Source organism: Enhydra lutris, unplaced genomic scaffold (assembly GCF_002288905.1).
Source record: "Enhydra lutris kenyoni isolate GAN:26980312 unplaced genomic scaffold, ASM228890v2 scaffoldscaffold11, whole genome shotgun sequence".
NCBI lineage: Eukaryota > Metazoa > Chordata > Mammalia > Carnivora > Mustelidae > Enhydra > Enhydra lutris.
This window is the reverse complement of record NW_019154095.1, coordinates 11,112,893-11,184,981: the sequence shown is the minus strand read 5'-3', so window position 1 is coordinate 11,184,981 and position 72,089 is coordinate 11,112,893.

Genomic DNA, 72,089 nt, shown 5'->3' with positions numbered 1-72,089 from the left:
ATCCTTTTCATTCTGCTACTTCTTACCGCGGCACCTCCCTGTATCTGAATACTGTATCATATAATATTTTATTTCTTTTTTAGCCTTGGATATCTGGTTTTTGTTTGTTTTTTGGTAACTGCTATTTCATCACTTTAGTATTTATTCACAAATCCAAAATACCCTGCTTACACATGCGATCAATAGAAAGAGGTAAAACATGAAAGATGCAATTTTATAATGATTTTTAGGGAGGAAAATTATTTTTAAAAATCCCATTGCTGTGGTATGATATACAATGGAAATAATTCTAAATGTATTTTATAGTGTAGTTGTTTAAAGATATTTAAAATGATCTCTAAAGACTATTATGTAACTTTCACAAAAGATAATCATACACGGGCCCTACATTTTAAAGTGCTAAGTTAAAAAATAGAATGCAAAATCACATTCTCATTAGAAGTAAGCACATATACAGAATACATGTAAATAGAACAAGAAATGAAGGGACATGCAAATAAGAAAATAATTAAGTTACTAAAGTCATGGGAAATGAATGGATTTTTCTGCCATTTTTATGATTTCTTTTAATATTAAATTGTTATTTGTAAAGTAACAAAAATTTCTGAAAAATTAATTTTATAAGTAAATGCCCACAAGACTTGGGTTTTGGGTTTTTGTCACTGAGACTTATACTGAGTACACTTCCAAATCTACTATTTATAGGCGTGTGCATATGTGTACACATGTGTGCACACACACAGTATAACCATGACTCACACCAGAAGAAACCACTGAAAGTAATAGCTAGCTACCATCTTTATGTAAACTCACTGACGTGTACAGACACCCACAGAGGAATTTTAAAAACAACACAACAACAACAACAGCAACAAGAACATCAAATGGTTAGATCGGATATTCATTATGCTACTCTGATGGTCCAGATGTATTTTAAACTTATGTATATCTACTTAAAACTATAAGAAACTTAATTAAGGCTACTTGAATTCATTTCTGCTTGTTTTGCATCTGTCCATAGGATCAAAATAATAGTTTAGTAGCAATTTTGTACCGACACAGAAGATATGTGTATTTATGTATATATTCTAATATATACATATATATTGAGAATTGATTGCATAGTTCAATTTAAACAATCACCTAAAGTAAGCAATGTCATGAGTCTCTAGAAACTGTTATGTGTGTCTCATGTGTAAACCTTGAATTACCATAAAATATTCAAATATCTTATATAAGTATCATATAAATAATACAACCAAGGCAAAAGTAATATGGGTAATCTAAGCCTGTTTCCTACATTTAAAAAAGCTACTTCTCTTATTCCTATAAGTCTCCTTACCCTAATAAACTTGTTTATTGTATTAATAATGTCATTTTTTTTCTTAGTAGTTGACTCTATGCTATGCCAAGTCAAACACCAGGAATGTAACTTTAAATATAACCCATTTCACAAAATCAGATTCCACTTTCCACCTAAAATTTTACTCATGGCAGACTTTTATTGAGGAGAAAAACACTGGCAGTAGTAATTCATTTTATAATGATGTATTTCTTCTCATGATTTTTATTTCTTCAATGTGTAAACTTCCTATATCCCGAAGGACATTCTTCAGTCATAGAAATAGGAAGCAACTATACAGTGAAATACTTCAGAACATATTTCATGCATTTACAAACTTGACTACAGAGGGAAAAGTGATCATACAATCACCGATATCAAACTGTATCCACTCATTATTATACACACATTTACAACAACCTCCGCAAAGCTATAATAGCTTTCGGTAAGGGCGTTCATTCTAGATGAAAAGCTGTCAGCTGCAAAATTGTGGGTTTCATATGGAATATCATAGATTGTAAACACACAGATACGTTACCACATTTTCTCAATTCTAATACCAACATTTCTTCACATTTTAACAGTCCCTAAATGTGGATGCATCCTACAATGGATTCTAAAAGAAACTTGCCAGCTATCTCTGCCCACTCCCCTGGAAAGCTGATGTTAAATTGATGGTACCTTTTACAGATACTGGCATCTTAGAAATGAGGAAACACAGTTGAAACTGTGGCTCTCATAATGGCTGATGTTAGCAATAGCATCTAGCACTGTATTATTTCTACTACCACTAATTATTTTATTTTCTTAAATGCACCCATTTTAAAAAATACTTAATTATTTTAGTTTAATTTAGTATTTTATTTAATGTAGTATTTTAGTTTAATTTCTTTCTTCCTTCCTTCCTTTCTTTCTTTCTTTCTTATTTATTTATTTATTTATTTATTTATTATTTATTTAAGAGAGAGGGGGCACATGTGCCAAGCCTGGGAAGGGAGAGACAGAGCCGACTCCATGTTGAGCCTGGAGCCCAACAGGAGTTTCATCCAAGAACCTTGAGATCTTGACCTGAGCTGAAATCAAGAGTCTGAAGCTTAACCTACCTGATCACCCAGGCACCTCCTGAATGTGTCCATTTTAAGGAGAGTTCAGACATTTCCAACATACATTTAGAAAAATGCCTTGTTTCAGTAACAATTATTTTTTTAAAGCCTTACCTCTTCTCAAACTATAACTAATGAAAGGTTATCAAAACAATTACCTTCTAAAGCAATGTTATCTTAATACAAAGTATCTACATAAGAATTAACAACTCTGCATAACAAAGTGCTTTAAGAAGGGCAGCTTAAAAAGATCTCAGAACCCACATGTAATTTATTTTTAATTGTTTAAATTCAAAGCTAGTAATATTTGTTTTTATTTTCAAAAATGGATTTGGTATTAAAACAAATATTATCTTATTACCATCTTAAGTATGATTTATAATGTTAGATACATCACACTCATCATCAAACCCACTACACCAAGAAAAACAGCTTAATTTTAATAAGGATATGTTGGTTCAGTGTTAGAATCAATTTAGAAGAATAATCATGCACAACAAAGGAAATCACCAAGAAAACAAAAAGACAACCTACTGAATGGGAGAAGATATTAAATGATACATCCAATAAGTGATTAATTTCTAAAATATATAAAGAACTTCTACAAGTCAACACCAAAAACAACAACAACAACAACAAAAAAAACAAAAAACCTTAAACAATCCAATTAAGCAATAGGCAGAGGAAATGAATAGTCATTTTTCCAAAGAAGACATATGGGTCTTCTTGTTTCATATATGAAAAGATGCTCAACATCATTAGGAAAATGAAAATCAAAACCACAATGGGATATTACCTCACACCTCTTAGTATGACTAAAACCAAAAAGGCAAGAAACATGCTGGCAAGGATATGGAGAAAAAGGAACCATAGTGCACGGTTAATGAGAATATAAATTGGTATAACCACTGTGAAAACAGTATGGAGATTTCGCAAAATAATTAAAAATAGAAATACAATATGCTCCAGTAATTCCACTACTGGGTATTTACCCAAAGCAAATGAAAACACTAACTTGAAAAGATACATGTACCCCTATGTTTACTGCAGCATTATTTACAATAACCAAGATACGGAAGCAACATAAGTGCCCATCAATAGATGAATGGGTAAGGAAAATCTGATACACACACAATTATTACCCAGCCATGAAAGAGATGAGACTGTTCCACTGGAGACAGCATGGTTGGATCCAGAGGGTATTATACTAAGTGAAATAGATCAGAATGAGAAAGACAAAAACTGTATGATTCCACTCATAAATGAAATCTAAAATAATGAATAAACAAAAAGCAAAATAAGAACTATAAATACAGAGAACAAACTGATGGTTGCCAGAGAGCAGCGGAATAGGGGGTTGTGCAAAATGGGTAAAGCAGAGGGGGAGATACAGGCCTTCAGTTATGGAATGAATAAATCAGGGAATAAAATAGAGCATCAGGAATACAGTTAATTATACAGTAACAGAGATGGAATGGGGCAGATGGTGGTGGTAAATATAGCATAATGTATAAACTGGTCAATTCACTAAGTTGTACAGCTGAAATTAATGTAACATTGTGTATCAACTATATTCAAATTAAAAATCAATCAATCAATAACCAAAGGAAAGAGAACCCTGAGTGTAATTGAAAAATATGAAAAATAAGCATAGTTGAGTCAATACGTGATACCACCTACCACTTTTTAAAAAGTGAACCAACCAAAACTTCACTGAAATAAGTATAATCTTATTCACAAACTATTACTAAAACACTTGTCATTTAAAATGCTTTTTAAAATTTATTAACATCTAAGCACTCATTTCAATAAACCTACCTGGCTTACCAATAATTTGCATGAACCAGTTGTGGTGGATCACAGTTAATTTCTAAGTTTACTATATCAAAAGTAAATTTTTGTTACACATTGTTCCATGTGCTGCTGCTTTTTCTGTGTAAGCATTAGAAGCTCATGGACAGGATGTCTGCTCAGTGAGTCAGTTTTTCTATATGCTATCATGAATTTGCAAATTTGAAAAATCAAGATTGACTTAAAAATTTCATAAAATTAAAAGCAGAGTAAAGACACTACTCTGAAATTTTCCATACCACATAATCAGCAACAAGCCTACCTATTACTTTTTAAACTTTCATTACAATAAAAACATTGTTGCCACCAAGCCAACAGTGATATGATTCTACTGTAGCCCAGCCTGGTTCTTGCAGTAATTTTTGTGGAAATGCATGTAGCAAATTCCTACTTTTCCCTAACACCTTTTGGTAGTTTCATCATTATTACATTCCAAACAAGACTGGTCCATAGACATAATGGAATATTATGCAGCCATCAGAAAGGGTGAATACCCAACTTTTGCATCAACATGGATGGGACCAGAGATTATGCGGAGTGAAATAATGGAGCAGAGAAAGACAATTATCATATGGTTTCCCTTACTTGAGGAACATAAGGAATAGCATGGAGGACATTAGGAGAAGGAAGGGAAAAATGAAGCGGGGGGAATAGGAGTGGGAGATGAAGCATGACAGACTATGGACTCCGAGAAACAAATTGAGGGTTTTGGAAGGGAGGGGGGTGGAGGGATGGCTGAGCCTCGTGGTGGGTATTAAGGAGGGCACGGACTGCATGGAGCACTGGGTGTTATATGCAAATAATGAATCATGGAACATGACATCAAAAAGTAACGATGTACTGCATGGTACATAGCATAAAAAAAAAATAGTTGTGTGAGGTCACAATTGAACCTTCAGATTCAGGGAAAAATTCTGCTTCCCTCTCTGCAGTGGACAGAAATTGAATGGTAGTTTCTGTTGTGAATATATTTTATCATGCTTCCTTCTGCAGCAGCAGAAACACGCAACATGTCAGAAACAGAAATAAAAACACAAGATTTTCAGTCTCCACATCCTGGAAGCTGACTTACAATTTTTTTCTCTCCATAAATCCTAACATTTTCTGAAAGATACCAGAAGAATTTTTTTTAAACGAGAAACTATTAGAAACTCTGTCTCAAAAATTTTTAAAAAGTACTTAGGTATCATTTTCCAAAGAGTTCACATAATCTATCCAAGGATTGTGCAGCGAAAATGTCATAATATGAATCTTTCTGACTTGAACGGAGGCAAAATGGAAGCCACATTAGAGTTAGAAAGAAATTACCTTTTTTCCCCCCAGACGATTGAGACTAATACTAGAAAAAGCATTACAAAACAAAATAAATATGAAATAAAATAAATAACAAAGCAAGGCAGTGATGGCAGGAACAAACTGAGTATTGTGTGAATACAACAAATGATATGTACGTTTACAATTATATTTGCAAAACAAATACTGGAGTAAATCCAACTGAATATTAGTTTATTTTTATAATCAACAGATGTTTATTGAAAGCTACTATATTTAAATTATATTCTAGGTGACTAGTTGCTTACAATGGTATACAAGGCATAGTTCTGATCTCCAGTACTCACTCTCTTGGGAAAATAAAGAAAAGCATATTATGTACACAAGTAACGCCAATACAAGGCATTTTCTAGAGAATATGTTTTTAAATTATTGCATTTGTTTACTTCAGGAGCAAAAAAAAAAAAAAAAAACTTAGCTAAAAATGTCTCCATAAGTACACTATGTTGATATAATCTTCTCATATATAATAAATTTTCCTCAACTATACCAGTCAGTTCTCAATATTTTTTTTTCAACATTTCTGAAATCCTTCATTCTTCCTGGCCCTGTTTAAAACCCTGATAAAATAATGCTCTTTAGTAACTGGGCCATTGACTTCAATCTATTGGCCTCAAAACCAAAACTGTCCAAAATGTGTATGTTTCTTTGAATTCCACAATTTGAAGTCCATAATGATGTCTTTCTGTTGTGACTTCATACCCCTTCTTGAAAAACTAATCCCTGATATATGAATTACATGTATTTGCAAGTATCATCTATTATTAAGGTCATCATATGCCCTGCTTTTATTCTATTCCTGTCTTTCGGTAAGTTACAAATGATAGACAACTTCAACAGCAACCAAACAAGGATACCCACATTTTTACCAATTAATACTAGCACAGACCCAATGTAATTTGGACCTCGTACAGTTGGAAATAGAATGAGGATAAAATACAATCACACTGGGGATCTCAGGGAATGAAATGGCATCAGACACATGCTAATGATCGGGGAGGAAATCCAGTTGGCTGTTCAGAAATCGAAGAAATCTGCAGGCAAGCATGGACCATGGCAGGCACCTGAGAAATTCTGAGATGCTACGTAAAATCAACTGCCAGGACGACCCACTGACAAGACCACCTTTAAAACCCAAATGTAAGTACTTGCCACTGTCTACTAGCACAGGAAGGGAGTGGTGGCTCCCACCATAGTCTTTTAACGGGGTCACAGTGGAAAGGAAAAAACGGCTGGGAACAGAATCTGGTGCTTTTGTTTCCTTGCAGCCTTGGACAAGGGGTTGAGGGAGGTGGCCACACCGTGCAAGCATTTTGAGTGACAACCCTCTTGATCAGCCTCTTCCCTTTGACTCTATCAGGAGGGACTTTACGGATCTACATAAATCAGAGCACACCAGGGCCCCCTATTCACTAGGCGTGTTGAGAGCTCCCGGGGTGACACGCTGTGGAGCACTTGCTCCAACTCACACGGCTTCCATCTGATAGAGAGATTCACTTCCTGACAGCTGACAGTGCCCACCGATAGCCGACGATACCCGGTGTGGCCGGATCAGTAACTCCAGGATGAAGTTTTCTGAACTCTCTGAAGCTCTGAGTCTTGCTTTTACTTAAAAATGACTATTTCGGTACTTTGAAAGATCTAAGTGGCTTATTCTCTCATCTCTCAGAAATTCAAACCACTCCTCTTTACCTTTAAGCATAAAACCTCCCTTGTCGCTGTGTTCCTTCTATCTCTTGCACCTGTGGTTTTCTTTTGTGGTAGAATGTGTCACCCTGAAATAAAGCTGATGTCAAACCCAGGCAGTCCCAGGCAGGACTGTAATTCGACAGCGATCTTCCAGTGTAGTTTGAAGGACCTCATGAAAATCTGAACTATATGACTACGGTGCATGGATTAGGCAAAGTTATGGAAACCTACCCGCAAGAACTATCTCGCCCATTCCCTTAATTATTAACAACTATCCTAAAAGACTGATGTGATAGCTTTAATCATTTTTTAAATATAATGCACTTAATAACCTACCCCTTTTTTTTTTTCATCTAAATGAACCTAATTATACTGCAGGATATGCCCAAATTTTACTGGCCCTTGCTTTAGTGGAATTGGAAGTAGTCGTGGTCCTATTACTTCACCGAGGAAGCTTTTGTGTAAATCACTTGCAGATTTTATTGTTATTTTTAAATTTTTTACTTCTCTAGAAATACAGTTGATAATAAAACCAGAAGCTAATGTCATCTCTTCTACTCATTCTTAACTATAATATTTTATTATTATAATGATTACATTAAAATATCTTTGATTGCATTATAATTACATTTTAAAGATGTTTGCCTTCCTTTTCTGAAAGAAAAATAAGAGCATATAAATATATTAGTGCCTTAAGGAGGATCATAAAATTTTAGGTTTAAAATATTATTTTAAGAGTCTCCTAACTGTTCCATCTTCTGTAATTTACAGAGTGAAAAGACCAGACCAGAAAACGTTAGGGACTGGCTTTGCGCTCTGCTGGATTTTAGTATACAGACCCAGATTTCAACCCTGGTCTACTGATCAGACCTTTTTTCTCTCTTTTAAATATTTCATCTACAAAAGAGGCCGATATTTTCTAAGTTTAAAATCACACTATCATATATTTCAAACATCTCACTAGTGCTAAGCAGATGGATTCCCTGTCCCGTAGTTCACTTGAGAGAAAAGCAAAAGCAAGAGATGTTTACCCCAGACAGATGCCGCTAACACCGCAGAAATTAGTGGAACCAGGATTCCCTGGGTTTTGTCCGATCTTTCCCATGTTTATTTACATGCAATTCAGTCTTCCTTCATAAGAGTTCTATCCAGAATTGGCTTTTATTGGATGTCTCTCTTCTGGACCACAGATTATAATAGTCGTTTAGGTGATGCTAGCACTTTCATATCCGTATAAAACAGAACAATTAGTAGACAGAGCAGGCACATATATCATTCAAATTTTTTATGAAAACATGGAGGAGGCTGTCTCCGTGTCCCCATATATGCTGTTTGCAGTGTTAATGCAGCCAATTTAAGGACAACACTTGGGAGTTTGCACTTCAATCAGTAACATCTTTACTCTCATCCGCCACCAAGTTTTATTTTGCCTTATGTGACAGCAGGTCACAGAATCTTGATCGTAATGTTCCCTGGTGCCTAGTCCTTCCTGGTAGAGAGAATATTTCTACTCAGAAAGAGAGAGCGCAGGAGGGAGGGAGGGAGGGGAGGGAGGGAGAGAGGAGGAAAGGAAAGGAAGAAAGGAGGGAGGGAGGGAGGGAGGGAGGAAGGGAGAAGACATAGAACATAGAACTAGAAAAGGATCTGTTATTCCGTTGGCTAGAAGTAATAGAGTTTGCAGTTAAAAGTGGATGCACAGGGCACCTGGGTGGCTCAGTGGATTAAGCCTCTGCCTTCAGCTCAGGTCATGATCTCAGGGTTCTGGCATCGAGCCCCGCATCAGGCTCTCTGCTCAGCGGGGAGCCTGCTTCCCCCTCTCTCTCTGCCTGCCTCTCTGCCTACTTGTGATCTCTGTCTGTCAAATAAATAAATAAAAATCGTAAAAAAAAAAAAGTGGATGCACATACAAATAAGATGAAGACCCCATTTCAACATTCTATATATCAGTGTTTCTAAATCAGTCAGAACCTGGATTCTCTTCAAGGATATCTATAAAGGTGTGTGTCCATGTCCTAAAATGAAAAAAAAAAACTCAAACTTCAAATTCTGGCCTATTTATTTTATTGCAATTATTATTTATTGCATTATAAAGTTATTTTTTCGCATGGACATAATTTATAATATAACCTTCAGAGATGCTCACTTCTTTCTCTTTTTATTTTTTCATGAAATTATTTGCTTCTTCCTAAAAAGACAGTATTTCAAGATTTTCCGAGTAAAACAAACAAGAAAACCCCACAAATTTTATTTCTGCACCAACAGAGATTTCTGCGAGATTTTGTGGTTTGTCTTCCTGAAAAAGAAGCTGAAAGATACAAGTCTTAGACTTAGTCTTGATAATGTATATTCCATCTTTGTTTTTCATCATTTAATATTTCTCATTCCAAAAGTAATGGAACTATATACTTGATTGCTTTTCTCAATCTCACTCCCCAGAGATAATTATTATTATTAATGTTTTGGTATGTACTGACAATTTGTCCCTAAATCTGAAAACCCTGCGTAAGTATACTTAAACATACTTATGGTTGATGGTTGTGTGTGTGTGTGTGTGTGTGTGTGTGTGTTTAAGTATCTCCACACCTAGTGTGGGGCTCAAACTCATAACCCTAAGATCAAGACTTGCACGATCTACTGACTGAGCCAGCCAGGTGCCCTTATAGTTGGTGGTTTTAAATAAAACTGAAATTAAATTCTTCAACAAAACTATAACATCATTTTTTAAAACACTATCATCTAATCATTTTTCAATTTTCATTTTGATATGTAAGAGAACAACCTATAATATCTGGGTAATTAAAAACAAAAACCCAAAACACAAAACTGGGGTTTTCACTGATTACACTACTGGAAGACCATAGCCTTATCTCAAAGGACTATAGCTCTGCGACTTGGAAGCCATATGGGACTATAAGCCTGACCTCCATTCAAGGACATTATTTCTAGCAGGTTCTTCCTCACTGTCCCCATTTGAAGGCAGGATTATGAATTCATATTTCATATTTAAGGTCATCTAAGCATTTATACTCAGAATTATTTGCAGTGTTTTAAGGTGTTTGCAGAGTTTGCCAATTGATAAAATGAGTTAAGTCTTTAGGACTTTGATCCTGGCCTACACGAGGCTTAATTTCTAGCACCGAAAAAACTGAATTGGTATCTGTCTCTAATCTCTTCTTGAACAACAGCAATTTGGCCAGAGGAGCTCAGATTTGTTTTTAGGATCACTATAGTGATGACCACAGAGCCTTAAATAAAGGTGATTTTAGCTTATTATGTAGCCAAAGGATCCAAGTATTATTCTGGCCTAATTCATTCTCCCTATATTAGTCTGAGAATTACACAGTATTCTTTGTTCTAAAAAACCAATTTTTCCTGAATTTCAACCAGTGCTCCAAGATGTTTTCTTGAAAGCCTTATATATTCAATTACACTTTCCTTTCCTAGAAAAACTCTTAAGAAGGTCCCGCCATTATGCGCACTGACAAATTTCAAGACAGCCAAAAAATATATACTTTTAAGAATTTTTGTCAGAATCTCTCATGACAAAACAACTCATGAAAAATCATGATTCAGAGTCAAGGCTTCCTTCTTTATCAAATACCCAAAATCAGACATGATGCCAAACGAGCAGTGGTGTCCACTCACTGCAGAAGACAATCCAAGATTTTTCTTTCAAATACTGTTTTCATCAGTAAAGTAACATTTCTACATTTAAAAAAATGAATGATTCTTAAAGTTTCCAAAATGGGCTTGCCCCAAATTATTTTTCATTGATTGTGTCAGTATACACATAACCAATAGATGTTACTAGTTCTTTCATTTACTTGTTGAAAGGAAATTATACAGCTTTCATTTCTCTTTGATATTCAAAATATTAAATGAAATGTCATTGATCTGGGATGAATCTTATAGTTTAAAGAAGGCTTTTTTCCCAAACTTTCTTAATCTGTTTCATCCCCCAAGGGTCAGGAAGCTAAGTTATTTCCAGGGCAACAAGACACCAAGGTGTCTCAAATTGCTTGTTGAGAAAAAAGTTAATGAAATAAGCAACTTTGCAATATGTATGATATGTATTTTGTTTTGGAAAATCCACATATCAAAACAAAAAGGTTCTAATCATTTTAGATCGGATCTTTTTCTCAATAGAAAATAACCTTTCAATGCACTTTTTAATTTAACTTTTTTTTGCTTTAAGGATAATTAAAGATTCCCATGGAGAAATAATACAGGGAGATCCTATGTATCCTTACTCTGTGTCCTCCAATGGTAACATCTGGTAAAACTACAGTACTATTTCCACAAGGAGGACATTATTATTGCTATAGTCAGGAAAGAAACATTTTCACCACATGGATCCATGATGTTGCCTCTTATTACAAGACTTCTGCACCACCCCCTCTTTCCTGAGCTCTGGTGATCACGAATTTATTCTCCATTTCTGTAATTCTGTCATGTCAAAAAAGTTATTCAATGAAATCACAGAGTATATAACTATTTGGAGTCAACTTTGCATCCAGTGAAATTTCCTGCAGATTCAGCCAAATTTTTGTTATAATAATTATTTTTGTTTTGATCTTGCTGATTAGTGTTCCAGGGTATGAATATACTACAGTTTATTTAACCATTCGCCTATCAAAGTGCATCCTGGTCATTTCCAGCTCGTGGCTATTACAAAGAAAGCAGCTGTGAATAAGGGATCTCCTTTAGCTTTCCTGAGTAATATTCTTTTGTATTACCTTTTCCACAAAAAGCAGCCTTGGTATCCTCTCTCATCAGCAGAGAAAATAATATCACAGATTTATGGGAGAGGATACTCGGTTAAAAGTAAGGAACATGGATTTCTCCTGACAAAAACAGAAAGGAAATCTGTTAAAAGGTTTTAAAGGAGCTCCTAGAATCTGCAGGTAGGTTCCCAAAAAAGGATAGGAACAAGAAATCCTAGGCAAAATCCAGGATCACAGCAAAAATCTAACTAAAGAGGGGTGCCTAGGTGGCTCAGTGGGTTAAAGCCTCTGCCTTCAGCTCAGGTCATGATCTCAGGGTCCTGGGATCAAGCCCCGCATGGGGCTCTCTGCTCAGCAGAGAACCCGCTTCCTCCTCTCTGTCTGCCTGCCTCTCCGCCTACTTGTAATCTCTGTCAAATAAATAAGTAAATTAAAAAAAAAAAATCTAACTGAAGAAATAAGACAAAAGACAATCCTACCACATTTCTGATCCCAGTGGACTCTGAGTCTGACCCAGCTGCTTGGGGCTTTATAAACCACTGGACAGGGGTCACGAGGCCACTTCTGTTCTGACAAATTAGCTATGCTGTTGACCCTGCCACAACTGCCAAAAACGATGTCCCTCTTAGTATGTACACAATCACACATATTCTAGATATCCTATCGGCCCCCCAAAATCTGGAGTCCCAGAGAAAATAGTGTAACTGTATTTATGGTACATTTTTCCTGATTCAGAATGGAACTGATGACTTTAAATTTAGTTTCCCTTTACTGAAAAAGTATCTACACTTTAAACACTGAAGAATATTTCTATGAAAATGCAATCAATTCCATTCTAGAATAACAACAACAACAACAACAAAAAATCAGAACTGGGGGAAAAAATGTAAAGAAACTGGAAGCTGGAGGGATGTAAAATGGACAGCTGCTTTGGAAAACAGTCTGACAGTTCCTCAAACACTTAATGAATTTCCACATGACCTGATAATTCGACACCTAGTGATATACTCAGGTAAATGAAAACATGCATCTACACAAAAATGTGGCCATGAATGCTCACAGCAGAATTATTCAAAAGAGCCGAAAACCAGAAATAACCCAGACGTCCATCAACTGAGTAAATGTGGCATATCCATGCAATGGACTATTATTCAGAAAAAAAAAAGAGAGAGAGAATGGAGAACTGATTCACACTACAATGTGTAGACACTTCAAAAACATCTTGCTGAACGAAAGGAGTTCATCACAAAGGACCCTATATTATAAGATTCTTTTTATATGAAATGTCTGGAATAATCAAGTCTATAGAAAATGAGGTAAATTTGTGTTTTCCTATAGTCTGGATGGGGAGGGCACAGATGGGGTGTGATAGTAGCACAACTCTTGAAATCTACTCAAAAGCCTTGAATAGGACATTTTAAGTGGGTGAATTTTATGTTATGCAAATTATATACCAATAAAGCTGTTCAAACAAATCAATCTAGGGTTTTGTTTTGTTTTGTTTTGTTTTGTTTTACTTTTTGAACATACTGTATATCTTTCTTCTCTATATATTGCTATACATATCAATAAACAGATACCGTCGTCGACATTTGTAGGAATGGTCTCATTTTTAATTGACTATCTTATTAATCGCAAAGATGGTAACACGACATCAACTACACCACCACAACTTCTTGAAAGTTTCAAACACTGATTCACCCACCTGCCCTTTAGATGCTCTTCCCTCTTACCCTCCCATGACCTTCCCCACCAAGTGTCTGAATTGCCTTCATATTTAAAGAATGATGAGTAGCCTATCCCATTGTCTCCACTTCCAGACCTCCCAGTAATTTCTGAACTGCTACAATCTGGTGTCTTACCCTCTTCTGACCCTACCATTCTACTGAAACCCTTCTACTACCTCAAAATGGACAAATCACTCTTATTTTCCTTTATACCTCTGCCTCATCTAACATGTTAATCCCTCACTTCTTAATCAGATCCTGTGGCTTCTTAAACAATGCTCACTCCCTTGTATTCTTGCAGTCCTCAGACTAATTATTTTCAAGTGTATTTCAGTTTTCTCTCTATTTCTTAAGCGCAGATGTTCCCAAGGGTTCATTCTTATCTTTCCTCTCTTCTGCCATCCAGTCTCCCTATTTGATCACATTGATCCCAGGTCTTCAACTTCCACCAACTAATGTATTAACCCACTCACAGATGTGTATGTCTGTCAACCAAAATAACAAGGAGTAACAAAAACTGTAGATACGCCCAAAATACACCTGCTAGGTAATGCTCTGCATGCTCTTTATAGGTTATAATATTCAATTATCATGGGGACACTATATGGTATTGTAACTTCATCCATTTGACAAATGAACACAATGGAATTTAAAGAAATTAAGTCATTTATTCATACTTACAGAGACTTTAAGTGGTCAGATTGGGATTTAAACCAGGTCATTGTCTCCAGAGCCATAGCTAAACTCTGTCAGGCTCCAAAATTGTATTTTAAATGGTTTATTGAGTATATCAGTGTTCCTCAGGCATTTAAAATAAAAAATAACATAGGAAATGTATTCTCCTAAAAAAAAAAACTGTTTTTCCTATTAAATTCCTAATAGCATACAATGCCTGAAACTGCACATAGCACCAAATCCTATCGATACTATGTTTTACATATACATACATATCTATGATATCTACGGTATCATTTATCTATGATAAAGTTTACTTCACCAGTTACACACAGCCAAAGATTAACAACAGTAACTAGTAATAAAATAAATACAATCATAATAATATACCATAATAAAAATGCTGTACATTAAAGTTGATGTGAATGTGGCCTCGCTTTCAAAATATCTTATTATCCTGTACTCACCCCTGTCTTCTCCTGAAGATGTGAGATGATAAAATGCGGGTGACCAGACAAAGTAGGTGAATCTTTCAGGCACTGTGAGGTAGCACCAGGCTGCTAGTGACCTCACACTTTGTTAGGACGAGGACCACCTGCTCCCAGACCACAGTAGATGGGGAAAGGATACCACAAAAAGTGAAAATGGGGAGAAGGGTGGGGAGTGGGGGGACACTACTTAATTACACTAGCCAGTGGCCAAGCTGCACTGAGAATGCCATCTTCCTGCAAAAACCATGACCTCCTCTCTAAGCCAACCTCTTTATGCCTGGGACTTTATTCCTGCCAGAGGCTTCATCCCCTGACAAATAAATCAATCTTCCTGCAAATGACTTTCTAGTTGGCCCATCCTACTTGTGCGTTGGACATTTCCGCATACAACCATACAGCACAATTTAATACAGACACAAACTGAAGGCCCTGCTGTAAATCAATGGAGGAAAAAAAATGTATGTAAACAGGTACGTGGTTTGTGCACCAAATAAAATTACGAAGGTGAGATATCTGTAATGTATAGGAAAGATGGTTACAGATATCAACAATGACAAATGAGTGCCCACTGGTTTCTCCATTTTATTTTTCCCTCTTGCTCAAGGATACGTGCTTAGGACTCTGGACTAGGTCCAGCATGTTACTCACTGGACCTAATTTTAGTGCAGGCACGTGGTTCTAAAGGTTCTTCTCTCTCTACCGTGCACGGACCCCGAAGGGCGTTCTCCTCCTAACTGAGGATTCCCATCACCAGCTCCTGCCTGGGGCTCTACTTCACACATCTCCCTCTTGCATTCTCTTAGCTGGATCCCCGGACATATTACACACTCAGTAAATGGCCACTGGTTGCAGAACGTATTACTTAAGACAGATAAAAGACTGGTTAATTCCATTATAATGGGAGCCCTCATTAATGAATTTGTGATCTACTCTTTACGACAGCTGTCAGCCTTCCAGCGTCAGCCACGGTGTACGGCTTTTATTGGAGTAGCCCCTCTACTTTATCATGTCCTCCGGATACTATAAAATGCCAGTGTGGTTTTTACTGTACGATGATGTGAGAAAAAATGAAATAAAATGTCACTAATTTCTACTTCATTAAATTTGGGATTTGTGATCATTTAATATGCTCTGGCCTAAAAGCTCTCTTTCATAATATGATAAACAAATGAATAGCTTAAAGCACGTAACAGGCGAAATGGTAAAAACCCGTGGAAAAAGCACATTAATCGTTACATGCCAGCTAATGACACTAATTATAAATGAAGTAAGGTTGAGCGCGTCTACTTCGAAGTACGCTCTGCTTAACAGCTGAAACCCAAACCAAAAACCCGTGCATTTTTTAAAAAATTAGACTTCATTTAATCACAGCAGATATTTCATTTATTCCTAATCGTCTTTTATATAATCATAAAAATTATGAACCGGATGGAATATTACGAGTAACGTAGAGCACACTCTCATCTGTACAGGTGGAAAATGAGGCCCCCTGCAGTAATTTACCGGCATTCTCAACGCGACGCGTCCCATTGCTGTCTCAGCCTGGTCTTCTCAGACTTACTGCTATCCTATTTCACTTCTGCCGGGCTTTCTTCCAATTAAAACAAATAACGTACCTTCTCAGGACTCCCGGAACAATTTTTTATAACAGACACATGAAAAAATGTTCATCATCACTAGCCATCAGGGAGATTCAAATCAAAGCCACACTGAGACACCACCTTACACCAGTTAGAATGGCCAGAATTAGCAAGACAGGAAAGAACGTGTGGTGGAGAGGATGCGGAGAAAGGGGAACCCTCTTACACTGTTGGTGGGAATGCAAGTTGGTGCAGCCACTCTGGAAAATAATGTGGAGATTCCTTAAGAAATTAAAAATAGAGCTTCCCTAGGACCCTGCCGTTGCACTACTCAGTATTTACCCCAAAGATACAGATGTAGTGAAAAGAAGGGCCATCTGTACCCCAATGTTTATAGCAGCAATGGCCACGGTCACCAAACTGTAGAAAGAACCAAGATGCCCTTGAACGGACGAATGGATAAGGAAGATGTGGTCCATATACACGATGGAGTATGATGCCCCCATCAGAAAGGATGAATACCCGACTTTTGTATCAACATGGACGGGACTGGAAGAGATTATGCTGAGTGAAATAAGTCAAGCAGAGAGAGTCAATTATCGTATGGTTTCACTTACTTGTGGAGAATAAGGAATAACGTGGAGGACATTAGAAGGAAAGGAAAAGTGTAGGGGGTGAAATTGGAGGGGGAGATGAACCATGAGAGACTATGGACTCTGAGAAACAAACTGAAGGTTTTAGAGCGGAGGGGGTAGGGGGATGGGTGGGTGAGCCTGGTGATGGGCAGTAAGAAGGGTATGGATTGCATGGAGCACTGAGTGTTATATGTAAACAATGAATCTTGGAACACTACATCAAAAAATAATGATGTACTATAGGGTGATTAACATAACATAATAAAAAACAATAATGTTTTTAAAAAAGGAATTTTAACTTTCTATCATATACAGCAAATACAGGCCTATGTTATAAGTCTTTTAAAAGACTATAGGAACTTGCAAGGCAAATGGTTCCATTAAACAATCCACAATATTTGTAGAAAATGATGCAAAGATCCTAAGTCCTCTTTTTTGAGAATAGATAAATCCAGTTTAAAAAAAAAAAACTATGACTTCAAATATAAAATATCTTACTCAGTCTAAGACAAAGAGACATTTCCTCCCTATTGTGAATTGTTCACATTTCTTAAATTGAGCTTTTGAATTCAAAAGAACTGTGAATAATCTAGTATGTACTAACGGGAAATCAATGTTTTGCTTTAGGTTTTTGTTGTTGTTGTTTATTTTTGTGTTGTTGTATCATCATATACCTATATATCCCAATGATACCTCCAGTGGAACTATCAATGATGTTTTTAGTCATAGAGTTAAATATTCTGATTGATTTAAACTTGCTCTCTGCTTGCAGTAAAAACAAAACCTATAAAAATATATATCACAGTTACCTGAAATATTTTTGTCTTTAATGGTGACTAGTTTTCAATAGATGATATTTTTTTAAAAAACTAAGATGAAAGATACTTACAATCAAGATAAGACAGAAATGCTTTAAAGTTTTAAAAATTATATTCAGTAAAAGTTCCACAAACTAATTTAACTTTGAGTTCTCTCATACAACCCCAGTAGGGTTTCCTCTGGCATTTCCATTGGCATTCCATTTGGCAAGTCATTTATAATTAATGAAATATTCACTCACAGCTATGTATTATTATATGTTGAAAGGATTATGTAAAGAAAAATTAAAATGTGGTTGGTATTTATAGTTTTTATCAAACTACTCCAACAATTACTACTTTTACAAATAATATCTTTGGTGCCTAACAGAAAATCTTTCAAAACATTAAATTCCTTCCATTCCTTTGTATTGAGTCATTCCCTGAATACAGGCTATGGGTTGGCACAAGAGATATTGTCTTGAAAAAATGAAGTCAAACAGATCAAGTACCTATGAAATTATGACCTATTGTCTGAAGTGTTCCTAGTTAAATGTAAACCACTTTTGTTCAATTTTTATCTCGAAGCTCTTAAAGTCACGGTACCAATGAGAGAGCATGCGGGAGTTGTACTGGCCCACTCTATGTCTACAGAAATGATTGAAGTGGCATCGGGATCGAGCCTGTGGTTGGCAGAACAAGAGTGAGGGTTATCCCATCTCTCATTTAATCTCAGTGCACTGGTGTGTTTCTGGAAAGGGAAAAACTGCTTTATTGAGCTGTCTCCAGACATGAAGCAAAGGACTGCAGGTACTGCCAGCTACTTGCTAGAAACTCCCTCCTGTTAATTCTTTAGGTGGAAAGACAATGAAGAGAATGGCCTCCCTGCTTCTTGAACCCTTGCTTTCTTTCTTTTCCTCTTTCGTTAATGAGAGCATATGTTCAGTAACCTTTGTTGCCTTTTAATTCTTTTCGACTTTCCATTTCTTTCATTTTTTTTTAATTGGCCCTACCTTTTCTTTCCTGTTTCCATCTACTATTCTGCATTCTATCTCCTTCACTTCCTTAAGTCATAAGAAAAAGGGGGTGCCTGGGTGGCTCAAGTGGGTTAAAGCCTGCCTTCAGCTCAGGTCATGATCTCAGGGTCCTGGGATCGAGCCCCCGCATTGGGCTCTCTGCTCAGCAGGGAGCCTACTTCCTCCTCTCTCTCTGCCTGTCTCTCTGCCTACTTGTGATCTCTGTCAGTCAAATAAATAAATAAAATCTTTAAAAAAAAAAAAAAGGAAAGAAAAGGGTCACAATTCATGTAAGCAACAATTCCCATTTTCTCCATCAAAGTTTCTGTCCTTCAACCAGGAGAAAGCTTGAATAATTATGAGAATCAGGAGAAGAAGGAAAATATCTGTATAATAAGCATAAATCCATGTAACCAGCTGACATGTAAAGATCTGTTTTATTCATCTTTTCCTTTTTTCAATAGAAAGTAATAGAGGCTCAACGTTGCTCAAGAGGAGATGGAAAATCTGCTTGAAGAATCCATGGTCCCTGCTACAAAGGACGGACCAAATTCTTGCACTTATCCCTGATTACAGTGTTAAAGGAAGTTGTCAAAGCAGGTGTTCTTGATGAGAACAAGAACAAGTAGGGACACTACATAAGAACAAGTAAGAACAATATAGCAACCGAGGTAAAACAAATAATTAGTAAATAGAAGAGACTGGGGCCAGTGATGGGCCACTGTACAAAGCTGCATTCTAGGATTCACAGGTGGCTAGGAGTTCACAAAAGGAAAAGTATTTCACCCAAGTTTGCTTCAGCACACTGATAGGGAGTATGGGGAAAACACCGTGCTTACGTTCAAGGAATGGAAATGAGAATCCAGGCATCCCGGATTAGAAAGTATCCTAAGAGTAATTCTGAGGGGACGCAAAGTGTTCCTCCTTAAATACTGAAGAACCACTTCCGGTGTCTGAGAACCACAGACTTCTGGAGCATACCTTAAGGAAGCACACAGAATCTTTCTGCGTTGCTCTGTGGCCCACAAACCCATTACGCCCGGGCCATGTCTGCGGACTCAACAGAGATTTTCTGTTACGTATGTTCAAAATACTGCGTGGTGCATAGAAGGTACCAATAAACGTGCTTGATAGAAATCTAAATAATGGCAGAAGTATGTTCTCAAGATGAAATAAATGAATAAATACATAAATAAATAAATACATATATACATACATAAATGGGAAAGCTGAGGCCTATTTTAACCTAAGCATATTAATAAACTGGTGTAGTACCAAAATGTCTTCTGCACCAAACACGTTTCATAATAACCTCCACCTTTAAGGTGAAGTTGTACATTTCACAAATTATTTGTTTCTTGACTTAAACTACTTTACGTTCTTAACTTTTAAAAAGAGAAGGTATGAAGAAATATATGATTTCCAAACATTAAAAAAAAGTATTTTCTTAGGCTGGTTTGTGTCAATCATTCTATTGTCTGTAGTAACTAAATATATAGATTATAAAGAAAATAGAGTCAGAGATTCCTTATATTTTGAAATGTGTTGAGTAAATGAACTTTTGTTTGATAAAACCACAGATTTTTTTTTCAAAGATGAGCTTTATGATTTTCTTATTTCAACAGTGGGATTTTTAAATTGCAGACCTACATCTAAATGTTTGAGATCACATATAGATTTAATTTCTTTTTACCTAATGTACTCTAGAACTTGAAAGAAATTCGAAAAGTCATCCAATTCAATTCTCATATTTTGTAAGTGAGAAGAGTGAAGATGAGAAAAGTTGAGAGAACTTTTCCCAAGAGCACAGGAAAAGCTTAGAATAGAAACTAGATTAAAATTCAGCCTTAGGGAATCTTGCCTCAGTCAGCGAAGCATACCACTCTCGAACTCAAGGTCCTGAGTTCAAGCCCCACATTGGGTGTGGAGCCTATGTAAAATAAAATTAAAATAAAATATAATAAAAAAAAATCTTTAAAATAAAATAAATAAAATAATAAAAATGCATTTAGCACTACACCAAGGTTAAAACTGGATTATCACCATACTCTCTAAGACACTCCTGAAAAACTGAATGATTATACTTAGGTCGGAAGACACCCAAAATATGACTTGCAAACTGAACACAAATTTGCAGAACTAGTTCTAAACCACACAAGATTAAAAGATGAGTAGATGAAAACTATTGTACAGGAAGTTTGGTATAAGGAACGACATACAGACGCATATACTTTTGATACGGTGACTGGCTCAAAATTGGTAATAAGCTAATGCTGAAAATTTTCTACGTTTTCTTAAGCTTTATTTTGTTATATTCTTACAATGCTTTCACTTCAAATAAATGTAACTACGAGTAAAGTAAAAATGATTTTGTTTAATTACCATGAATGTTAACAAATAGATTTTTTTCAGAATTCATACTTAATTATTACCATATCCTGTGTGAAAGAAGATAATATATTTACTTGGCATGTTTGTAGGAATTTTACTAAATATAATATAATTTAAAAAGATACGCTTTAGCTTCACAGCTTAAAAACTACTTGAGGGGAAATTTTAAACAAACAAATGAAAAACTCTAGCTGCACTTTAATTCTTTCATGCTTTCAATAAACATATACTAAATGCAGGGAATAAAATGTTGAATAGGATTGACATATCCCTACTTCTACACATTTGAAAGGGAAGACATCATAGAATAGTGAGCACCCAGACCAGACAACTACAGATATCATGCAAGAGCATAGGAGATATCCCTGCCCCTATACGCCTGATAAACGAAGATGTAGAAGGAACTTTACAGAAGTCTGCAGTAGGTAGAAGGTATGTTTTGATGGGAAGAGATTGTTCCACGTAGAACAATCAATGTGTGCAAAGCCTTACCAGCTCGAGGAAGGCTAGATTTTATGGGTAAAAATGCAAATCCTAACTAGACTGGCTATATGGAGTATGACTGAGAGATGCTAATATTGATACAAGAAGAGGTTGGACACTACCGATTCTTGTGAGCCATAACTGAAATTTTAGCTTATCATGAGAATAATTTGGAAATCATTAAAGAGTTTATCAACATAAACCCAGTGAGCAACAAAAATTAGACGAATTATCGAGAACTGGCTTTGGAAAATTCCTTATGTGCTACGTGCCTACAGAAAAGGTGACAGTAAATGATCACTAGAGGTGTAAAGTCTTCCAAGAACAACTGGACTTCGGGGGTCTTACGAGCTAAGAGATATATGGCCAGTAGTGAAGAGGAGTAACACAAAAAGGTAACTAATGATTAAAAACAGGGATCACTTGTGGTACAGAAATAAGATTTGATTTGACAAAAACAATTTTAAGGAAGAGGGGATAATAAGATATACCAAATGGGCTCAACCATGGAAGACAGAAAATGAGGAATTATAATTTATCTTTGTACTAAAACTTGCATGGCTTTTGAGTCACGTATTATGGGATGGTGGAGATGCCTTCAGAGCCCAGGAAATCAGTGGAGAAATTATTTCAGAAACTAAGCTGGAAATGCCAAAGTCTTTCTAGGTTCGGAAAGGAGGCCTGGAGGGTCTCATGGGATGAACGCAGGGTTAATGCGAGTGCAGCAGGTCTCTGACCCATAAGAAAGCAGGACCCACCTCAGTCACATCACTGCTGCTTTCCCATACAACACGCAGGCAAATATGGCAAGAAGAAAGTTGAAAGGTGGAACTCGTTTGTCTACAGAAGGATGATGCGTTTGTTTCTGGACATGTTTTCTGGATAATCTCAAGGTCTAAGGAAGGAAAGAAAGAAAGGGCAGAGGTTGAGACCTTACAAGGCACACCAGCTCCAAGGAAAAGTATATGAAGAAATGCATAATGTCTTCCTGCTGATCCTTTAATCATCTGGACAGAAGTAGGAGGACTAGGAAATAGGCGAATTTAATTTCTCTCTAAGTAATCAAGTTGTAATAGAAATTTGGCACTTCCTAGATTAGAAATTTAAACAAGATTTCAATAAAACTTTGCCTCAGCTGCAAGAGACCAAATTATTCTTGAAATGATTTTATAGCAATAACTCAAATCATAATTTTCACTTTTCCTTATTGTCTGCTTGATCATTTCTGGTTATCGATCTCTTCAAAACTGAAAAAGGTAGCAAAGATGTAAAAATAAAAATAATGCACGTATCACTTCTCTTAGGATTCAAGAATTTTTTCTTTTTTTTTTTAAAGATTTTATTTATTTATTTGACAGACAGAGATCACAAGTAGGCAGAGAGGCAGGCAGAGAGAGAGAGGGAGAAGCAGGCTCCCCGCTGAGCAGAGAGCCCAACGTGGGGCTCGATCCCAGGACCCTGGGGTCATGACCTGAGCCAAAGGCAGAGGCTTAACCCACTGAGCCACCCAGGCAACCCCCAAGAATTTTTCCTAAGAAATAAAGATAAAAATAACTACTTCTCTACTGACTGGTGGACATTATTCTGAGGAAGAAAAATTAGGGACAATTTAAATAAATACGGGTATTACCAAAGTAACATTAACTATCAAATAGTGCCTGGTAAAGCACATGGGTTTCTAATAAATAAATTTTAATTAATATATATTTTTGCCGAAAAATTTTTGCTTCAAATGTGATATGAAGGCTTTTTTCCCCTAAAATAGGTATTTCATATTTTCTATTCCACCTTGTTAGCAAACTTTTTTCCTTCTATGTAACAAAAGTTAACTTATATTTAATACTAATAAATTATTATAAATACTAAACTCAAAAAACATGAATTAATGACATTTTATTAGCCTTAATAAAATAGCTAAATCCTTAACTAAATTTTGCCACCACATTTCAAATTTGTTTTCCCTGTATCTCACTAGTATCTGTACTTGGAAAGTTGTTATTTGGTGAGGGGAAAAAAAAAATCACACAAAATTTGTTTTATATAGATAGGTCGATGTAGATCTATTTCTATATTTAAACATATACCATAACAATTATTTTTGCTATTAAACCTCACGTCAGCAACAAGGAAGGCAGGAAAATGTCTGAGATTCCCCTCTTTGCTTTTAAATTGAAAAGTTAACAATGACAGAAAAGCAGTTTGCACAACTACCCCCATAAACAAGTCTCCTCCTGTTATTGTATAAATACACATAGAGGGAGACAGATAAATCATAGAGAAGTTTATGGCACTTGATTGGACAGGCACCCTTTAATTTTTGAAATCAGGTCCCCTTCTATAGACTTCAGAATAGGTACTATGACAAGACCCAAAACTCTGAGCCTGTTTCTAAGCAAATAATTAAAATCAAGTAAATCATTTTTTTCTGTCTCTGAATAAACCTACTTCAATGTAACCAGGTCTTATTTCCATTTTCACAACAGCTGCCAAACCTCCAAGGGCAGTTTCTATTAATTTCATGTTTATTTTTTTACTGGGAAAATATTTTTCTGGAAGTAGCAACACATTCTCCTCCAATCTGGTTGTTCATAGAAACATTTCATTTCCTAATTCATCAGCCTATTTTATCCCAGCAGTCCAAGGAGCTTAAACTATTTTTCCTTAACATATTTCTTCACTCATATGCTGCATCCAAAAAAAAATAGAAGTCCATGAAAAGGCTGATTAATACTACTGCCGGATTATTAGAGATGTACATGCGTATCTTAGAATAATCCAATCGACCTGAAAGTTTTTACAACTTTAACAAGAGTTTAATTATAAAAAAATTTCCTTAAGAAATCAACGAACTAAGGCAATCAAGAAAGCAAAACTAGTATTTTAAACATTTGATTAAGTAAGTCATAAGAACTATCAATAACGGGCGCCTGGGTGGCTCAGTGGGTTAAAGCCTCTGCCTTCGGCTCAAGGTCATAATCTCAGGGTCCTGGGATGGAGTCTCACATCGGTCTCTCTGCTTGGCAGGGAGCCTGCTTCTTCCTCTTCCTCTCTCTCTGCCTACTTGTGGTCTCTCTCTGTCAAATAAATAAATAAATAAGTAAAAATCTTTTTTAAAAAAAGTATCAATAACAAAATCATAACAAAAACTAAAATACAGGGTACTATTTCAGAATTTAACTGATTAGATAATGAAATTTTCATTAAAAAATCTTATTTTCCAAAAAACGATATGTGAACATTTTAAAGAGTGATGATTTTCTGCACTGTTAAACATTTCTGCTTTCCATTGTTTCCTTCGTAGGGTATTTTTTACTCCATGTCTTCCCTCTGTGTTATACACACACCACATCACCATCATCACCATCATCTTCATCATTTTTGCTTAACTTGAAAGAGCAATCCTTACCTGTCATTTTTTTCTTAAAGATTTTTATTTATTATTTGTCAAAGAGAGAGGGACAGAGAGCGCACAAGCAAAGGGAGCGGCAGGCAGAAGGAGAAGCAAGCTCCCTGCTGAGCAAGGAGCCCGATGCGTGACTCGATCCCAGAACCCTGGGACCATGACCTGAGCCAAAGGCAGACACTTAAGTGACTGAGCTACCCAGGCATCCCTGTTAGTTTCAAAGGTGATGTGAGCAACACGATTTTTGGGCACTAACCTCATTGGACTCAGGAATTCATGAGAAATGACCCAGGCAGAAATGACTCTGGCAGAAGCCAGAGGATATACTGCCATGGACATACATACAGATGATAACAGCTCCCTTGAGTTTTGTATCTACTGGAGGTACATAGTTGGGCAGGCTTTGCAAAGAGTTACAATTGGTCCTAAGCGGGTAGTAAGGACTTGCACTACTTGGAAACATACTAATTCTTGTGATAACTGTGGGCAGAATAAAGGTTTCAGATCAGAGAGAAAATCCCAAAAAAAGACTGCTAGTTCTAAGGACAGAGTTTCGTTTTCTTCCTTTTTTTTTTTTTCCTGTACAAGTCTCCCCTTCTTTATTGTCTACAGAAATCTAACAGTGCAGTTGTTTCAATGATATTTAACTCACACAAGAAATAGGCAGAGAATTTATTATTATGTGAGATCAGCATTTGCTTGAAGGTTGTGTGATGTTGCTAATCTTACTGTCGCTTTTTAAAGAAGCATTTTTCCTATCCTTCAATTATAAGTTTTTTCTTAATTGGGTTTTTAAAATTTTAAAGGTCTTTAATAATAAATTACCCACAGCATGTCTATTGCCAACCACAGATGCCATCTCACCCGATGCTGTTTTAAAGTACTTTATAATTAATCACAATATTAACTGATTTTAGGAAATAGTTTTGTTTCTAAACCCAGACCATTATTGTCCCTTTCTAAATATACACATGGTTCTGGGGCGCCTGGATGGCTCAGTGGGTTGGGCCGCTGCCTTCGGCTCAGGTCATGATCCTGGGGTCCTGAGATGGAGTCCCGCATCGGGCTCTCTTCTCGGTGGGGAGCCTGCTTCCTCCTCTCTCTCTCTGCCTGACTCTCTGCCTACTGGTGCTCTCTGTCTGTCAAATAAATTTAAAAATCTTTAAAAAAATAAATAAATAAACACATGGTTCAAGAAAATTACAGTGTAGAATACACGGTGGGAAATTTCATGGAGTACTGTAAACACAAATGCTAGACAGAATCAAATTAGTCCCAGGGATGGTGAAGCATAGGTTCAAATATGGGTCCTCTCCTCTATTTCTAAGCCAATTATTCAAGGTCCCACTCAAAGTTCATCATCTCCTCCATGAAGTCATACTATTACTTGAGGAGAAATTAATGAACACACTAAGGTAATATGGTGTTCTGGGGCCAGTCAGTAGAGGACAAGAAGAATGTAGTCCCTGACTTTAAGAAGTCCAAATTAGATAGAAATAGATAATTATAAAACAAGCTTACAAGTTCATTAATGGAAATATGCAGAAGTTAGCCTAGAAATAAAGAAAATGGATACTCATTTTGTTCTTGGAGTCAAGGAAGGAGTTCTATCGTTTAGAAGGAGCAGGTATTGGACAGCTGACTGAATGGCAGGGGACAGGAGGTGTTATTTTAGTTCAGGGGAAAGAAGCCAGGAGAAGGTCTTCCAAGAGGACCTGACAGCAGGAGCAAAGGCCCAGGGGTACTTACAGCAACAGATGTAGGAAGAACCGCGAGCAGTTTGCATTACTAATGAAGAGGGAAACCAGGAATTGGAGCAGTGGACGGTGAGACCAGTGTACGCACAGAGGTTTGATCAATATGACCTTGCAAATTACATTTAGATGTTTGGAATCTATCTCAGAAAACAGTGAAACCATCAGAATACTTCGAGAAGGGAAGGATGTCCTCAGATTTGTGCGTGTTTTGTCTTGGTTTGTTCTTTACCGTGTTTTTAAATCACCGGAGGGTGCTGGAATAATGTATTTGAGAAATCTAATTCGGAGGAGATAAGGGTATCGATGCACTATTTCAGCATAGTGTTAATGAGCACATAAATAAGGGTAATTTGGTGGGATGAAGAGATTTTTGGAGAATGTGTTCAAGAAATACTGGGGAAGTAACATAACAATTCAAGGTGCTATTTTAGAATGGAGGATTAAAGAGAAATCAAAGACCACTCTGAGGAAGTACCATATGGTTCAACATGTGTCCTCAATTACATTACAAATGCCACCCTTCCCAAATGACTTTGGCACATTATTTAACATATTTAAATTCAGTAACAAAAATATAAATTGGAAATGAAGTACCATCAGCTTTACAGACTATTAATATTAGCTGAGATAGTTCATATAAAGCACTTAATGAGTCAGCCACATACTACAAACTCAATAAATGTTAGCTAGGTATTCTAATTGATAATATTGGGAATTTATGTAGATACTGTTACCACTGACCAAAAAAGAGAAAAATAGAAGACATTTTCATTTTAGGGAAAAAGACATGATGGGTTCAATTTTGGAACTTCCAAATAACTATGGAAGAGGACATCCATGTAGAAATGGTCAAGATATTAGAGTGCTGACCTAATTCCAGGAAGAGAACGATAGTTGAGGACATCAATCAGTATGACGTTAACAGAACAATAAATATGAGGAGCAATAAAATTTAGGAGCAATGAAAAATGATGAGTCCTAAGGAGACAGAGTAAAAATGGGAGCAGTATGGGGCACCTGGCTGGCTCAGTCAGTAGAGCATGAGACTCTTGATCTTGGGTTTAGGAGTTCAAGCCCCACACTGGATGTAGAAATTACTTAAAAAATAATAAAAAAATAATAATGGGACTTGGGACTTTGAGGAAGAAGAAAGTGACTAGCAAAGATAAAGATCAAAATAAAGTCCAGTAAGTTAACTAAAGATGTCCAGTGGATTTGGCAAATAGGAGTGGAACAGAACCCTATAAAATAATTCTATGGGCTAAGGATGGGAAGACACAAGGCAACAGGTAGAGCAGTGATCAGGACTGAAAGGCCAGAGGCAGTGACTGGAAAATGTTCTCTCAAGGAAGTCCACTGAAGTAATAGGGAGGTACACTGAGGCGGGGTACATGACTCGAGGAGAGTCTTGAGTATACACACAAGCACATTCATGCCAGAGCAAGGTGGCTGTGTCTCTTCCTAACTGTAAATATTACAGAATTGAGATCATTTAGAGAACCAGTTCTTAGAAAAGAAGTGACTAGTGACACAAGACTGAGGAGGGATGGATTAGGTAAGGCCTCAGAGGAAGCAAGAGAGGTCTGTGCTCCTCACGTGTGTGAGTGATGTGGCTTTGAAGCAGCTCAAGTCTCCTGAAAGTAAAAGGAAATACCTTAGAAAGGTAAAGATGGTCACAGGTTTGTAAATTTTATTGGAGATGGAATAGGGGCAGGAGAAATTTTTAAAAAACACTCCAGTTTTGCTTGAAATAATTATAAAGTCTTAAGAAATGATGGAAAAGTTATCCACTAGGGGCCAGGAGGTCCGACTTTGAAAAGAGATTTGAAGGCCTGAGATCATTGTAGGCAGAAGGTCAGGATGAGCTGACAAAGGACAATGAATGGACTGGGGAACTCTGACAGCTATCTGGCTGAAACTTCAGACAAAAGAGTTATGATGGGCCCTTGTATACAACTGTGTGATTTTTTTTTTCCAAATGGATTAGTGTCCTGGATCTAAGAATATGAAAAGTGAATGCTGTTACTGATGCCATGTTTTTGGATATTGTTATGTAGGACATTATCCTCCATGAAAAACACCAAAAATTGGGGTGAAATAGCGGTTTTGATGACCAAATATAGGCCCCTGCTCGGTAGGGAATGAATAGTTTTGGAGGGACTGAGGATATAGAAAAAAACCAGAACGTTCAACAGACTGGAGGAATCAATGAGGTTGACTAGAAATACTTCTCATTTAGACCTCTGGCTCTTTAATGCTATTTAAGAGCTGATATGCCCAACAATTCACCTCTGTGGCCACTGGGAGCACCATCTGTCCCAGGCTGGAACAATCAGTACCTGTACCTCGCCACTGTTCTCAGGACAGGGTACTCCTTATTCCCCAACCAGGTCAATCAGTGTCCATACTGGGATTTTTTTTTTTTTTTTTTTCAACTGGAAAAGGTGGAAAGTCTCTCTTTTCCTTTGGTGAGGTTCTGAGTACTAAAGTTCAAGGGCACGAGGCAATCAATTTAACATTATTACAAAAGCAGGTATGAGAGAAGAGGACAGAAAGAGAGGAGGAGGGAAAGAGAAAGAGTGAAGACAGAAGAGAGAATACAGAGGGAGAGAGAGAGAATGGTGATGATGATATTATTGCCATTAGGGCTTTATATTCTCATTCTGAAAAAAATACAGACAGCAACAGGGACTAGACCAATGATGCCAGGTCCCCACACACAGCTGTGTCACTGGGTGAGATTTCATATGCATATACTTTTTGCAAGAGCTAAGTCTTTATTTGTAGTGTAATAAAGGTAATTGAATGAAAATTAAGCTAATTAAGTATCCTATATATTTTGAACACTTTGGTAAAGCATCCTGAAGAGAAAGTAACAAGGAACACTACCTGCTCCCACATAAAAATAAAGAACCCTTTATTTTTCAGTTAAATGACTGTTTTCATGCATTTTTTACATTATCCTGAAGTTGTACGGAATCATATTAAATTAAACTCAAAGAGAACAAGTATTGGAGATTGTCTACCTGGTCTAACGAAACTATGAATTAGTGTTTAGTAGAAGTTAAAATTTAGGGTAGCTGACAGAAATAATGGAATTCTTGCATTTGGTCCTAGCAGAAGTTAACAATGCTTTCTTTAGGTTAATCTTATATAGATGATTCTATAAACGTTCACTTTAGAACTTACAAAAATGACTGAAATTAATAAGGTGCAGACCAAATAATCCAATTTATCAGATACTCATCATGTAGTAACTGTTCAAATATTTATTCAATGCTTACCATATTCTAGTTAATCCTTTCACCTACATACACCTACAGATTATTTCTCTCTTTCTCTCTCCATAGATATAAATATATAAATGTACATGCCCACTACATGTACATAAATATAAACATACAAATTTGATTTTGCCAAATTTATGGGCCTAAAAACGATGTTAAAATTTATTTGAAAATTGGGGCGCCTGGGTGGCTCCATGGGTTAAAGCCTCTGCCTTCAGCTCAGGTCATGATCCCAGGGTCCTGGGATCAAGCCCCATATTGGGCTCTCTGCTCAGCGGGGAGCCTGCTTCTCCCACTCTCTCTGCCTGCCTCTCTGCCTACTTGTGATCTCTGTCAAATAAATAAATAAAATATTAAAAAAACGATTTATTTGAAAAACTTAAACATGAAGAACAGGAGAACTCAGTTTAGTAGGCTCTCCCTTCTGGTTACACTTACCTTTATTCATAGTTCAGGCTCATTTCCATACCAAAGCTGAAGTATAAGGTTGATTAGCAAATTACCCTGACTTCTGGACAACCACGTCTGTACCAAGCTCGCTCTCGACAAAACCTCCCGTTGGAATCAAGTTGTTTTTCCTACAAGATGGCCGCTGCTTTCAATCTTAGCTGGAACCAGCACATCACTTCTTTTAAATCACTGAGATATTTCTCTCATGAGACTAGTAAGATTTCCAGTACAGTGAGTGAAGATAAAAAAAAAAAAAAAAAAAAAAAAAAAAAAAGTGCCCTGAACTAAGCCCTGGGTCATTCCAACACGCAGATGTCAGGTAAAGAGAAAATCAAGTAAGGAAACCCAGGACTGACCAAGAAGACGGTAAGAAAACAACTGGGCCAACTGTTGGACATGGTCAATTAAGATGAGGACTGAGGAGTGACTTTCAGACTTAGTGATACGGTAGTTATTGATGATTCCCCCATAAGCAACATGAATGGAGAGAGGTGGCAAAATCTGATTTGCATGGGCAAATGAGAGCGGAGTAATTGATGATCATGCCTAAAGAGAACTCGTGCGAGGGGTTTTGCTACAAAGAAATGGGGGCAGTAGCTGGTAGAGGAATGGTGTCAAGAAAATACTGTTTCGGAGCGCCTGGGTGGCTCAGTGGGTTAAAGCCTCTGCCTTCGGCTCAGGTCATGATCCCAGGGTTCTGGGATCGAGCCCCGCATCAGGCTCTCTGCTCTGCAGGGAGCCTATTTCCTCCTCTCTCTCTCTGCCTGCCTCTCTGCCTACTTGTGATCTCTGTCTGTCAAATAAATAAATAAAATATTAAAAAAAAAAAAAAGAAAATACTGTTTCGAACGTAAGAAATAAGAGCTGTGAAGAAGGATAGAATACAGAACAAAATGTGATCATGAGAGAGGGCAGAGAATTGCTTCTTGATGTCCTTGGGCATGTGGCAGAAGATAAAATTTAGTGCAGGTAGAACAGAAAAATGAATGCATGAATCGTGGAAGTTTTTATTTTAACATTTACAAAAATTGTATTAAAGTACTCATAAAAAAGCAAAATAAAATGATAATCCATTCATAGCGTCTTGAAAATAGTAAGAAAAAGATCATGTTACACAAATATTAAATCAATTAGTGTTTAGTGAGCCTCCTACAGATAAAGTAACGTGTGACGCACAAACGAAAGAAAAGTTGAAGACACATTTGCTACCCTGAAGGCATGCTGCCATGTAATCTACTATGTTGTCTATGTTATTTAGTATATTACCTATTACCTAATAAATACGTTTAGTGTATTTCATATTACTTATATTGATCATTGATGCTAAATATTTTTATTAATACTACTTACAATTACATGATTATTATCATTATTTTTTAAACTTGTGGTCAATTGCTTCATTGATTTGAGGTATAAGAACACAAAGAGTGGGAACTATTATGATACTCAGTAAAGAACAAATCGTCTTTCCTTAGGCAGGTTCATTTATATCCAGGTTTCAAACTGCTCTTAAAGTTCTAGTAATTTTTCTCTTTTGCCTAGTGTTCTCCTTGGGACTCAGAATCATTCCCCTTAGGACTATATCATTAGGAGTGTTCTATTCTTCCAAGGCAATCTACTGCCCAGGACACCAATTTTTCTTTAATTGTTGCTTTCATTTTTTTTTTTTTAAAGATTTTATTTATTTGACAGACAGAGATCACAAGTAGGCAGAGAGGCAGGCAGAGAGAGAGGAAGGGAAGCAGGCTCCCTGCTGAGCAGAGAGCCCGATGTGGGGCTCGATCCCAGGACCCTGAGATCATGACCTGAGCCGAAGGCAGAGGCTTTAACCCACTGAGCCACCCAGGCGCCCCTTAATTGTTGCTTTCTTTTTCCATTTTCCTAGCACAGCCATTCTACAGCAAACTGTTCATGTTCGAGTCGGGCATTGTTCAGAGCTTGGGCTCAGAATTGGGCTGGCCAGAGTCTCACGCCACTATCCATGGGGATGGTGAAACGTGTATTAACCCCCTTGTGCTTTAGTGAGCTCATCTGTAGAAGGAAGCTAATGACAGCACATAACTCGCAGAGCTTTTGTGAATATAAAATGAGTAAATACATGGGTAGTGATAGAGGACTGTATGGCACATGGTAATTTCTCACAGAATCTTACTCATTTTTGTTTGATAGGAGACTTGATAGGGGATTTGATAGAAGATATGAACCGTGTCTTCTATACGACACCTTCTATACGAAATTTCTTGGAAACATGAGAACTGGCTTAGGTTTGCCTCCATCCTCTAGGAGGAAAATAAGTACTACACCAAGTCAAGCAACAAGGGTAAAAAATGGGATTCAAATTCAAGACTATTCATAATCAGCTATGTAAATATTGAAAGATACATCCCAATTTTCGTATTACTTTTTGAGACTTCATACATTATCATGGCTTGTACCGTGCCATGTGCATAGGTAATTCCTAAATTACCTACATTTTTCATGCAGTCTAGGTTTATTTCCAAATACCTTCTTGATGTTTCTACTTTGAGGACCTGCTAGAATATCAAGTAAAACAGATCCAGAACCAAGCTAATATCCTCACTGTGTACATTTCTTACTTCCCAATAGAAAAGCCCTACTTGCAAAGTCTTCCCCCTGCCCCCAACAATATCATCACCGTCCCCATATGGGCTTTTTAAATTTTTTTTAATTTTTAAAATATTTTTATTAACATACATTGTATTATTTGCCCCAGGGGTACAGGTCTGTGAATTATCAGGCTTACACATTTCACAGCACTCACCATAGCCCATACCCTCCCCAGTGTCCATCACCCAGACACCCTCTCCCTACCTCCCCACTCCCCCGGAAACCCTCAGTTTGTTTTATGAGATTAAGAGTCTCTTATGGTTTGTCTCCCTCCCAATCCCATCTTGTTTCGTTTTAAATTATGAAGTCATCCTGAATTCACCTCCATGTCTACACTCACAATAGCTAGATGTGTTGTGCCCAGAGAATAACCTTTAACAAGCGGCAGTTTTTACTCTGAAAGCAAGACATGGGGCATGCGTGTATATGGAGGTGGGTCTAAAAATCGTCATTTGGAATTATATGTGAATAAGCTTGGCAAGGCCTAGGCGTGCCTCAGACAAACATCTTAAAATAAGTCTATGAGGAAGATATAGACTATTTCCACATATGTCAGAACTCAGCGATTGGAAATTAAAGCACATAATAAAAATCCCTGGAATGAAGGAAGAAGGCCTACTAAACAGCGCTAGAATCTTTTTCTAATTGTCATCTCATTGAATTCTTGAAACAAGCTTGTGAGCCATTAGTAAGCCCATTTTGCAGATTAGGAAAATGAAGTTCATGAAAGCACAGAATACCGCACAGCCATTAGAATCATGTTTTAAGGGTGCCTGGGTGGCTCAGTTGGTTAAGTGACTGTGACTGCCTTCAGCTCAGGTCATGGACCCGGAGTCCCAGGATCAAGTCCTGCATGGGGCTCCCTGCTCAGCGGGGAATCTGCTTCTCCCTCTGACCCTCCCCCCTCCCATGCTCTCTCTCTCTCACTCTCTCTCTCCCTCAAATAAATAAATAAAACCTTTTTTAAAAAAATCCTTTTCAAAGAGTTAGTTAAATGTGTGAAATTCTCAAAAATTTTTAAGTAAACAGTAACAAGGAAATATTTTAAGCTGTAATACTAGAAGACACTACATCAAATGGGAAGACAAGTGTAGCAAATTGCTAACGGCGATATTCTCTGGTGGGGAGGAAATTTTTGAAATTTTACATTGGGCATCAATGCTTGTCAAACTACCGTGAAGACAGTGGTAGGTGGATAAGGGGACTGTACAGAAGGTAACAGGGAGTAATGTAGTTTGGTGTGTGGGGAGCAAGAAGAATCGGCCACCAATTACAGAACCACAGGCAGCCAACTAGAGAATCAGTGCAGGGATCAGAAGGACACAGAGTTGGGAAGAAAAAGAATGCCCTAGTATTTGAAGAGTGACTGATACAGAAAATGAGCTCATTTCTTCACAGTAAGACAGGGACTCTGACGTCTAATTAAGTGACTGTTCTCTATGCTATTTACTCAAACATTGCTACCCTGTATCTTGTTCATACCACTTGCCCACGAGGAAATTCCCTCCTTGCCTCACCCTGCACACATGACTCTGGCTCCCCACTTTCTGTAGTTGGCTGAGTAACGGGGAGTTTTATCACATTTGAGTCGCTGTAACTTTTTTTCTGGTCAGCTTCAATAATATTAATTATATAGTGATTCTACTGACGTACAAATATCACAGTGTATACCTTACCCCTACAACCAGATTGTGTTTCTTAAACATCAGGACTTTACCGTATGTTTCTATGTCATGACATAAAGATTTTAATGAGATGCCTTACGTTGAGATCTATTTGATAAGCACCTGCTAATTAACGTACTGACTTTTTGATGCACAAGAATTCTTCACAGGAAGAATGTTGGCAGAAATAAAGGCTAGATTATGTTCTCTACAAATTATTTCAATACAATTAATGTGTATGAATTTAAGATAAAACCTCACATTAAGAAAGTGTTAAAGTTGAGATTTCCATGTAATGAATCAAGGATTTTAAAGTAATGTTTCCCTTAGTCATCATAATTCATTCCTTTATGCACATATAATATCCCATTGCTATTAATTTAGTTACATTTTATATAAAAATATATATGTAATGAATAATCCTGACAATAAAAAGAATATATAGGCTATTATAATAATGTCCTAAATTATAGTATATGGGAGAGCTTTCTACCTACATTTTAAAATTAAGACTATTTTTGAAAATTTTCCCAGAAGTGGCTCTCTAGAGTGATACCTTCACATGTGATACATGAGCACCTGTGTTCCCTACTTCTCTGTTTGCTGAGGTCCTCCCAGTGCAGTAATTTTCCCACATATGCTTCTACATTACCTTCGCATTTTAACATCTTTTGCCTTTAACACTGAAAATTCTTAGTAATCATATTTATATTTATTGAATTCCTTACAACATTTTAAAATAAATTAACAGTTCTTACTATAAGCTAGTGATTTATTTAAAAAAAGTATTTTCATGATAACATTAAAGTGGACAATGTAAATGTTTAAAGACACACATCAAAGAACTTCAAAGAGACACAGAGAGTAACCAAATTCATGTTTTCTGATTGCTTTTCTCATGCTCATCGCACTTACCAAGGAGGTCCTGAGAATCTTAGAAAATATCATTTTATAATCTTCTAGTCAGTCTCATGAACATTTTCATCTATGTGCTTTAACTTCCTAACCAGATTAAATGACTCTACAGTTCAGAGATTTTATTTTAAGCTTTTGGTTTCCACAGGTGAGCAAAGTAGCAAACAAATTGCAGCCATTTGGGAAATAGGTGTTGTTCTTGAAAATGTTGGTAATCATTCCCAAATATTTATAATGATTCATCAAAAAGCAAAACAAGAACCACAACAGAAAGCTCCTTCAGTATCGTTGATAGAGGTCCATTTCTAAAAATAAATGTCATAGCAATCATTAGACATATATCTGACTTTAAAAAAAATTTTTAAATGCTCACATATGAAGATAAAAGAGGAAATTATTCACATACTACATGTCTCAGAGTGGTCTGTTTATTTTTTTTTAATTTTATTTATTTATTTGACAGAGAGAGATCACAAGTAGGCAGAGAGGCAGACAGAGAGAGAGGAAGGGAAGCAGGCTCCCCACCAAGCAGAGAGCCCTATGCGGGGCTCAATCCCAGGAACCTGGGATCATGACCTGAGCCTAAAGCAGAGGCTTTAACCCACTGAGCCACCCAAGCGCCCCTGGTCTGTTTATTATATGACTTGTTTATTTAAAATAGAGATATGTGAGCCCCTTCTCATACTACTGAATCAGAATCTGGGAGGGGTGAGGCATCGTAAGGATTCACATTTTTATGAAGTTCTGCCAGTTCATTCTTATGTCCAATAAATTTCAAGGGCATAAACCTACACGTTGAAGGGTAGAAATTTTCACATCATCTTTTAATTTGCTTCTAGAAATAACTAAATGGTACTAACACAGGTAGTCATTTCATTGATTAATTTTTCTTTTCTGAACTTAAGACTTTTATTCAATTTATGCTAAAATCTTATATTACAATGTAATTTTAATACTGCATGTTCAGTTATATAGGAGATGAGATGGGAAGGCAGCTGTACTCCCTATAATGATTTTTTTTCCCTAGGAATACAGAAGAAATATAGCTTTGTATACTGAATTTCACATTAAATGTATTATGCTTGTAATTATTAGCCTTACAAATTTGGCAAGCCATTTATTGACTTACAAAAATCTGTTTAGGTCCGTCCTTAGAAATTCACCTAGATTGAAGTAACAGTGCACACACTAAAATCTCCACAGTTTTCAGGACTGAAATATGTCATATCCTCTTACAAAAATAGCCAAGTGGGTATCTTCTTTATTTTTCACAGGTAGGTAGTTACCTTTGAGCAAAGAATGTATGCACTGAAAATGTAGACCTACCTCAATTTAGCAAGGTTATAGGTATGTACGAAGGGTCTGTTGGTAATTAATCATCTAGCATGAACTTTGCTATATTTATAAATCACATTTGCTGTTACTAAGATTTTTTACGTGTAAAATTACATCTTTTTGGAGAAACCACTATATTCAATTTAAAAGGTTTTTTTTGTTTTGTTTTTTAGAAGTAATGCAAACATTAGGAAAATGTCTTTTTTTTTTTTTCCTGGACAGATATTGGCACTTGGAGACATATTTAAAAAATAAATTACCTTTTCTCACGTCTGTCGCAAACACGTCTACTCAAATAATTTCTACTAAATCCTCCTGTGACTGGTATGACAAAATATGAAAGCATACGGTGGGCATTTTCTTCTGGATGCTGAGGCATTTAAAAAGTATAAATGATTAAAAGACTAATCGATACAATCTGCATAATCAATAGGATCTAGGATACAAGACCCTTGTGTTTTTTGTCCCACATCTATAAAGAGGAAGACAGATAGAAGGAAGGAAACAAAAAAGCTCTGACCCTCTTCGTGCACATTTAAAAGCACAGATCATATAAAATGACTTTATAAGATTCAGACTCAATACTTTGCCTGTTAATACACTAAGTTCTAAGGTCAGACGTTATGAAATATATATAGAGTTGCAAGAACACACAGTGTGTGCAAAGGTCAATTAATATAACATTTAAGATATTTTCTGGAATGACTGATTAATGTCAACTAATATAAGAATAAAGTGTAAGTAAATATGGGGTTTGAGCAAGAGTGAGAAAACATTTATTTCATTTTACTGTCTAGGTAAAGCAGTGTTCTCTAGAGAAATTGGGCTGTTACATTGTTTTGTACCTGAAAACTGATACTCTATTCCATTGCCTCTGGTAAAGCTGGCCTAAATAGCTTAGAAAATGAGTAGATACCCTATTTATAAGGTCAGGGAAAAATCAAGGATAACAAAGCATTTTGATGAAAATATTTGTAATTACATTTATGCAGAACCAGAGTTAACGGAATATATGAGATAAGGTCTTCTAATGACTTTGCATATTCTGTACATGCTGGAATGATCGAGAAGGTCATTCTGCTCCCAAAATCTACCATAATGAGTGTCCAATGCCTAAAACAGCTGCACTAATTCTTTTCTACATATTATTTAATTAAACAAAAATACTAACAGAACTGTCCTGGGGGCGCCTGGGTGGCTCAGTGGGTTGGGCCGCTGCCTTTGGCTCGGGTCGTGATCCCAGGTCCTGGGTTCAAGCCCCACATCGGGCTTTCTGCTCAGTGGGGAGCCTGCTTCCTCCTCTCTCTCTGCCTGCCTCTCTGCCTACTTGTGATTTCTCTCTGTCAAATAAATAAATAAAATCTTAAAAAAAAAATTAGTATTAGAACTGTCCTGTAACCAGACATCCATACCTCAGTATGAGCTTTTTCTCTGAATATAATTTCCAGTCTGGCAGCTATCTGAGAATATTCCTCTAGGGAAAAAGATGAGGAGAACAGAAAGGAATAAGGTGGGAACGTGTTACTCATAGTCAAAGCATAGCATTAGTGGGTCCTCAGAATTACATTACAGAGCTGAGTTCTGGGAATATTAGTTTCCCCATAAATTTGTTTTTTCAGGTTTCATATTCTATTTTCTAAGGGTCCTGCAATGTCTTGGAAGGCTTAACATCTCTGAGGGAAAAGAAAAAAAAATATTAGGTTCTTGAAATATTTTGATACTCTTGATCCTCTTCTTTTATACATAAGAGCAGAGATTTGGGAGTTAACAGGTGCCATAGCTCCTGCGAAGTACGTGATTACTACCTTCCTCTTGAAACAGCCACAGGTTGCGTTCTCATCCACAAAAAAATCAAGGACAGACTCCCCTCCAGGGCCACAGGACAGAATGGTTTTCACTCTTATGGTTCACCCAGAATTAAGTCATGAGGTATCAGTTCATGCTCCTTTCAAAGTCTTAAAATAAGAACTCCTCAGAAATTATTTTGTAAATGGGATATGCACATATTAAACAGTTCATTGTGGACATTGTGTGACTATCTGATTTTTAATACTCGATAGCACTTTACACTATATTAGATGGTATGAATGCCATATATGTGCTCTATAGCATTTTGATCAAACCAAATATGTAGGGATCATCAGCAAGCTCCAGAATGCCACCATGAGAACTGGAGACTAGGCATACCGTAGGGTCTACATTGTTTTTCAGCAAAATCAGAAATGACCTTCTGTAGTGAAAAATCAACAAAGGAACAAAATATGTTGAGGATGATTTGGGAGAAAAAAAGTCAGGGGCCTTTGAGAAAGAACAACTAATGTCCCTGTTCTGCCACAACTATTGTGAAGATTTGTAGATGGCTGAGTTACCCAGAGAGGTCAGTATACAGTAGACATCCCCCAGTAATGCTGAAACATTCTGGGAAAGCCCGAAAGTCTGAGAAGACAGAATCAATCTCTCGTTCTCGATCTCTCTCTCTCTCTGTTCCTTACCCTTAATACCAAAGGACACATTTTTGGCTATCACGAGGAAGTGAAACCAAACCTAAAAGTTAACGATTTTCTCTTTTGGCAAAGGCGAGGTGGGGGAGGCTTTCCATTTCTATGTACGATCTATATTGCCAATGATAGATACTACAACTAAAACAGTTTTTAAAAGATATTCTTAATGGAGAAAGAATAACATGAAGTTGGTGGCAAAACATTCTCCCAGGATTAATATATACCAAAGACAGAAATGTGAAAAAGACATCTTAGAGCCTTGCTGTATGCATGGAATTTGCAAATTCTTTTGTACTAAGACTCTTTGCAAATCAGATGGCTCTGGGTTATACATAAACAAAGAATGTGTATTTTATTCTTGCCATTCTGGAAGCAACAGGGTTTATTTTAACAATGACTAGACCTTCTAAAAGTGAATGCCAAACAAATTAATGCATTAATAAATACATAAAGATAGTAGACGTTAAACCAATGAATATAGTCTTATAGAGGTGTGATTACATTCATTTACCCCCATGTTTGACCAACATGGGGGTACTATTTTGGCCAACAGTAGACACCGTTGTGTATACTGTGAAAGAGTCCCTGTTCCCACGTAGTTTACAAATGCAAAGTCCTATTACTACAGGACCATGTTTCTGAAGGGATAAGATGTGATAAGGTAACATTTCTGAGGCTCCTCTGGCTCATTTCTGAAGAAGAGGGTTTGGAATAATTATGAACACCTCTAATACTGTGATCCTCTAACTGCTGTAACTATGATGATTAAATGGACATTAAGAGGACACTAAAGGAGACGTTTTCTCTTCCTTTTCCATAAGCCCCATCGCTGAAAAACTTAGAAAATGTCCCTTTAAATTTCCCTGACAACAGCTATGTTTTCTGCTGACAAGAAAGTGGAGCTGGACCTATAGGGACTGTCCTGTGTAGCACTGTTCTTAAAGGCAGCCATAATAAATAGAATTTTTGGTAAAGTGCCATTAAAGTATCATTAAAATAATTTTAAACTACATAGATTCACTTGGGAGTTATTTTATATGGATTTCCATTTTATATACACGATCCAATTATATTGCTGCCTAACTATGGCATTGTTCTGTAGATCTCTTTTCTCTCTTAACTCCCACGGTCCGTGAGTGTGAAGTGTCTGTCTCAGCTGACACCTTGTCCTTATTTTTGCAGTACTAAACACTGTGTAAGGTACAGAATGCATACTTAATAAACACTTAACTGAAGTGAGTATCATCCTTATCAAGCATAATTATTAAACCAAGTAAACTACTTATTGAGGTATACAATCCTTCCAGGTTATACATTTATGCTACAAAGTAAATAAAAATTTTACCTTGATAAAAATTGAATGTTATCTCTTCCTGATAGAATTATACTTGGTATGTCTTTCTTTGTATTTGTAATTTTTCTGAATTTTCCAAGGTATTTCCAAATAAAACTATTACTTACATAATCAGAAAAAAATTGCACAGTATTTCAGGAAAATCCCTCCACAAAACTATGGGAATCTACTTAAGTTAATGGTCACATAATTAGCACTAAGAAAAAAAGATATATACATATATAAAAATTTTAACATAATGCATAATACGTGTTAATTATTTTGGTAAGTGAAGAGGAGAAATACAAAAAATTCTTTTCACAAACATTTCAAAAGATAATATATTTCTACCACTTTAAAGATTTCTCAATTAACCCCATTAACTGCATAAAATTATTATGAGTGTTCACCATCTAGGTGGTTCCAAAGAATGGATAATGAAATCAGTAGGATAACGTTAAAGTGTTTAGGCCCAAGGGCAAAATCAATTATTTCAGTGAGAGGAAGCACATAGTATTGCATAGGTCAAAAAATGTGTCTGATAAACTATTCTCAGTTCTTTTTGGAAGTAAGGATGTAAAATCCACATCCAAGTTTAATACTGAGTCTCTCCATCAGATTTACTGTTGTATGAGAGTCACTGTAATGAAAGGGAAAGTCTTTCAATGGCTTAGAAAAGCTCGCTTTGAAAAAAATCATTAAACATCAATTAAGGAAAATTCATCTTTATGTCGCACTGTCCAAAACCAATAGTCTACATTGGTGCTCTAAGGACAAGATTTCCCCAAAGCCACCAGATGTGACAATTCCCCAGCAACTCAGAGACTCCCTGAGAAGTGGTGTGCCTCTAACTCTGCTCTTATCCCCAGAAAGGTAAAAAGATAAAGGATGACATGCTCAGAAAGATTTTTAAGGGCAATGTAATAACCGCCCCTGTGATCAAAGACCCGTTCACTTCTCCCTCGCTCACTGAGCAACTTAGGTTTTGACTTGTAATAGGAGGATAACGAGTCAGTGGAAAGTGGAGTCCTGAATAGGAATAGAAATTATCTGTGGCTTCCTTGCAACTTTTCCCCACATATGGGAAGTCTTCAGAAGCTGAAATTTAGGATAAGCCGAAATATGCATGCCTTTTGATTCTTTCATAAATTCTTCCTTCCTTTCTCTTGTGCCTCAAAGGAACTTATCTTATTTTATTTTAAAGATTTTATTTATTCATTTGACAGACAGAGATCTCAAGTAGGTGGAGAGGCAGGCAGAGAGAGAGAGGAGGAAGCAAGCTTCCCGCTGAGCAGGGAGCCTGATGCGGGGCTCCATCCCAGGACCCTGGGATCATGACCTGAGCCGAAGGCAGAGGCTTTAACCCACTGAGCCACCCAGGCGCCCCGAGAGAAACTTATTTTAGAAGATGTAAATCTTTAATGTACTTAAGTAGCAAAACCTGCTTTTATCTGCTCACTCCAAATGGAAATTGGATTAAAAATAATGAATAACATCTTGCCTTTTACACATTTGGCACTCCAATAAGAATGTGTTAGATAACTAAATAAATCATCAAACAGTTAAGGAAGTGAGGTCTGTTATTTGTTTTAAGTCATCATAAAAATAAAAGTGCACTGTGTATTGAATATATATTCTTACAGCAGAATTAACCTATGCAAGCATTAATCTTGGTTTGTAATGCGTAACATATGACATAAAAGATTAGCTAGTTGAAATGATGTATAATTGCGTATTGTAGACTACAGTGAAAATAACCTGTTGTAAATACTAAGTATATTGCCCTCATTTTTGCCATCTGGGCTTCCTCAAGGAGTCCAAAAGCTACAAGAAATCATATTCCAAGATTTATGGACATAGATCTCTACATATGGTAGCTCTCCTGAACCAGAACATAGCACATAATGAAAAGGTCTGTTTTATGAGCCAGAACCCAACTGTAGCCACTGGTGGTATATCAACGTCACTCCAGTTACTTGATAATACGAGGTCACCATGGTGCCTGTGGTCGTTTCATGCTCAGTGAGCCTCGTGGGGCTGGGAGAGCAGTCTATTTTTCCAAATGTCATCTTCCAAGTTACCACTTACATTCATAAGCTGGTTATAGAAATGATAAATCCATTGGACTTTCTAGGATTAAAAATTAGGTAAATACACATAAAGAGTTCTGGAACTGTTTACTGTAAATATCTTAAGTTTTAAGAAATACTTACTGGCATGGCAACTTTTTTTCTGACCAACAAAACATACTAGAAGTATTTGATTTCCTAATGATTAGCCTTTGATTAAGTGTAATAACATTATACTGATTTGAATTACATTTTTCTTCCTTTTCTTGGTCATTGCTATGGAGTACAGACACACAAGTTCTTAGCAGACAAAGACTAGTCACCACCATTTTAAAAATGGTGACTGAACAATATAAATATTTTGTTTGGATTAAATGAAGGATTATATAAAACACCTGTATTTGGAAATGCACCATAAATTAAGAATTGCCTAAAAGGAGACACTGTTTGCTCCTAGCCTTTCATTAACTTTGAGCAATTGTCCTTTTATTTCATGACTTTCTGTCAATAGTGTTACCTCCCTAAATATAATTGGAGGAATTAAATAATCTGAACTATTTCTGTAACATTATTTGGTAAGTATATAGTTAAAAAATGTAGGGGGTGCCTGAGTGGCTCAGTTGGTTCAGTGTCTACCTTCAGCTCAGGTCATGATCCCAGAGTCCTGGGATCGAGCCCAGCAACAGGCGCCCTGCTCAGCGGGGAGTCTGCTTCTCCCTGTGTCTCTGCCCCTCCCCCTGCATCTGTGCTCTCTCTCTCTCTCCCCATCTCTGAAATAAATAAATAAATAAATAAATAAAATCTTTAAAAAACACATTTTTGAAGAATAATCTAACGAGAATCAAATAACACAAAGAATATGATACTGATCTTCAAAAACATTACATAGTATTCATTTCTGAGAAGTAGAGAAATACAAGAGATACGCTATCAAATATGCAAAACAAAAGCAAGCAAAATACACATAGGAACATCTGAAACAAAGTAGAATAAGAAAAACATCAAAATGTAGTTTATACATATGTTAGTATATAATGTACATATAGAAAATTTGTTTTATTCTCCTTTAAATAAGGAATGTTATGAATTAGTCATGTTCTCACAATTTTTCCAATGGTTTTATGCTGAAAGACGGTACAAGGGAAAGTTGATAAAGTTGATGGGACACACAAAAAAAATCAAAGTGAGAAGTAAAAATGTTTTTAAAAAACTTACACCAAAACAAGAAAACTTCAAAATTAATTATTTTCATTTCATTTCACTCATTGAACTAATTTTTCCTTGCTACCATTTTCAACCAATAATGACAAGTTAAAAATCATTGTGGACAAAAAGCTAATGGTCACTGAATTGCAGATAAGAGAAACCATTTCACAGTATTTGCCTTTTAAAATTCTTGATGGTTTCAAAGCGTCAATCCTAACTATATTTTAGTTATATTGAATTATGAAGTATTACATTAGTAAAATTTAAAGTTTTTCCTCAATTCATTAGTATGAAGTAGAATTAAAATAAACTATAAAGTGCCTAAAATATAGAAAGTGGATTTTTGCTTAAAAATCCAAATAGAAGGACAGAGAAATTGCAGGGACACAGGAAGTCTCTAAAGAGAATCTTCTTTCCTCCCCTTCCTTATGGACATCAGCTAAAAGCTGATCAAGGCAATACAATTCCCACAGGATTAATTTAGTTAGGTCTGATTTTCCTCAGCAATATAACCAAGGAATCAACGTTTTATGCAGTTGATTGTATTTTTATATGTAAAAAATGTTAAACCTAAAAGTTTGGCCCACTGAATGACTCACTAAATAAAACCACCAATGCCTACAGATTTATTTAAGGAGCAAATATGCCATTATAAGTAGATATAATAATTCAAACTTATTTAACTCAAAATTGTTTTCAGATTACTAAACAAAGCCCACTAATATCACCCAGTGAGTACTTCATTTGTAAATAAAGTTTCACAATGGTCCTGTTCTAGGAGAGCCACCAAAGAAGAAAACCACAAAATCAGAGGTCCAAACTTGGCTTCATCTTTAGCTAAATGTGTTGATATTGGACAAGAATATTATGAATTTTTATTTCCTTATCTGTAAAACAGAAATATTGAGAGCTATATTATGATGGCGGTGTAAGTCTTACAGGAGAGAACTCATTTAAAATATCTTTCAGTACTTAGAGCCATCCCCCCAAAAAACATAAAGAACATCTTTGAAAATAGTGAATTGTTAAACAAATTTTAAATTTCATTATTATTAATACATAGTTAATATAAGTAATATGACTTTATCATTCCTTTACTATAATCTATATTTACTATATATAATCTACATATATGCTATATGTAGATTATATATAGTATAAATATAAATATATATAGTATAAATTCCTTTACTATAAATAATAAAATATTAATGTCTGTTTTCATTAATATTTTTTCTTTATTGTTAATTTAAAAAGATAGGGATTATGTGGAATCCCAAGTCTTAAAATTCTCAACAGACTGAAAGGCACAATTTATTTGATCAAGTATACATTTTTCTATTTTAAAAGAAATCTTCAAAATCACAAGGTAATCATGAAGAGGTGAACTTGAAGTCTGGATGACTATTTCTAAAAGTATCTATCCTAAACCGAATTCAAATTCCTTCCCCAGGAAGTAATTTTCTTACTTCCCCAGGAAGTAAAAGAAAACTGTTTCAAACCTGTATCTTCTCCCTTTCCTACCCATTCTGTTCCCTTCCATACATTTAAAGACAAACATCAGGAATCCACAGAACAGGTCTTTGGAGGAGAGGAGTATCTGTGGAAGACAGGCCATGGCCACAGTAGATCTTTTAGGGATTTACGGCTTGAAGAAATCCATAGAGAGATGGAGATTTAGATCTCAGCCCTGACTCTGGGAGCTATTGTTAATGTCTCCTGATTCCTCCCTCAATGATATCACCTGACCCTCCTCTAGGAGAAGCTACCATATAGGTATATGAAATCAGAGAGGGCAAACCCTGAAGACTATTTAAATAGCATCAAATGCCAACAACAAAAAAGGTGGTCAGCTTCTTTGAGGGACCCCCAAGTACTGCTCTCCAAGGCAGTGTTCCTCAATGGGCAAGCTCCTGATTAAAAAAATCTTCTCGGTACGTGTCATGGAAAGAAGACTCCAAACTTCCACTCCCCAAACCCAAATCTTGCCAAAAGGTCCTCATAATCCCTGGAACCTGTGAATATGTTACCTCACATGGCAAAACAGACTTTGCAAATGTGATGGTGCTGAAGGTTCCTGAGATACAGAAATGAACCAGGACTATCGAGGTGGACAGATTCTAAGCACAAGGGTCCTTAAAAGCAAAGGGTCTTGGTCAGAGACATACAACATCCCTGGCTTTGAAAACAGGGGACTGGGGCCTCTAGCAAGGAAGGTAGATGTCTTCTGGAAGCTGGGAAAAGCAAGGAAAGTAAATTCTCCCCTGGAGCCTCTAGAAAGGAAGGTAGTCCTGCCAAGACCTTAATTTTAGACTGGTCAGGCTGCTTCTGGACTTCCACGTAACCACAGGATAACAGACTTGTGTTGCTGGAAGCCAATGAACTTGTGGTAATTTGTTACATTGTGATAATTTGTTATAGCAGCAGTGGGAAACAGATACAGTGCAGGGCTGTCATGAACACCGCTGGATGACCAGCTTCCTTACCCCTTTAGTCTAGAATCAGGAGCCATTCCTGGTTATTGCTACCACGGAAAGTACCCTCCCAAGTTTCCAAGTGGCTGCCCTGTTGCGCAGGACCAGCTTCTGCTCAGAACCTCTGCATTAACGAACACTTACTTGCAATAAAAACTGGCAACAACATAGCTAGATTCTAATGTATAAATTAAAATCTTTTGACAAACCTTTAAAAGTCACCTTTGATGCATGTGTAGGCCTCATTTCCTATGATAAATAAAATTGCTGAGTCAAACCCATTTCACACTATATTGTTTACATCTTTCAGTGAAATCTGTGAGCGAAGCAATTTTATTTTTAACTCTCTGGACAATACCAATTCATTTATCAGGTCAGGCATTGAGGAGCCACCGTTAGGAGGGAATCCAGTGGAGACCCAAAGGAAGGAGAGAGAAATATCTGACTCTAAAAAAATATGAACACTATTTAAAACTATTTAAAATTAAACACTGCATGATGAATTTCATCATTAAAAGCCCAGACAATTTTGAATTTGTGTTGAATCTTAATTTTGTATAGGAAATAAGGAAATAAAAGATTTATTTAATCTACCAAGTAATTAAGCAAAGAATCATACTTTGCTATTTCAAAATGCTGCAACTAGTATTTTTTAAAATATTAAACTATGCACAATAAACACACTTCAAATTTAAACAGAACTCATGTTAATATTATTTGTATACTTTTTCAAATACTGAGACTTCAAACAAGTTCTAATAAGCAACCCAATTTTAAAATAACACGAGTGTTAGCTACCCAGTTAAAAATCTGAAGCAAGGGGCTGCCTGGGTGGCTCAGTGGGTTAAGCCTCTGCCTTCAGCTCAGGTCATGATCTCAGGGTCCTGGGATCGAGTCCCACATCAGGCTCTCTGCTAGGTAGGGAGCCTGCTTCTTCCTCTCTCTCTCTCTCTCTCTCTCCACTTGTGATCTCTCTCTGTCAAATAAAATATTAAAAAAAAAAAAAAAAAAAAAAATCTGAAGCAAGAATGCTGGAGTGAAAATTGTGGGCTTTTTGTTTTGTTTTCTTCTTAAAATATGTATCATTTAAACAAGCATGAATGTGATAGTTTAAAAATTACTCATCACATCTTAGTGAAGGTGAGTACCACAAAAAGAAATTAAAGTATATAATTGGAGCTTCAAAGTTTCAAAAATTTGAAAATTTAACTAGATAAAGGTAGATTAGATTAATGTAGGTCTTGGCACAACTACCTAGTTTACTAGTTTCAAAAATTCGGGCTATCCTCCGTGGAAAGGTAAAGCTAACAGAGCTCAGCAGAAAAAATTAAAATGATGTTATATGCTTTGTTTCCAACCCAGATATAAACAAAATACTTTATGTGATAATCTACTTAAATATTTATTATTTTAACTATAAATAATAAATCTATCATCTCCTAAAAATACATACACTCTTCACAGGAATGGGCAACACATTCTATTTTCTAAATAATTTATTCTCTATTAATCAGATAGAAATAAAGATAACCTCATATCCATTTTGTACCAAGAAAAAAATAGCACTTGATCTACACTTTGAAATATTCTTAATCAGCTTCAAGCCATATATATTTCAGGAAAGAAATGCTATAATTTTATTTATCGCAATGCTTATTATGCAGTCAGATGGTTTTCATCAGAAAAGTCTAATAGACTTTCATCTTCACAGAAAAATATAAAATGTCCTTTGAAATCAAACAGACCTTCCAAAGACATCAGTCAGTCCATTGTGAAAATATTACAGCTTTGTCACTTTCACCCAAGAGATTTCTGTCAGTCACCAATCTGGTGTCACTATAGAATTACAGTTGGAGTGTACTATCAGTGCCTGCTGTGTCCTTTGGGAGACAAAGCTGGGCTGGTTGAACTTTATGATTTAGTCCCAAAGGCAGAAGAACAAAGCTCTGAAAAACAGACAGGACACCTTCTTCCTCTGAAATTCTAAAGAGACAAGATAGAATCTATTTGCGACGGTTTGGTGTATTATAGATGAAATTGAATATTAAACAAATTTATCTGGTTCATAATTAGTATTAGCGGTCCCTTTGTGTTTGTTTCAACAAATTACATTGTTCTAGAATTCTCAAAAGTACCTGTTTATTTTTAAAGTGTTCCTTTTGGCCTTACTGAGCAGTTCCCAGCATAACAATGATTTCCCTCTATAAAAAATGCAGGTAAAAAGAATAAAGCTTTCCCGTTTCTGCTCTTAAAAGTCTAGTCCCAAAACCATTTCTGAGGCCAACTATGGTATTTCAAATTTTATGATAAAATATTAAGTTAAAAAATCATTATCCATTAATTTCTCTTTAAAATGTCTAGTATTGGCGCACCTGGGTAGCTCAGTCAGTTAGGCATCTGCCTTTGGCTCAGGTCATGATCCCAGGGTCCTGGGATCCAGTCCCACACTGGGCTCTCTCCTCAATGGGAAACCTGCTTCTCCCTTTCCCTCTGTTATTGCCCCTTCTTGTGCTCTTTCTCTTAAATAAAAAAAATCTTAAAATAAATTTTTAAAAAGTGGGATTGTATATAGTTAGTAAAAAAAAAAAACCCTTTAAAAAATAATATAAAACATCTAGTATTACTATCATTTTACTATTACAGTTTCAAAAATAATAAAAATCTAGGTTTAGAAACAGTTACTTGGGTGAGTCTAAACGTATTTTTTTTTCAAACAGAGAGTTTTATGTATCTATAGTCTATTTCCAAGGAACACATGTTGTTACATGGATCATAATACTTTTATTTTGTTCTGTATGTGGCTGGATATTGCATACCTTGAATCTTCAATGATCAGGGGCTTTCCCTTGTCCTTTTTTTCTATGTGATTCATAAATTTATTTTTTTAAGTTCTTATTTAAACTCCAGTTAGTTAACATACACTGCAATATAGAGAAGAAACTGATGGGTTGGGTGGTTTTTTTTTTTTTTCTTATCTAATATATTTCCCCTTAGATTTAACTCAGTCTTTTAGAAAAGGCTACCACATTGGCTTGTTACCTTCAAGAACAGTGCCTCACCATCAATGACTAAATATTACTTACTAGGGTAAAGGAAATAAAATTGTTTTCTAGTAGCTAAACAAATGTGAAGAAATAAACCAACCAGCTCACAAATATTTTGTTTCTACTAAATTTGGATGTGCTCTTTGCCATTAGTACTAAACCTTAGCTATTAGTATTAAATCTCAAAACATATGCCAAATGATTCTTAAAATAATTAGAGTTAATAGTAAGCACTGAAGAAGAAATTGCCCAATTATTTAGAAATAGAAACAAATTAAATTCATGTTTACATAAACCATTTTCTTCTTAATTTATAACTAATCAATGCTGTTCTATCTAAAATTACATATCATATATATTTATATTATAGCCATAGCTTTAGTACTATGTAAAGAGATGAAAAAATGAAAGAGCCTAACATACAAACTGCCTTATAAAATTGAACACTTTTTCTTGCTTTATTCAAAAATTCAGTAAAGTCAAAAGACAAAGGGACTTCCTTGGTGTTCTTATTTTATATTTGACCATAACGAGTCCTGTAAGCTTTTCAGACTTAGAAGTTAAAAATGTCCCTAGGGATTAATGTTCTGCCTCTCTGGCAAGAATATATTCAGAGAGCTCTGAGAGTTTCCAAAGGGTGCTGGAAGATGCTACATTTTCAGAGAACACCCAGTTTGCCAAAGTCTTCAAAATATCAGGAGGTAATCGATTTTTCAATCCTTTGAGAATTACACCCTGAGTTGATTGAGATCTCTGAGGTTTTCTCGAGTTGGTTTTCTCTATCTGTAAATCTGAGTAATGTATTGATCTGCAACTAACGAATGTGTGTGTGCGTGTGTGTCTGACTTTCACAGAACTGCTTGTAAGAACTGGTGATCTTCTGTGTGACATGATTTTGTGTACGGGCTCAAAAGCCTGTCTGAACAAGATATATTCCCAAATCGACAAAATTCCTACTATTACAGAAATAAGTTATTGTGGACTAAATCGATTCTAGGACGACTTCAAATCCCTCATATGTTCACGTGCTCCAGTAGCACACGAACAGAGATCGAGACCAAAATACAAGATTCACAGTCTACACTGCACTCTCCAATCTGGTAACCACCAGCCAGATGTGGTTAGGGAGGACCTGAAATGTGCCAAGTTCTGGCAATATAGGATACGCACCAGATTTTGAAGACAGAGTGTGAAAAAAAGTTTGAAAAGCATCCCATTTATTATATTGAAATGATATATTTTGGATGTATGGATTAAAGAAATTATTAAATTAATGTAATCTTTGTCTAACATTTTATTTTTTACTATTTTTTCCTAATACTTCTTTAATGTGCTTACTAGAAAATCTTAAATTACATATGTGGTTCACATTATATTTCCATTGGAAAGTGCTAGTCTACCTATAAATTTGAAAAGTTGGTAAGTGTTCAGAGAGAAGGGGGGCATTAGGCCAGCATAAGCACTTTAGAACACTACCAAAAAAAAAAATAATAATAAATAAACATTGGTGATTGGTCATTCTTTAGGTATTTGAAGGCTTTTGCTTTTTTTGTTTGCTTTTTGTTATTTTATTTTATGTTTTAAGATTTTATTTATTTGAGAGAGAGAAAGAGAGAGGGAAAGAGCGCAAGCATGAGCAGCAGAGAGGGGCAGAGGGAAAGGGAGAAACAGACTCCCCGCTGAGCCAGGAGCCCTGCCTGGGGCTTGATCCCAGGACCTGGAGATCATGACCTGAGCTGGAGGCAGCTGCTTAACCACTTAACCCACTGAGCCACTCAGACACCCCTGCTTTTTGAATAACATACTAATTTAATGGTCAAATAGGAAACAACATCCTGATTTAAATGGTCCAAACTGGAACAGAACACAGAAGCTCTTAACTCCCTGGGTGTTTGTGAACCATTATACACTAAACATGGAAAGGGTACGTCAACTTGTATTCTAGAGATTCACAGAAAGATTGTGGAAGGTGGGTTTTACCAAAAAAAAAAAAAAAAAAAAGTTGAGCCACAACTTCACTCGGAGCAAAAGAACAAGACTGAGGTATTTGCTTCATCTGATGGGCAGTTCCGCTGCTTTGACTGTTGTGTTGTGGAGAAAGATTCAGAAGATGCACCAGACCATGCAACACAGTAGTTGCATGACTGATCAGCAATGTCTTCAGTGGGGAAACGGTGGAAAATGGTGTTAACTGTTCCAACAATTTACCATCCAGGTCTGCATAGTCACTTAGCCAATCCCTAACTGTTTTTATCCTCATTAATGTCAGACCTAAACTGAAAGTAATTTATAATGCATCCCCACCCACCCCCATAACTACCAAGGGCTCTTTAAAAGCTCTTCCTGAATCCCTTTCTTCCCAATTTGCATAGCAGCAGGTTTTTCATAACCCCATTTGCCGTGCTGTATTATCTCCTTAGCAGGTGCTTTTCTGATGAACCAACGCAAAGTCGTCAGCCAAGCACCCAAGTACTTTGCCCTCATTCAAGACCCTCCGCAGTGCTTGTTACTAGGGGTACTCTCCTTTTTTACTTATTTGTATAAAGAGTCTCCACAACCACAAGTAACATTGATGAGATACGGTAAATCTCTCTGGTTTACTGCCAGGTGCCTAAAAATATACTGGCACAGAGAAAACACTGAATGAAGATTTACGGTATCACTGAATTAAAGAACAAGTGAATAATACCTTTTTAGGGACTACGGACTTTGTAGATGGAGGCTTTATTCAAAAGGAAGCTAACTTAAAAAAAAAGCCTTAATATTATAATTTGTGATTTGTTTGCATTGTTCTGAAGTGAATTATACTTTCTGGTAAAGGAAAATCTTCAGAAAGGTTTTCCTGATGTCAACCTCTAATTTATTGAAATCTTATGTGAGTGTATTTATAGGCAAACTGTAATGATTTGAGGTGCTGATTTTTTCTTCTGGGATCATAGACCTTCTAATATTGACTTCTGAATGCTTGATTGTGAGCTATTTCAGTTATGATGAAAACTGCACCAGGTAGTGGGCTAAAGCTATAAAAAAATGAAATTCTAATTGGCAATTTTGCATCTTCGTAGAAATACAAATAAAACATAATGAGAGATAATAATGAAGACTGGATATAATCTGAAATTTTATATGACTTAATCTGCATTACTCTGATTATCCCATAGTTATTTCAGTTACAAGTTACTGAACTCCTAATTCTCTCTAAGTCTTGGAAGTCTTTTGAACATAACAGAAATTGCCAGTCCCATAGGAAAATATTACTTTTGGTAAGTAACCAGAAAAAAAAATCACTCTACTCTGAGTTTAAATTAAAATAATCCATTGCCAAATATTTTATCTTCAAAAATATTATCTAGTTTGATTAAAATACATATAAGTCTCCATGTACAGCACCTTTATCTTAGAAAGACACAATGTGTCAGGCTGATAAAGTAGGGTTATGAATGAGCCCCTTCAAGACTTTGCTTTGCTCTGTCTTCATTGGAACCACTACACTGACACAGGATGAAACAGACATTGGAAGTTACGAGCAAGAGGTGAATGAAAGATGAGTGAATGATTTGGGAACTTTAAGACCATCAGCATCAAGAACAAACCACTGCTGTGATAAAATGCTTTTGGATGAAAAAAATTTGGAGACTATAGTGAAAATATTTACAGGTTGAAATATGAAATATAATCATACAGATAGGTAAGAACCTACACAGTACATTTACAAATTTTACCAAGAAAATATGCAAAGATTTCTTAAAGGAAGTACTGCCAATTCAAAATTCAAATGGTTAAACAAAGAAATCCTACTTTTATTTGTACATTGATGGGACATTCCACATTTGCTCAACCCTTAGTTTTACCTCATCATTATGTGCTTTATTCCTTTATTAACTCTTTAATATAGGCCAGAGTTCTTAAAATAATGTCTCAAATTCCTTATCACACAGTCTTTCAGTGTGTGATACTGCTTAACACCATCAAGCTATTTCACTTACCGAAAAGAAGGTGTTTAAAAGTCATAAAACATTTATTATGCTGACAATCCTTACTAGAAATAAACTATCCAGTACTATGTCCCAAATCAATAATCCTTCAAAGACATAAAGCATAGTAGGATTGTCTCCCATACTCTGCTTGAATTTAAGTGTCAAAGAAGAAAGGGTGAGCAGAAAAGAATACAAAATCCAAAGGAAAATCCATTTAAAGCACTAACTTAGATGTAAGTACTAAAAAACACTGGCATAGGCCCTAGCTTCTACTCCCAGCTCCCCCATAGATAATTAGACACTGAGTAGATGCCCTCCAGCTATTGAAGGAGCTAGAGTCCTCCCATCTCAACAATTAAGAGGTGAAACAGAGTCAATATTGAAGTACCAATCACACGCTTTAGCTTTCTGAGTTGCACATTTTTTCAAAAGAGAATTGTAGAATTAGGGGTAATAGGATAATTCTGTCACACTATCTAGGAAATCCAATAAGACACATCAATGTTTACCCAATCCCCATTCTCTGAGTGAACCAGGAGACTGCCCAGCTTTAAGGTCACCGGCCTTATCCACTTTGGGTCTGCCTGTTTCTAAGTGAGTAATAAGTAAGTGATTCATGGCCTTGTTGGATTTCAACCAGCGAGAGAAAGTATCAAAGAGAATGGCCCACAATAAAGTACCTTAATGTGATAATTGAACTACTAGATAAGATAGATGAAGTGATTATTGACTATGAGAAGCTTTCAATTCTGTAGAAAAATGACATTGGATAAGAGGCCTCCAGAGTTACAGAGAGAGGTTAGGTTTTGGTTCTTTAAATAATGGTGAATTAAAAAAAGGGGGGGGCAACGAGTGCATATACTATAATAAGTGAGCCAACAAAACTGTCTCATTTTTCTCAAAACGAATTTGAAATGCTTTTCTTTATTTTTTAAATGCATGTATATATATATATATATATATATATATATATATACACAGACTTCTGTTAAATAGAATTATGAGAAAGCAACCAAAGTTCTTATATAAACCATTTTGAAACTATCCAAAGTTGCAGGCTAAATGGGTTCCTTCCCAAAATGATGAAATTCATTCTGCATTAAATATATTATCAAGGAACAACATCTATTTTTTTCATACTATAAACACTTAAGGACAATGCTTTGGGTCTTTTTGTTTGTTTTTAAAAATCTCTTCTTATTTATTGTTTGTTTTTGAGAGAGAGAACACGCACGTGAGCGGGGAGAGAGAGGGGCAGAGGGAGAGAGAGATTCTTTTTTTTTTTTTTAAGATTTTTTTTTTTAATTTATTTATTTGACACACAGAGATCACAAGTAGACAGAGAGGCAGGCAGAGAGAGGGAGGAGGAAGCAGGCTCCCCGCCAAGCAGAGAGTCCGATGTGGGGCTCGATCCCAGGACCCGGGATCATGACCTGAGCCAAAGGCAGAGGCTTAAACCACTGAGCCACCCAGGCACCCCGAGAGAATCTTAAGCAGACTCTACACCCAGCGCTGAGCCACACACGGGGCTGGATCTCACCACCCTGAGATCAGGACTGAGTAGAAATCAAGAGCTGGACCCTTAACCGACTGAGCCACCCAGGCACCCCTATTCTTACTTATTAATTGCCTTGTTAATTATTGAGTCTTTATTCTACACCTTGTGCTATCCTTCATGTTAAGTATAAACTTGTATTTGAAACAATCATGGGACGAAATATATGTTGTCACATTTTTTTCTCTGCATGTATGATGGGTCATTCACCCAACCACTGATTAAATTAAAACCTGTCTTGTGAAAACAAATGGACTGGTAAGCTACCTGTTTTACGCCGCGAATATTTACTCAGAATTATGCTTCCATTTTTATTTGATTTAGTGATCTCATTGTTTATTTCTTATCAGAAAGGATTTTTTTTAATTTTTATTTTAATTCCAGCTGCTTAACATCCAATGTTATATTAGTTTCAGGTGTACAATATAGTGATTCAACATTTCCATACATCATCCAGGGCTCATCACGACAAGTGCCCTCTGAAACCCCATCACCAATTTTACCCATCTCCCACCCCTTAAGGATAATGTTTTGTAATATATTTTTAAATGTATCTAGTGAAATATTTGTCCAAAACAATAAAACCGGTAACTTCAAGATTTCTTCTTCACAGAGAAACCTAGATTATTCCGTTAAAAAACCTAATTTATACTGTAACTTTGAGAGTAGACAAAATTGGCAGGTTCTCTGTTTGTGACATTTCCTTTACTAAATGGCATTCAGCCTATCCTGAAAAGTGTTTTCTCTGTAACAGGATTTACAGTCTGATTCTTATTGTCTCCCACAAAGACCTCACTTGCGTTCTAAAGGATTTGGGATTTGGGATTTTCCTCCAAACTCCGTCTTCTCAGTATCTCTGAGAACAGAAACCATAAATGACACCTCTGACCTTCTGAAATTGCGAACCTCAGTTCTCATTTAGAAAATAAGGAGGACTGCACTACATGGCCCCCAAGTCCCTTGCAGTTCTGAAAATTTACCAAGAGAGTCAGGAGAATTTGAATAAGCCCCTGGTCTTCTGATTCGTCTCTTCACAGCCGCAAGTATTCCCTAAACCAATGCCCACGGTCTTGAACATTCCACCTTCTCAACCAGTTCAGAGCCTCTTAATTTGTTTGAAATGAGCAATGCCTTGCTTCTTTTTTTTTTTTTAAAGACTGTATTTATTTATTTGAGAGAGAGAGAGACAGCATGAGCAGGAGGGAAGGGAGAGGGAGAAACAGACTCCCTGCTGAGCAGGGAGCCCAACGTGAGGCTCGATCGCGGGACTCTGGGATCATGACCTGAGCCTAAGGCAGCCGATTAACCAACTGAGCCACCCAGGCGCCCCAATACCTTGCTTCTAAGATGCTCACATCATGGTACAGAAACAGCTTGGGTAACGTGGCACCTGGATGATTCCTTCATACTCTTCATGTCTCAATTTTTACCATCTAAAATGATGCAGGTTAGAGTAAAAGGGGAGTGTGGTATGGTGAAAAGACCATAAAAACTATACCTGAAGTCTCTGTGGCTGACCCGTAGTAGGAATACAAAACAGGCATTTTTTAACTGAATTAGCACTGTATCTCTCAAAGAAATTTTCTTCTAACCAGGCTCACTGCTTTCAGACTGAGTCTCTTCCTAACGGTGAAATTTTAAGTAACAAACCTTGACATGCATGGATGCTATTTTTTCACAAAGTAAACGTCCCTTAAATTTTCATGTCACTGACTCTTCCTGGACTATTAGAGTCCGGCTGCCTGAAGTTCCTACATCTAACAAATCCTTCCAGTAGCCAGGCATCTTCTTGATAACATGGACCCCTTGAAAAACACAGTCAAGGGGAAAAATTAAAATCAACTGAGAATAATGACCATAACAAGAAAATAACATTTAATGAAAATGAGGTAGATTTGTTGGCTAACCGAGGCCACAGTCAAGAGATATTATTTCCCCAAGTAGAGTTTTAAAGAGTCTTGGAGAAAAGAAAAATGTAGCGCTAATTGGAGGGGGAAGAAACCTGAGGTAGAGTATGTATGTATCTCTAAAACGAGGTATCATGACTTAATTTCCTATGGACCATGGTATATCTTTCCGCACAATCACTCCAGATCAATAGAAGTTCACAACAAACACTCTCAGGGGAAGAAAAAAGCTTTGCAATTCAAGTCTTGATATTTATCTTCCTCTTAAAAGAAATACAATGCATGTGATCATGGCTAAAATGAAGAGCAGTAAGTCACTTCAAAGCATGTTCATTAAGCATTATGCTTAATGTACTTTTAAAAAATAGGTCCCTATAAGGCCTCATCCAGGAAGAAAAAGCACAGATTTTGAATCCTATGCTAAATTCTCCCCAGCCTTAGATATCCGACCACATTTTGGTCCCCTAAAATTACACCTGTAAATAATTTTACAAAATTTGCAGACTCTAAGAGTTTCATTTTGTGGGTAACATTTTATTGACCCATTCCACATTTACAAGTGATATCTACCTTTATTTCTTGTTTACACCATTTATTATAAAAAAAAAAAAAAAGAAGATAACCTCTCTGGGAAATATACAGTAAGAATTTTTCTCTTAAAATGTGCCATTTCAATTTAATTTGAATGTGAAGGGCAGAGAACTGGCTCCCGATCTAATATCTTGAGCACCTACATGCTCCCAACTCTGCACTATGTAAGGCACTTAGAATTTGGGATATGAAAGAATAAACGTATTCTAAATAGTGTCTCTCCAAAGCTGGTGCGAAGACCGCCTGCATCAGATGCTTACTTAAAAGGTTAACATTTTGCCCCCCACTTAAGACCCCCGGGATTAGAATCTCTGGATATGGATCTCAGATGTCTGCATTTTCAGCAAGCTGCTCGGGTAAATCTTAGAAATGTCGTTACAGAAAAAATACACCTGACTTCATCCATCCAGAAGGGGATGTTAACCTCAGGAACACAACCTAAGTGATACTTGGTGAAAACTTCTCACCATAGGACTCAGGTGGTTGTGATACAATCTCTTTCCTCTACAACCCACCCCAGCCTTCAACTCAATACTGACCCACGACGCCAAACCATATACTCAACTTTCAGCAGCGTATGCCCGGCCCTCGCCTGCCTGATCCCTTCACCAGCCTAAATTTGGATTCTTCCGAAGCCCCGATGACACCCTCCTCCGCTTCCTTTCCTAACAGTGCCCAAACCTTGTCTCCACAGTCAGGTAAAACGCTTATTCATCTTTTTCGTTAGCATCTTTATTTAAATAGAATTCACATACCATAAAATGCACCCATTTAAACAGATGTACGACCTACGTTTAAAAGATTTTTACCACCCCAGAAAGAAACACCACACAAATCAGCAACGATTCTAGAGTCTACTACCCCCTCCGCCCTACCCTCAGCGATGTGTCCTTTATTTTCTTTTGCAGCAATTCGACACATTTCATACACATGGTAGCTGCAATGTTTCCAGCTACTTCCTTAGACACCTGCCCTTCTGACCAGACTTCTAGAGACTGAGTTTCCAGGCCCTGACCTTGAGCACGGCATAAAAGGAATGATGGGTAACGGATCCTTCAGGATTCCTTCATCAATATCCCTTTTGCTTCCCATCACAGGCAAGGAGAGACAGAACTTGGGCGTGCTGTCTCCACTTAAATGGAAAGGATTAACCGGGGTCCGGGGAGTCAGACTCAGACAGGATGGGAGGAGTGTGGCAAACCAAATGGTGGGATATACCACAGCCACTGCTACTAGAACTTGGGGAGCCCGTACATTTTTGTTCTTGACCTTGACCTCCAGCACCTGTGGACTCTGCCTGGGCAAGGGGTCCAGAGTCAACAGGTTGTGCAAAGCCTCCTTCCCTGTAGGTATCCCCAGTTTGGAAAAGCAACCTTTCTTCCCTTTCCTCCATTTCTTCCCTTTGATCTTAATCAAAATTTCTACTGCCTAAGAGCTACTCATATCACAGTGATGTGATTCTGAACACGTCAAGTGACTGACAGAACTGATTAAAAATTAGGCAAGATATCAGCCATTAAGTAAAATCATAACACGTGTGCTTCATAAAGAACCATATTAAAAAGAAATAATTAAATGACCCAAGGGTTGCCACAAGGGGCAATGTTGTCCCTGTTAACGTTTTTCCGAATGGTCCTTTAAGGGCAGCTCTCTCTCAGGCCAAATACACATATACATACACAGATATCCATATGTATATAAATATTATCTGCACTTCGTTATATCATGTGCAGATTTTTTCATTTCAGCAAATAAACAACTATAGCATTCATTATATATATATATTTATATAATATATACTAATTATATATATTTCATATATATAATGCACAATTAGTTGGTTATCTCATTGAATTACACTTTTATAAAGAGAATTTCTGCAGCACAGCATATCAGGTTTTATGTTTTGATCAGCAGTGTAAGTGTGCTCCACAAAAGGCTGTGTACCTTTATCCTCTGGTCGGCAGGTGTATACATGGCCACCACCTCCCTACACTCCGGCCAAGACAGCATTTTCATTATATTTTTAGTATTTAACAACAGGCAAGAAGCAAAGCATGGCCTTTTGACACTGCTGTATCAACTGTCAAATCAGGGTTCTATTAACCTTTTTATTACAAGTGATGTGCAAAAACCTCTCTGTGCTTTCATCATCCTTGACCCTCTCTCCGTCCCTGACCCGTATCTTCCCGCAAGTCCACACGCCACCTCCGTGGCAAACACGGGGGTCAAGGCAGCTGTGGAATACACGCATTGCCTAATAATCAGAAGTATGGAAATTACAGCGTTCTAGGTTTTTAAGGACCCATCAAAACAGAAATCCAAATTTACACCTTATTTGCATTTCTTTAGTTCATATTTTTACCGATTTTTATATTTCTTTTCTGAAGTTCAGTAAATACTTGCCTATGAGGATATTTACCTTGTGATTTTAATACAATTTTTTCCCACTGATTTTAAATGCCTTTGTCATCACACGTTAACATTCCATATATACATGACATATTTATTTCTGGACTTTCTATTCTTTGCATTACCATACTATTTTGAGTTGTGTAACTTTCTAATGAACCTTAGTATCTACTAGGGCATAACCCCTCCTTCGGGTCTGCCTAATAGTCCTTCACTTGTTTTACACATTTTTTTAAAAAGGACTTTAAAACCACTTGACATTTTTTTTTAAACCCTAGCCGGATTTTGTTTGATTTCTCTCCTTGAATGCACAGATGAGTGTATTGAAGAATTCATATCTTCAGTGCTTTAAACTTCATGGTACGTCACAGCAATCGAGGCATGAGTAGCAAGAGCGCGAAGAATAACACGGGGTAATCAAATGTTTAGTATGGGCAAGAGGATCTTTCAAACACTTTACATCATTATCTTTTATCCATCACAACTCTGCAAATGGAAGGTTGCTTATCATTACCGTTTTACAGTTGGGAAACTGAGGCACAGAAATTTTTGTCAACTCATTCATGGTCAAACGACCAGTGAACGCTGGAGCCAGCATTTCCCCCCTAGTATTCTGAGAGGAGCCCCTATGTGGATAACTCTGCAACTAGGGTATACCCACCATTCCAGTCTGTTTTTAATAGCTTTATTTAAGAAAAAATTTTTTTTAAGATTTACTTATTTATTTGACAGAGAGCAATCACAAGCAGGCAGAGAGGCAGGCAGAGAGAGGGAGGGAAGCAGGCTCCCCGCTGAGCAGAGAGCCCAATGTGGGGCTTGATCCCAGCACCCTGGGATCATGACCCGAGCTGAAGGCAGAGGCTGTAACCCACTGAGCTACCCAGGTGCCCCTATTTTTCATAGTTTTAAATGTTCTTCAGCCCAACGCTGTACAGATCTTGTTGAATTTATATCCCCACACTTCATGTTTTCAGCTGCAGTTTTTGTTTTCAGTTTTCAATTATCATATGCCCTTGATACATTTTTTAAAAATATCAACATTATGCATATTATCAATTATTTATTTGGTAGGTGGCCAAATTATTGAATGCTCGTTGTTTCTAGTTATACTTCAGTTGCTTTCTGTTTCCAACAATTACTATTGTCTTTAAATAATAAAGTGTGTGTGGTTTACTGTTTCCAATATTTATACTTCTAGAGTTTCTATTGTCTGATTCTTTTGCCTAACAATTATATAACTGTATTATATAACAGGACATAACAATGGTTTTATTAGAAACCAACATTAAAATTTACTAAATGCAGGGCGCCTGGGTGGCTCTGGTTAAGCTTCTGCCTTTGGCTCAGGTCATGATCCCAGGGTCCTGGGATCAAGCCCTGCATTGGGCTCCCTGCTCAGCAGAGAGTCTGCTTCTTCTGTCCCTCACCCCACTCATGTTCTCTCTATCTCTCTTTCAAAAATAAACAAATATTTACTAAATGTATTTATTGTAATGGTCAAGTGATTTTTTTTTACACTTTACTGATCAGGTTAATTTAAAAAATTGATTCAGAAAATTTTCTCCTTTGTCTAGACTCCCCAACAGTTACAATAGCTTAGGCTTCCTGACCACTGAAGGAATTCAACAATAACTCTTTCAAGTAGGAATCTTTCTTGAGGGGATAGCTCAATAGCAATCTTCTTATTGGTAAATTTATATTTTATAGGAGTTACTGGGACAATTCTTCCAATTTACAGCCTTAAAATATCAATTTGATTCAGGTTTCCCCTTCATCATTTCCAATTTTATGTGTTTTCTCATTATCTTCTCATATTTTTTTGATCAGGCAAATGTCCTACATTTTATTTATTCAAAGAATAAATTTTTGAATCTTATTCAGGAAATGTTTCCTAATTTATATTCGAATTCTGTTATTTCTTCTAACTCGTTAAATTACCTACTAGACTTGTTAAATCATTATCATTTCCTTCATTTATTTTGTTGATATTTTTCAGATTTTTCAATTAAATTATTTTCTTTACTTTCATTTTTGTGTCGTCGTAAAGTACTTCAGATACTGAGCTCCTTTTAATTACATTTTGGTTTACAACCATCAAATCTGTATGGTTTCTTTTTTTTTTCCATTTCCACAAATTTTGCAGGGTTTTTACTGTTATTTTCTAAATAATCTGCAATGACAGTTTTGTTTTATTCTTTCGGGTTAGTTATTTCTAAATTTTTACTTTATTGATTTTTTTTTATTTATTTTTAAACTAGAAAACAGTCTACTATTACCAATTTTTCAAAACGCATTGGAGGGCTTTTCTTTCTTGCCTGTGTGTGTGTGTGTGTGTGTGTGTGTGTGTGTGTAGTTAAACGTATGGTAATATGAGATGTATATCTTGCTTGAAAATAAACTTTTATTTTGTATAATACATTAGCTTGCTATTTATCTTTTGGGTAATCTTATTAATTACATCAGAAAACCAACTTTGTTACAATTTAATTCTTGTGTATTAATCTTTCATAAACTAAAGTGTGCTGAACGCAAATACTCTGTGTCTCTCACTCTTCCCTTATATTTAGCAGTTTTGTTTTTTTTAAAGATTTTATTTATTTGACAGAAAGAGAGATCACAAGTAGGCAGAGAGAGAGGGGGAAGCAGGCTCCCCGCCAAGCAGAGAGCCCGAAGTGGGGCTTGATCCCAGGACCCTGGGATCACATGACCTGAGCTGAAGGCAGAGGCTTTAACCCACTGAGCCACCCAGGCACCTGATATTTAGCAGTTTTATGTGACATTTTAATTATATGCCATACATTGTTATAATGCACAATATTAGATGGACGTGGGTATTGCTATAATCAAAAATTCTTCTCTTCCATCTCCAACCACTTTCCAAGAAAGAAAATCATGAAATTTTGTATTCTGTAGCCACATACAATCTACATCCATGGAAATAATTAATATAAAATGAAATTGGCTAAGAGAGCAATGACTACTTTAATCCATAAATCACATATTAGAAAGTACAGGATGGGTCTTAAATTAACACGCACCTTCGACTACAATAGTATCCTTGAGATCGACATCACTGAGTGATAAATAAGTCAGAGTATATCAAGTTGAGTTTTCATATTTTATTATTTAAATCATGAAATGGGGAGTCTAAGAAATTATTTATATTTCATTCTTTTTTTATAGTGCTAAATTATAGTGCTATATAACCTTTGAAATCAAAGGTTATATGAATATTATTCCCAATATTGTTCTATTTCCAATATTTTTCCAACTGTGCCTGTAGAGGATATTTAAAATTTACTAAAATCAAGACATACATACCAGCTTCTGGCCCCCTTAAAATTTAAATAACCCCACCTGCCTAAAGAGAAAGAGAGAGCGAGAGAAAGGGAGGAAGGAAAGAGAATGAAAATAGATATTTTTTCTGTATGCAGGCAATTTTGCCAGAGTCATTGTTCTGTATGATAGCCTGTAAGCAGATATTTAAATTCAAATTAATTAAAATTAAATACATTCCCAGTCCTCACCTTGTGGTTAGTGACTACCATTTTGGACAGCACGGGTAGACAATATTGCCATCATTACAGAAAGTACTTTTGGACAGCACTGAGGACAGATGCTTTTCTTCCCAACCATAATGAAAAATAATCCTTACTATTTTCATTTCCAGATAGGACAACTGATGTTCAAATAAAACAAACAGCATCCATGTACAGAATATTAGTAACTGACAAGCCCAAAGACTTCACCTTGGTTCTGTTTGGTTAGTGAGCCTCTGTTTTTTCCACTTACTATGTAGAACTGATTGGAGAAAAGAAACCCTTAACATGAGAAATGGCCATGGGAAGCCCCTGCCCCAAACAGGTCAAGGTCAGAATTCTCACTAGAGGTGCCACTGGCACAACTTCTCCCAGGAACATGTATCCTCCTCCTTGCTAGACTCTTCGCCTAATACCAGATTCTCTGAATCGTGTTAGAGGTTCTTACTAGCACGTGTGTTCCGTTCTCAAATTCATTTCACATCTCAGATTTCTGCATTATACCTCCTGTCTCTGGCAAAGATTTCACAACCCTACCAACCACTACATTTATATTTTATACTACCTATAGAGACAATTTTTGTAGGTACACAGTCCAAAAGACGTGCCCATATTTAACCATTTAAGTTCTACCAAAGTTGCCCATTTTCTTTTGTAGGTTGAGTAGTGTTCCAGGAGATGCCCAATTCCTAATCCGCAGAACCTCGGAACATGACCTTATTCGGAAACAGGGACTGTGCTGATGCAAGGACGTGAAGGATCTAAACACGAGATCACTTTGGATTTAGGACGAGCACGAAATCCAAAACCCGGCATCCTCATAAGAGTAAGGAGAGGGGCAGGTGGCACGTGCAGATGTGGAGAAGGAAACAAACCCAAGGGGAAGGTTGCATGATGTTGGAGACAGAGAAGGCAGTGATTCTGCGACAAAGCAAGACGGTCAAGGCTTTCTGACCACACCAGAAGTGGGGACAGAGTCATGAACGGACTCTCCCTCTAAGTCCCCAGAATCAAGTGTGCTTCTGGGCCTCCACACTGTGAGCTAACAAATGTCTGGTCTTGTGAGCCACCAGTTCGTGGCAATTTGTTATGGCAGCCTGAGGAAACTAACAACCCCCCTTCCCCGTCGGTATTTCCTCCGGCGCTTTGATCCCCTTCAAAGCAGGCAGGGCTCCTTCTGCATCTCCCAAGGATGCATCAGGGATCTCCTGTGACTGACTTCCCAATTAACTAAAACAAGGTAGCGAAATCTGGGTGAACACCTGAAGAAAAATGTCAAAAACACATGCATGTTAGGTTTCAGGAAAATAACTTTGCCTTTTAAAATTTGGTTGACTGGTTGGATCTAGAGCAAGCTGTTTCCTTTTTTAAAGTTTTGAACTTCCTCTGAGGCAAGAGAAGTCTAAAGAGACTCGATGACAAGACGTGTGAAAACGTACTGTTGATCAAACAATGCTGGAGAAGTGAAAGGAGCTTCACGTTACTGACAAATAAAAGAATGGCTCATTTAATATGACATACACTTAATGATATGCAAATAAATTATTATGCTGCATGATGATGAGGAAAAAGACACAGAAGATAAAAATGTATGTTTTCTTATTGATCTTATTGATACCCTTATCTTGTATTTTCCCTAGCATCCGCAAAACTAATTTTTACAACTTTCCACGCCATGAATTTTTAAATAGCCATCGCATTCTTTAAACCCTATAGAAAGACTCTCACAGCTGTCTTTTAATTTGTCCCAAATCCCTAAATTTGTGAACTGTATTTGGTTTTCTCCTAAGGTCTAATGTTGAGAAGTATTTTTTTTTTTAATTCTCAAGATCATATTCAGTTTGCTGCTTACTAAAAATGATAAAACGGATGATCAGAATGGAATGCGCGGGTTATATGCTGGGATGGAAAGGAAACCTCAAAAAGGGAAAAGGGTGGAGAGACTTCAGCATTTCAGCCTGAAGTGTAGGAAAGGGTGGGGAGATCAAAAGAAAGGAATGATTTGGGTTAGCTCGGTGTTTAGAGACAATGGAGCTGATGGCCCAGAGACAAAAACTTCTCTGTAAAAAGGCCTTAACAGACAAAAGAACAAATTGCCCAAGGCCCATGGATATGTAAGTATGAATAACTGTAACAGTATCACATGATTTTATTTTAGTGGGGTAAGAAATAAAAATGCATCCACTTCCAGAAAAAGGAGGCAGAGGGGTTAAAAGAAAGAAATAAAGAAATATATTTACTTCTAGTTTTGCAGAACCAGGTTTCTGCGGCAATTTCTGAGAAGAACGCACAAAACATTTGAGGCTGTTTAGAAAATGATTGGAAGGCATTCAAGACTTGATCAGTTAATTTACAAAGTAACCTGCGATCATATGTGTTTATTTTTCTTGAGGCAGTCTGTACAAGGCAGTGGACTCAAAGGGAATGGCCCTTATGATCACTTTGGCCTAATTGGAATTTATGCCACCCCACAGCCTCTAGGACTCTAGTTAAGAAAGACCAAGTATTCAGGTAAAGAAAAAAAAAAAAAAAGTACTGGAAACAACAAAAGAACAGACTAAAAAAACAAAAATACTGGGGCGCCTGGATGGCTCAGTGGGTTAAGCCTCTGCCTTCGGCTCGGGTCAGGATCCCAGGGTCTTGGGATCGAGCCCCACATTAGGCTCTCTGCTCAGCGGGGAGCCTGCTTCCTCCTCTCCCTGCCTGCCTCTCTGCCTACTTGTGATTTCTGTCAAATAAATAAATTAAAAGAAAAAAAAAAAACTGACTGAAGACTAACAGAGAACGTAGTAGGAAACCGGGAATGCCCCTAATCTACCTGTCCACTCTCACTGGACACTTCAGCCACACACTTGGGAAACTTTTCACTGCTTCTTGGCTTTATAAGAAAACAGCAGACCATCAAATAAAGAAATGAAACCTTTAAAAATAAATAAATAATAAATAAATAAATAAAATGCGGTTTGATTGCCGTCCATGAGACTATACTCATTTTTTCCCTGTATTTTACATGCAATTTGATCTGGCAGTAGGATATACCCCTGAAGTTCTGCTATTACGGGATCAACTCATGACGGCAGAGAACAAGAAACTTTATCATCAAGAGTACTGTTGGTACGGTGTATGTGGAGGTGGAATGGGACCCTTGGTATGGGAACCTGCAAAAATTGTATGATTTGTGTGTCTGTTGTTTGAGTGGTTACCTGCACTTACATACATTCTTGCACACACACACATGCACACACACATGCACACACATATGTGCACACACGTGCGCACGCACACACACACACACACACACACGCCCTCTGGTTTAGAAGACCAAAGTGAAGAACAGCAGGGTCTAGGAAGCACTACAGAGTATCATTTAGAAGAAAGTAGGACCTTCATATGGCTCCAAATATATTTGCAAATTACATTTACTAAATATTGGTTTATATCCTTTTTTTTTAAGGTTTTATTTATTTATTTATTTGACAGAGAGAGAGTGATCACAAGCAGGCAGAGAGGCAGGCAGAGAGAGAGGGGGAAGCAGGCTCCCTGCTGAGCAGAGATCCCGATGTAGGGCTCGATCCCAGGACCCTGAGATCATGACCTGAGCTGTAGGCAGAGGCTTAACCCACTGAGCCACCCAGGTGCCCCAATATTGGTATACATCTTTTAAAAACAAAAGCCTCTGGAGAGACAAGAGCATGTTGACAGACCAAAAGGAAGACAGGCACTGACAGGGAAAACAGATTATTTTTGAGAATATGGCCCTGGGTGATCAGGCGCAGATCGAGCACCAAAGAAACTGGACTTAAGGCAATGAGTAAGGGCGAATCTAATCTGTAAATTCATTGAATAGCATATAGTAAATACTTCTGAACTTTACTTAATCTCGTGAAAATCCAAACATAATGAAAGCATTCTTTTTCTGGAATCTTAAAGTGATTGTGAACAAATATTTAAAAAATTTAGTGACAAAATGGTGCCAAATATTTACATATTTTAAAACCTATTTATCTAAGTCAAAAGTGCATGTGAATGTTGGCCTATAACATACATTAACAAAATTTGTGTAAGTTTGTGCAAGAATTACTATATATATGGGAATACACTGCACACACACACGTATAAAATGAAATAACATGCGGAGTTAATAATTGGTATGTATCTCACTATCTACGTGCCTATATTCCAAAATATTATGCAGTCAGCTATGAAATTATTTACCTGAGGAAAGCAAAAAAGAATGTTAACTTGCAGGCTAATTTAAGCTTCAGTCCAAATAATTGGATCTATTATTAAATATTACCATAAGATAACTGACAAAAAATATCTTACAACCTTGTAGCTGGCAATAAATAAGCTAATGCCAATAAATCATGGAAACATAGACTTCTTTTTATTCCTACACTATTTTCTCCAAAATCAGAAGCAGGGTTAGAATAATAAACTGTCAGTGGTGACCATGTTCTATTAAGCATAATTACAAACTCCTTGGCTTAAAGATGAAGAATTAAAACTAAGATGTATTAAAGGACCGACCCAAGATCACACAGATTTGAGTGAAAATCAAATCTCAGATTCCAGCAGCATTCAGCGTTACGTCTATGATCATAAAACATCAAAATTCTTATTTTATAAGTAATAATTTACTTAAGAGTCAACCGCAACACTACGGTGGTTCCAAATATTTAAGAACATGCCTTTATGAAAGCTATAGCTAAACATTAATTATATTTAAAATAAAAAACGTCCAGGCATACCCTCTAATGTAATAATCTCAGTTTTGAGAATGTATCTTAAATAAAGCTTTTCATATGTCAACAAAGAGACAAACAACAATAAAACTGCTCATTTTGCTTTTTCTATTATGAAAGTGGTTAAAAAATAGGAAAAAAAAGAAATAACCGACTATAAAAGACTTGAATAAGTTCCATTAAATCTAAATAATGAAATAATATGCAGCTACTAAAATGATGCTATGGTTGAAAGAATTTAATGGCAGAAACTGTCAACATATGATTAGCTAGAAAATCAGAAATAATTTTCAGGTAGATATATCATTTATAATTTTTACTTGATGTTACATAGCTCGCAAAACCACTGTCCTTTAATGTTGTTACCTTTGGATTTGTTACACATTTAAAAATTGCCTTTCCATAATTTCACTAGGGTTGTGAAAGACTATCCTAGAGAACTAAGAAGTATTGCAAAAAATCTAGCAGTTTTATTTAAGAGCTGTTAATAACAAGGTGATTTCAAATAAAATGAACTAAACTGAAATGACCAAGCTCCAGAAACAGGAAAAAGCAAAGAATCTTATCATTTCATCACATTTTCAACCTAGACTTTATACAAATCACTTTGTCCGACACTTAAGTATTAAATAGAGCATTAGACAAATAATCTTATTTATATATAATTGATAGCAAAGCTGATATGGGGGTTAAGTCAGTTTTGAAGATGCTTTGTAATCTCATATTTTTTTCTGTTTTGTTTTTCTCTGGAAAAAATGATCACTATAATAATTTGTTTCATTTGGACCACTGGGACTTATACACTTTTATTTAAATGTACCAATAAAAGAGGGTTTTTTGTTAAGTACTACAAATTAAAATTTTAAAGCAAATGTGGAAATTATTAATATTATAAAATTCAATATTGGTTTAAATATACTTTCAGAAAAATAAAGTATAAATGATTCTATGTAACTATTATTAGCATAGCAATTTTGATGCAAATCTTACCAAAACCCGTCTCAAGAATTTGAAAACTTAAGACTGTTATTAATGTTGTTTCTGTAGTTAATTATTTGATTTTCCTTTAAAATTTGTGGAATTTTCAAGTACTGAGATTTCTATTTTTTATATCATTTGATCTAGGTCATCATCAAAATTTTCATTTAACTGAAATTTATTTTTAAGTATTAAACCAACCATTAAAAATTTGTTTTATTTTTTAATTCAAATCAGTTATTGTTAGCTGTTTTAAAAGCAAAATCTTAAAAAGTGTAATATGTCTCATAAGCTTATTAATAAGGGACAATATTTTATTTAAAAATTATTACTAGATTTCTAAAAGATGCAGACTATAGGCAGAAAAGAAATATCACTGGACCATAATTACATTAAAATTAATAAACTTATAGTTTGAGCCCATAGCTACCAATACAATTTTGAAGAAATGAGTAGCAAATTAGATTTATACAATTTACTTTAGAAAAAATATATTTTAAGGATGTTAATACTTTTAATGTATTTTTGAGTCAAAGTAAAATGAAGTTGGCAATAGCTAAAATATTATCAACTATGCTTTCAATTTAATAAGCAAAACATTGACTTGTATGTAAAAGTATTGTGAAATATATGAATACGGAACTTCACAGTGATAAACAGTTCTTAGATCTTTTAGCAAAGACCGTCAGTATAAATAATGATACATACAAAATGTAATTTTTGTATTTTGAAACTCAATATCTACATGTATCACACATAAGAATGCAAAGTATTTTATTGTATGTGATTTGAACATAGAACAAAATGACTTTGGGTAAGAAATCTCTATATACCACATGATATTAAAATAAAATAACAAATGTATAAGAAAGACAGGCAGAAAAGAAATTACAATACATCCTATCACAAAACAAATAGTATCCTGTTATGCTGTTGGATCGTCACGTACCTATTTAAATGAAAATATATATGTATATAATACATATATATGTACTGTTCTATTTTATTTTTAATTTGATGCTAGAACAGAACTAAGATAGGAAGAGCCTAATATTTATAAAGCATTTAATTTGATACTTATCCTTTAAATACTTTTTATCAAGCTTATGGATACTCTCTAAATTTAGGTAAATACTCTTTGGGAAAAAAGCTAAGGAACAGAAAGTAAATTGACATATTTATTTTTCAGTAATATAACCACTTAACTTTTAAAATGTATGTTCAATAGGATACCATTATGCTTTCAGGATATCCTATTCTACTGATAGTACATACTAATTAACACAGAAAATTAAAACACATACACACACAAACACAGAGACCCATTTGTCATTTCTAGTTGTCATATTTGCTGAAATATAGGTGTGCTTGTTTATGCTGATGTTAATTCTGTATATAATCACAGCTTAAACCTAGAAATATTTATCTTCCAAATAATAGAACTAATCCCCGAAAACTCCATTAACAACTTCCACTTAGTTTCAGTATATAACTATCCAAAACCAGTCCATGCTGATATAACATGTAACTGCCAAAATACTTTCCATTTTTAAAAAGTAATGTGAATACATTTTGCTTTAATTAACACTTAATGAAAAACTGATTGGACTATAACACAAAAATATTAAGTATTGATACACTCTACTGATGAATTGATATTTGTAACCATAATTAGTTCTCATTAAATATACCTCGGTTTAAAAAATGTAAAAATCAAGTTTATTTAACAAACTTGTTCTGGAGCCTGCGAAGCAAACAGCTCTGGTTGGAAACGGGTGTCCTCACTTACCTTGCTCCCACCTCATGTAACTGAGACTAGGGAATGCAGGTTTTCCATTCTTCCATGCCCACCTGACTGGGGGAACCAGTTAAATGAGTTCTATAGCCTCAGAACATTTTTTTTCAGATTGTCTGTTTTGCATGAGAATGTTCTAAACCTGACCTCAGCATCAAAGATCACTGTCCTAAAATAACGATAATCAATATTTATTACAAAAGTCCAGTAAAAGACCAGCCGATTCCTAAACACCTTGTATGTTACTAAATACAGAAAGTTGAACAGAGCTGCAATACGATTTATATTTTGATTAAAATTACTAGCAAAGAAGTAATAATTCTCAGTCTTTGTGTTAAAAGTATATTAGAGTTGCCTTTAGTTTTGGACAAAGTTCTGGAATTGATCAAATATTTCAAAACCTTTAAAATATTCATATTAGAAAGAAGAAAAAAATCATTTTGAGCATGGGGGCACTGTAAAGCAATCAAAATCATAAAGTTATCCTAATATATATTCTATCAAAATATAAATACTAGGCCCCTGTTTTCTTCTAATAATATCAGGTAGTGAATTTTTTCATGATTATGCTCTCTATATTCTAATTATGCCTCTCTCCATCCCTTTAAATCTCCTACCTCTTGAAAAAAATAACTAGAAAGATAGCTTATTATAATAATTTATAAGTGATTCTGCTAAAGCTCTAATT